Consider the following 72,089-nt stretch of genomic DNA (forward strand, 5'->3'; position numbering starts at 1 on the left):
GACAGATGGGGGAAAAAAGTTTACACTTCTGCTACTTTAGCTGTAAGAGCTTTAAACTGTCAGTTTCACATGCTTAAATACCAACGGTACCTCATGTCATTGTTAAAACAGAAAATGGTTTCAAATGCAGAAGGTCCTGACAGTAAGGAAATGCAGGATTTATTGCATGCAGTTGAACAAGTGGGAAAGCATACTCTGCAATGTGGTTTTGATTCATTAGTGGCTTCTTGTAGAGCCGCAGTTACAGGCTCTGTTATTCGAAGGCATGCTTTGTTGAAAGAACAAAGTTTACCTGACCATGTTAAAGTAAAATTATTGGATGCTCCATTACAGCATGATACTTTGTTTGTTTGGTGTTAAGGCAGAAGAGGTGGTAAAGAAAATGGAGGATAAAGCAAAGTCAATGCAGACAGTGAAAGATTTCTTACAGGTTCAACCACCTAGATTTAGTAGAAACTGGCCTTCAAAAAATTGGTCCTTTCCAGTGTTAGGCCACAAAGAGGCAGATATCAGCCCCAAGGCTCCTACAGACCTAAACAATGGGGTGCTTCAGCCCCCAAAGGAGGGGAAGACAAATCACAACCTTATGGGAAACAATCCCAATGACTTCCCTCTGCAAATGCCAAGCACTTAACCTTTTGACAGCACCCCTAGGGGGGAAGTTAGCACTTTTTTCAAAAAATTGACACATGATCACCCAGGACCAATGGGTGCTGTATATTGTTTCTCAGGGTTACAGATTCCACTTCCACATGCTTACAAAACCAAAAGGTATGCCAAACCTGCCACAAAACCAATGGACAGAGGCACAAAAACAGATTGCTGCTCTTATGGACATGGGAGCTATTCAAAAAGTTCCACAGCAAGAACAGGGACAAGGATTTTACTCAAGACTTTTCTTAGTACCCAGAAAGGACAAAGCCTGGAGACCAGTACTGGACCTGTCAATCCTAAATACTTTCCTGGATATTCCAAAATTCAGAATGTTAACATTGCATCAACTTCTGCCCATGCTGGGCAAGAAGGCTTGGCTCGTTACTTTGGACCTCAAGGAGGCATACCTGCATGTTCCAATCAGACAATCTTGCAGAAGATACCTCAGATTCATAGCAGGCTCAATGCATTACCAATTCTCTACACTACCTTTTGGCTTATCTACTGCGCCCAGGGTCTTCACAAAATGCCTGGCACCAGTAATTGCATTTTGCAGACAAAAAGAAATTCAAATATATCCCTGCTTGGACGACTACCTTATTCAATCAGAGAGCAAGGACATTCTTCTAAAGCATCTGGCATTTGTAAAAAGATTGCTAATTTGCCTAGGGTACACAGTAAACGAAAATAAATCAAAACTAGTGCCCTCTCAAGAGATAATATTCCTGGGTGCAAATTTAAATGCAACTGCCCATATGGCTTATCTCACGCCAGACATAGGCAACTGACTCATTACTTTCAAATGATGGCAACAAAAACCCAGCTCCCTGAAAGAAAAATTATGCAGTCCCTGGGCTTCATGGCATCCTGCATTCTACTAATTCCATATGCAAAACTGCATATGAGGAAACTACAATGGTATCTAAAAAGTGTTTGGACTCGGCATTATCACAGCCTGGAGACTATCATAACTTTAATTCCCTGCCTACAACAGGAGTTTCGATGGTGGGCCTAGGCCTGTCACCACAACAAGGGACAGCCTTTTACTTTTACCCACAGCTAGGCAGACAATAACAACAGATGCATCGGATTATGCCTGGGGGGCACATATATGGCAGGAAAATGTATTCAGGGCACGTGGCCCAAGGAACAAATGCATCTTCACATCAACCAAAAAGAGATGCTAGCTGTACAGAATGCCCTGACAGCTTTCAAGGACCTACTACATCCAGGACAACTATTAATAAAGACGGACAATACCACAGTTATGTGGTACATAAACAAGCAAGGGGGCACACATTCCTACCCCCTTTGCAGGTAAGCCATGACTTTGTGGAACACAGCACTAACCTATCTAGTACATCTGCAGGCACAATTCCTGCCAGGAACGAAAAATACACTGGCAGACGAACTAAGCAGAAATCTCATGGATCCTCACGAATGGAAACTAAATCCACAGGTGTTCAGCATGATAACGAGGAAATGGGGACGCCCAGACATAGATCTTTTTGCCTCCCCTCACAATTGCCAAATACAGAAATTCTGCACAAGAACTTATCACTCTCAAGCATGGAAAGTGGATGCTCTATCGTTCATCTGGAAAGGCCTGACAGTCTATGCCTTCCCTCCAATGCCTCTCCTTACCAAGGTACTCCTAAAAGTCAGACAAAGGCCAAAAATGATCCTGATTGCCCCAGACTGGCCACGCCAGCACTGGTACCCAATCCTAAAGAGTTTGTCTCAAGACCCAGCTTGGCCTCTACCTCAAATTCCTCATCTTCTGACACAACAAAACAATCAGATTCTGCACAGTCATCTCAGAACCTTAAATCTGGCAGCATGGCAGATGATGTAGCCACTCAGACTGCACCTCTCTCTAAAGCTGTTATGGATGTCATTTTAGAAGCCAGGAGGCCCAGCACTAGGAAATCTTATGCAGAAAAATGGAAGAGATTCTGAGCTTGGAACCAGGCACAAGGGCTAGAACCACTTGTCCCTAATATACCTCAAATTTTACAATACCTAACTGAGATGCTGGACAAAGGCCTATCTTTCTCATCAGTTAAAATCCATGCCTCTGCCATTTCAGCTCATTACAATACGGAACCTCCTATTTTTTCACATCCTCTGCTATGACAGTACCTCAGAGGGGCAAAAAATATAAGACCCCCAAGGAGAGCACCAGTACCAACTTGGGATCTCAATTTTGTTTTAGAAAAACTACACTGCCTCCTTTTGAACCAGCCAGCACAGCTGATCTAAAATTCTTATCATGGAAAACTGCTCTGCTCCTAGCAATACCTTCAGCAAGAAGAGTCTCAGAGTTACAGGCATTAATAGCTGTGGAACTTTTCATCAGGACAGGGTCTCTCTTAGGACAAACCCAATATTCAGACCAAAAGTGGTCTCCAATGTGGCCTTGAACAAAACAATTCATTTACCTACTTTCTACCCAAATCCCCAGAATAAAGGGGAGAGACTTCTGCACTCTTTTTGGATATACACAGACAGCTACGATTCTACTTGGACAAAACAAAAGCTTTCAGAAAAATTGAGCAACTGTTTGTAGCCTATGCTGCAGGATCACAAGGAAAACCTATTACAAAGCAGACAATTTCAAAATGGATAGGCCACTGCATCTGCTTCTGTTATGCACAACATGGCAAATCAGTGCCTAAGGGCATTAGGCCTCATTCTACCAGAGCAGCAGCCACTTCAGCAGCCTTTCTCAGAGGAGTACCAACCAAAGACATTTTAGAAGCTGCAACCTGGAGTTCAGTGCACACTTTCACCAAGCACTACCACTTACCTCTATACTCTAAATCCAGAGCAGGCTTTGCCACTGCAGTTCTACAGGGCTTGGTAGCCTCTCCAAATCCAATTTAGACCCAGCCGCCCAACCTCGGCTTTTGGATTCTACCCAAGTGTAATGACTGCAACAGTGAAACATGATGAACATAGTACAGTTGTGTACCTACCATAAATGTAGATGTTCGAGTGTATTCACTGTTTCAGTCCAGGTTACCCACCCACCATCCCCCTTTTCATTGCTGGGACTTTTCTGTACTTCTCAACTCTATACAACCTATGTGGTGTATTTGCTTGTAGATGAAGGAAATGTTTATAGTACTATATGCATGATTTTTTGGCATAATTTTATCTTTCTAGCCTTCCTATCTGGGGGCACCTGACATCTGGAGCAAGAAAAACTGAAGAAAATGGCGTCTTTTGCAACTTTTATACCCCTGGTGCACTGCTGTCAGGGAGGAGGTGACCGCAACAGACGCCGGACCAAGACTTTGGAACTCAGGCCGACTGCGGGTCGCCTGCCAGCAGGATAACCCAAGTGTATTGACTGGAACAGTGAATACACTCTAACATCTACATTTATGGTAGGTACACAACTGTACTTTTCCCTTTATGTGTTTGAAATAACCTAGCCCATTTGATTGTATGTAGGTTGTCCTAACCCAACCCATGGTTGATGCTTGTATATTAACCCCTAATGAGAATAACTGGGATCATGCCATAGATAATTGAGGGTTCCCATGCATGAGATAAAACATTTAGCTGCCCCTGTCCATTAGTAGTACAGAGGGCAGTCCTGGATACATTTTGTTTCCCATCCATTGATGTAAGTTGCTCTTGATGGTGAACTTTGTTTTTTGTGGATGGGGAGTCTGTTTCACAGCAGAGATACCCTCTGTGAGGTATACTTGTCCCCCTCAAACTGTTCTGCTGATGTTGCAGAACAGGTTTAGATTCTTAGATGGAGTACTACTTAAACCATTTGACTTGCTAATGTGTAGTAAGTCCATCAGTAATGGGTTGGAGGATGCCTTGTATGTTGGACACAGGTCACCTCATAGCAGTCTGTAGAATACAGAGTATTGTGACAGGGCTTTGAGTTGGTCCATGTGGAACATGTTTAGGCTATGTATCCTTTTAGTAAGGTATCTCTCTGGGTTCATTTGTTTCATATGCTTGGACAGATGAATGCCAAAGGGGGGCATTTTGTTCGACTGGCCGAATGAGGCTGGGTAAAGGGGGACAGTGTCATCCGTAGATCTAAAAACAGTTTCTTTGTTTATAAGCTATGCGATATAGAAGGACTTTCTTATAGCAGTAGGTGCATGTTTGTTAAATGTTAGGTCACTGTCCACGTAAATTAGCAAATCCTGAACAGGGTGGGTCATTTCTTAAATTTTACATCTGGAAAAGACCTGAAACTATTTTTAAAAAGTTCCGCAATGCTGAGAAGTCCTTTTTTGGACTTAAGGTGTACAAAATTAATGTTCTCTACAAATAAGACACTTTTCTTTTAAACAAGAAACCTCTTTCTGTAAGCCATAAGTGATAATTTAATAATCATACATTTATATAAATGAAAATGAACCATATTGACAGTTTTGGTTGCAAGCATTTTACATCACAAACCATACTGACGCAATTTTAATTGCAAGCACAATACATCACTTATAATCTACTCAGTCATTGTCATTTAAACATTACATAGCTTATTCAGATCCTGTCTTCTTTTACACCTCATTCCTCCCCTGTATGTATTGTTCCCACAAGTCCCATTTTTTTCTGCATAATTTGTTCCTAACCTTTTCTAAAGATCACAATTCCAGTTGTTTTCTCTGTTACTATATTCAGGATTTCTAGTACAGTTGATTTTCATTTCCATTTTTTAGTAATTGCTTTTTTGGCAGCCATCATAATTAGACTTAGCAAGGCCTTACTATGTCTGAGTTCCCGTACTATGTCTAGGCAATTCCATATTATAACTCAAAAAAATAATTTCCGTAGTTATGCCAGTTTGCTCACAGAACATCTCTGATAGAGTTGTCTGCAGGGAATCTCTTAAGTGTGGCAACTCATTAGACTACTGGAAAATATGTTCTCAATTACCTCTTTCTTCCCCATCTCACCTCCAGCATTTCCTGTCTGCCTACCTGAGGAAAAATTCTCTGCAGTCTGTTTCGGACGCAAGACTATCTCTGCAAACATTTTAAAGCAAAAATTCTAAATTTTCTAAATTTTGTTGCATATTTGGGATGCTAACGTATATTACCCCCCTCCGTCTTTTTTAAATTGCTGATCCAATCTCTCTTCCCAGTCCTTTCTAACTTCCTCTGATTCTTAATGGTTATCATGCAGTGTTTTATATACTGCACTAATTATTCCTTTTTTAACAGCAGCTTCTGTTCTAGATTCTTCTAAAATCTCTGCCAGTGCTGGTCTTTTGTTTAGGGACCCCACTATTTCTTTTTCTTTGCCTGTGCTCTAATATCAGTCCTTGATAGGGAAAACAAATCTCTAACCTGCAGTCCAAATAAATACTTGCATCTTCCCATTCTGTTGCTTTTCCCCCTCTAGTTATTTGCTCCAATTACCTTGATTCCTTTATCAGTTTGCTCAAATTCCAGCTTCCTCTTGCCTATTCATTGTATCCCTAATTGCAGTCATCTGTCATCCCTATCGACTGAGTCTTTCTCCATTCCCGTTTTGGCTTACTTCTTAGAATACTTACTGCTTTTTTATAAATATAATATTCTGTACGATTATTGTTCTCCTTAAAGGTCTGCATCAAAAATCCCAGTCTATCCGTGTTTCTTGAGCCCCGCCCCCCTGGTTCATCTTAATCTCTTTCCACTTTGAATATAGGTTTCTGCTTGTGCTATGTATAGGACCCTTAACTGCGTAGCTCTGAAATACCTCTTCAAATTGGGTAATCCCAATCCGCCTTGTTCTGTTGGACGAATCTGCTTATCCCACTTGACTCTTGCTGTCTTCCCCTCCCAGATAAAATCCTTCAGCTCTTTATTAAATGCTATCCACAACTTCTCTGGTTGATATAAAATATGCCTTACTTGTGTATAAGATTAAAGGGACTAAAAACATTTTAACTGCTTGTATCTTACTATCTGTGTCCATATAACAGAGCTTCCAATGTCTCAGTTTTTGTATTATCTTTTGTTTAATCTCTTTCCACATATCCTTAGCTGCCACATTGGAATCCATTTTAATTCATACTCCTAAATACTTCATTTTATCACGTCCCCATAAATATGGATATTGCTGAACCAATTCGTGTGTGGGTACATAATTTTTTTATTGCCTTTTGTTTTAACTTGGTTAATTTTGCATCCCAAAAAGATTTTGAAACTGTCTCAAAATGTTCCACAATACTGTAATGTCCTTTTCTTATGTTATTAGGTATAAAATTAGTATCTGTAAATAGAGGCAACTTTTCTTTACCATACCCATTAAATCCTTGAATTTCTGAGTCCCTTATTTTCTTTGAAGGCCAAAGCGTTGCAGATCAGACAAAGGTCGAATATACCCACAAGTAAACAGACAGAAAAAAATCCAGGCTCCGATCACCACGGACAAACACCACACGTAAATTTATTGATGTGAAAATAAAAGGTTAGTGCTTCCGTGGCAACAAAATACCTCTTCTTCAGACCAATACAGAACCTAATGAGCCATCTTCTTGTATAGGAATTCAAAAAGACAATTAACCAGTCCATGTTACTAAACATTGAAAGATACCATCAAAAAAATATCTTTTACATATTATGTCAGTTGTAGAGTCAGATTAACAACCAATAAAAATATAGGAATTAATTCATACACCAATAAAATTCACTGTTGTCACAAATATACAGTAACAATATGTGTCTAAGGGAGAAACTAACAAGCAATAAACAATCTGTGTTCTCTTCAAAGTCCAATAGCAAAAGAGCTATTGACACTTCATTGAAATACCCTGCTATGTAAGTTACTACAATCAGGCCAAAAAATCCTATTAAGAATTGGCACAATGGTTAGTGCATAGGCCTCACAGACACATGGTGCAGGGTTCAACACCCGCTGAAAGCAACTATTTCTATTGGTTTAGCATCAGTTAAAACTCTTAACTACATAAAACATCTAAGCAAAACTGGAAATTCTTCAGTAGAGTAAAGCTAACCCCTATTAATAAAATAGTGGGAATTCTATGTTAAGTGTTGATATGTCTCTATAAAAATGGACTGAATAAACCATATCTATTGCCTTGTAACTATTACATCTGTATAAATAATACATAACATATAAGTGTAAAGTTGGCACACATGAACCATACTCAACCAAATATCTTACTACTGTTCAGTGTTTATTGGATGCAGTTTCAAAACTGGCCTAAGTGATCTTTTATCTTTCAGGCCTGGATACACATGTGCCTGTAGTGCCAGAATCCATCTCCATTCCTTTTCTTCTGTCTTACTGTTCACATCACTGCGTCTTTTGTTATCTACCAACAGTTCCAACTCTAAAAATTTGTGGTCCATGCCATGGGTTTATACAAGTTGTGCTAATGTGCTAGATTTATTTTTCCTGATGTCCCTTACATGTTCCAGGATCCTCTCCTTAAAAGTTCTTTTAGTATTACCTACATAGTAAGCAGTACAACTAGCCAAGTAGGTTAAATTCCTACTCATGAAATTGGCATAAAAGAAGAATTCAGCCTTCTGTCCAGTCCTAGGGAACACACAAAGAAGTACAACTGAGAATATACTGACAAGCCTTACATCTACGACAACAAACCCGTTCAGATGTAGGATGACCAAAATCATTCTGTACATAAACTTCTTTTAAGGAAGTATTTTTCTTGAATGCAGAACTCAGCCTGTTATGTATGACTTTCTAATCTCTGAGCAATTTTGTAACAAATGCCATTTTCTAATAATGTCACAGGTACTGTTGATGTCATTTGAGTAGGTAAGAACTCTACCCTATTGATCCTATTCGACTCATCCCTATTAGTCTCAATCATACTTGTTCCACTGGGGCCCTCTGAAAAAATATGGTTTGGCTGTGGTATCACACACAAAATGTACTTGATTCAAACTCATTTGGACGTCCTTCATAGGATAGCCACATGTGCAAACTCTGTACTCATCCCCTCTACCAGGGCTTCATACTCAGTATTAACAATGCAAAGCCTACTGGCTCTCATAAGCTGTTCTTTCACTATCGCCAAGGCCCTGGATGAGGGAAAGTCAGTACATACAGATTACCTTGACTTGGCCAAGGCCTTTGACACAATCCCCCATGTGGATATCATCGAAAAGCTAACGCAACTTGCCGTAAATCCCTCTGTCATCAGATGAGTGGTCAGGTGGCTCACAGACAGGGCTCTCAAAGTCAAAATAGGCACCTCCACCTCCAGTAGCAGATCTGTCAGTAGTGGAGTTCCCCAGGGATCTGTCATGGAACTTCTACTGTTTGGCATCTACTTCTCAGAGGTCCAGGCAAAGACAAAAGGCCTGTGGCTGACCAAGCTTGCAGATGACTGTAAGTTGGGTGCTGTCATTGACTCCCCAAATGATGTTACAATACTGCAAGGGGATCTCACAGCAATTAATGACTAGTGCCAAAGTCATGGCCTTAAGCTAAACACAAAAAAAAGTATCATCATACTATTCGGCAGAAACACTGCCCCTACTGATTACCACATTAACGGCAACCTGCTAAACATGCAGCCTGTGGTGAGAGACCTAGGTACTCACGTTAACAATCTCGCATTCGACCATCATGTAGTGGCAGTGGTCAGAAAAGGCTTTTATTTGGCTCATCTCCTAAGTAAAGGGATTGCATCCAGAAAAAAGGAGGTTATTACCCCTCTATACTCCTCCCTCATTAGACCAATAATTGAGTATAAAGCCCCATTTGGTATGTACCTCTCCAAACATCTGCACCAATTGGAAAGGCCACAGAAGTACCTCACAGAGAGAATCCAGGGCCTCTAACACCTGTCCTATGTGTATGGGCTCAAATCAGTATCACTCTATTCTGTATCATACAGATTGCTCAAAGGTGATCTGTGTCTTGCCTATAAGGCAGTCTCGGCCCCTGCCTTACTAGAGATTGCCTTACCAGTGATGCTGCTTGTCTGTAAGCCTGACTCCTCGCAAATTACCTGCTTAAAAGGTCTGAATCTAATATGTGACGTCAACAAAACCTGCTGGAGAGACAGGTATGTCTCCCAGAAGCTGCCACGTCTCTGGAATAGACTTCCCATGCACGTCCGAGTACCTCACTAACCTTCTTTATGCGCAGCCTTGATGAGTGGATGAGAAACCGCAAATTTGTACCAGGGGTTCCACCTGTGTCCATCACTGACTGGGGTGACAGGTGCTGACACTTCTTTTTGGGGATAAACTCTTGGCTAGGCTTGTAAGTACCCCAGGGCCATTAGCCTAGTAACCTCTCCTATGATCTAGAACTGATACAGTATGTTTAGCCATGGTGGTCAGTGCCTGGAATTTTTTTCTCCCCCTTATTTTCTTTGCCAGTGTTTCTAAATATAATGCAAATAACAAAGAGGAAAGAGAACGCTCCTGCCTAGTTTCACTGCTCAAACAGAAATCATCAGTGGAACCCACCCACTTTTAATTTTTGCCTCTGATCCCTCATATGTCTTCCTAATCACCCTTATAATTTTATCAGGAAATGCAAATGCTTCTATTGCTGTGCTCATAAAGTCTCTTATTCTGTCATGCTTTCTTTGCATCAAGACCCACCACCAACAGTTGAACAGTTGATCTGAAGTAGTTAACTTCATTTGGTCTGCAACTTGTGGGATACGGATCCGATCTCTGATCCGAGCCGGCAACTTTACAAAGCTTAGATCTGAGCTCCTAGCTCTTCCCCTTACCCATAATTCCCTGCCAACCCTGACTGACCTCAGATCTAGTTTGCCGCGCTTCTGAACAGCAGCTAGATTGCGAGCTCCTGGTCTTTTGGTCAGATAAGTCCTTGTATCTTGAATTTTTCTCCTTAAACTTGTGTGTGTGTGTGTGTGTTATGTTGGTTAGGTTAAGTTTTCCTCCCCATCCCTCGCTGGTCATAGTCTGTGTGTGTGTTAGTGTGTTTGGGGCCTACTGAGTGTGTTTTCTTTAGCTAATATGTCTGAGGCCCCAAAACCAATATTTTCTAAGTGCACCGAGTGTGGCCATAAGCTCTCCCCAGCGGATGGCCACACTCGGTGTGTCCGGTGCCTTGGGGTTGAACACCTCTCCTCTGGGTGTTCTATCTGCGCAGCGTTCAACCCCAGGGCACTGAAGGACCGGAGGTCGAAGCTGATCCTAGCGGGACTCTTGCCCCCGGATTCGGCTTCGGCCTCCGGTGCTTCTGTGGTCTCCTCCCAGGCTTCTGTGGCAGCCACTCCTGCCACCCCCCCCCTGGCCGGGACTCAATCTCCCGCTTCTGCGCCGGAGGAGAGGGAGGCCAGGAAAGAAAAAAGGAGGGAGAAGCACCACAAGCGGCGGGCTGAGGCCTCCGCTTCGGCCCCCCCGGCTAAGCGGGCTTCTCCCTCCAGGGCTTCTAGGTCTCCTCCTTCTCGTCTCCGGTCTCCATGCTTCTCACCAGGACCCGAGGAGGAGGAAACCCGATCTCCATCGAGGTCATCGAGGCGGCACTCCCGACCAGCCTCGATGGCCTCGATGAGATCCACCCGTAGCCTTTCGGATGCAGATTTGGACTGGATGATGCGAAGGTTCATCCAGGCCCAACTGCAGATGGGAGTGCTCCTGCCCCCCCCCTCCAGGGGGGAGCTCAACACCCTACTTTGCCCCGATAGCTCCTTCTCCGACCTGCTTCCCGGGTTTGGAGCGCTCGGAGCTGGGCAACGTTGGAGCCGGGGGGTGTCGGCGCCGAGAGTATCTGGTACTTTGGCTCCAACTCTTCCTTCGAGTTTGTCGGATCCTTCCTTATCGGATCTGAGCTCTTGGAGCCGTGGTCTGAGCTTCGGATCTGAGGGGATCGGTGTGCCTTCGGCTCCATCCAGGTCGGAGCACACTGGTCCTTCGGATCCGATGCTCTTGGTGCCAGTTCCGATCCATCCATCGGATCCGGGCGAGGGTCTGCTCTCAGATCCGAGAGAGCGGCTCTCCCTCGGCCTTCGATGTGGTGGAGAGGGCTCTGTTGAGTGCATCCAGGCCCCTGGTCCTTGCTTTGGCTCCGTGCCGCACTCCCTCTCGGTTGGGTCAGGCTTCCATCACCCAGCCACAGGGACAGCCTGCTTTCACATCTCAGTTCGTTCCCCTGGAACAAGATGTGGCTGGTAAGACATCCTCGGACAGCCCCCCCCCCCGAGGATATTCCTCACAAGCGAAAGTGCAATAGGAGGCACGTGGACTCCCCCGAGTCCTTGACAGAAGACACTGATTTGGATGAGGAGGAAGGCTCCCCAAGGTCACCCCCCGAGGATGTCTCCTTTGGAGACATCATGGAAATGCTTAGGATCGGGGGGGATGGTCCGCCCCCAAGGCTTCCTCGGACGAATCCGTGTTCCTGGAGGCGTTCGAAGCAGGCCCATCTACCTCTTGGGTGTCCCCTCCGGCCGACCCCTTAGTGGACCTTATTACCACTAGGGCGTGGAAGGAGCCGGACACTGTGGAGCCAGTCCCCAAACGTTCAGACAGAATCCTAAGCCCCCCCCCCACTGAGAAGTCCCATTGGAGCAAGGGACCCCCTGTAGATGCCATGTTGGCGGCGGCAGCCAACAAGAGGGAGTTAGCCCAGGAGAGTCCCTCGGTCCATCCCCCAAGCAAGGAGTCTTGCTCTATGGACCGTCTTGGGAAGCAGGTCTTTAGTTCAGCGACATTCGCTGTAAGGTCCCTGAACTACATGGCACATGTGGTTCGGCTGCAGCGAGACCTTATTAAAGAATGATGGTGAACTGATGGTTCTGCCTTATTTGGCAAGACAGTTCGTGAGACTTTAGTACAGAGCGAAAAGGATGGGAAGACGTCTGCCGTCGGAGTCCGCTTCTCTGCTCCCCAGAGGTCCTTCTCCAGGAACCAAAAGGGACAGAAGAAGATGTGGTTCCGAAAGTCGCAACAGTCCCAGTCCGCGCCGGACTCTCAGTCCTTCAGTGGCAATGGAGGACAGAGTGGACGCCGCCCTAGAGGCAGAGTAGGCCCGAAAAACTTTGGGTCCAGAGAAACCTTGTCTGATCAGCCCACGTAGCAACCCTGAGGGGTTGCCCGACTGCTCCACTCTGGAGGCAGTCGGGGGGGCGCTTCTCGAGGCATCTGGTAGCTTGGGAGTCCATTACAACAGACCGCTGGGTGCTTCGTATCATATCCAGAGGATACAGAATTCCCCTTTCTTACATTCCCTACACTCCCGAACACCTCCCCGATGTTCCACCCAATCAGAGGGAGGCTGCAGCTGCAGATGTTCGGCAGCTTTTAGAAAAAGGAGCTGTCCAGCACGTCCCCCCAGGCCAGTCCGGATCAGGTTACTACTCAAGGTTCTTCTTGGTGCCAAAATATACGGGGGACCTAAGGCCCATCCTCTATCTTTCCCTACTAAACCTATCAGTAACCAAAGAAAAGTTCCGGATGGTCACTCTTCAGTCTATTTTCCCCCTCTTGCGGAAGAACGACTGGATGTGCTCTATAGACCTCAAGGATGCGTACTACCACATATTGATGGACGTACGATCCAGGAGGTTTCTCCGCTTCCGGCTAGGAGCCAGTCATTATCAATTCAGGGTCCTTCCCTTCGGTCTCACCTCAGCCCCCAGGGTGTTCACCAAGGTGTTAGCAGTGATAGCGACCCACCTCCAGGGAATGCAGGTTTTCCCATACCTGGACGACTGGCTCCTCATCCCCCCAACACAGCATCTACTATGCTTAGCCAGGGACTACTTCCTCAACCTTGCTCCGCAACTAGGGATCACTATAAACTCAAACAAGTCCTCTCTCACCCCGACTCAGGTGATAGATTTTATCGGGGCCAGACTGGACACCAACAGGCAACTAGTCTTAACTCCCGACCGGTTGCACACTTTGAGGGCACATGTGTGGGCCATCTTTCAATCTTCAAAACCTCCGGCGGGATTAGTTCTGAGGGCCTTGGGGTCCATGGCAGCCGCTATAAACCTTCTTCCCATGGCGCGTCTGAACATGAGGATTTTACAGTGGACTCTCCAAGTCCAATGGTCCCTTCATCAGTACCCCTTGAGTCACCCCATTTCTCTCAGCAGGGCTTGCAAGAGGGCTCTCGTTTGGTGGCTTCAATCGCTGGACCTCCAGGTGGGACGCCCCTTTGCCATGGCCCCCCCTCTCGCCACGGTAACCACGGAAGCCTCTCGACTTGGGTGGGGGGGGCATTATTCGAGCAGGACGGTCCAAGGCACGTGGAACGATTCGGAGACCTTATTGCACATAAATGTTCTAGAGAGGAGGGCAGTGCTGTTGTCATAAGCACTTCAGAGCCTTCTGCCTGTAGGAACAATTGCAATCCAGACCGACAGTATGTCTGTGGTATGGTATATCAACAAACAAGGGGGAACCAGGTCTTACCCACTGTGTCGAGAAGCCATGAGAGTGTGGGAATGGGCGATCTCCACCAACCGCTTTCTCATTGCAATGCACATTCCGGGACGGACCAACATCCTGGCGGACAGACTGAGTCACACCATCCTTTCACCTTACGAGTGGTCCCTCAATCCTCGAGTAGCGAGTCAAATTTTTGCCGTTTGGGGGCAGCCCTGTTGCGATCTTTTCGCATCTCCCTCAAACACGAAATGCAACAATTACTTTGCTCTCATTCCCCCTGCTGGGGAAGCCCCGAGGGACGCCTTGGTGCATGCTTGGCCACCCGGTCTTCTCTATGCCTACCCTCCTCTTTCCCTCATGCTGAAACTTCTTCAGAAAGCCAGTCGGTTGGGGAGCAGGATGATCCTCATTGCCCCATTCTGGCCTCGCCAAGCTTGGTTCCCTTACCTCTGGTCTCATCGAGTGAATCCGCCCTGGATTCTAGATCCCCTTCCGGATCTAATCTCCCACCCCCTGGGGCTCCCACTTCCCGACCTGGCCAGCCACAAGCTTACGGCTTGGCTGCTCCAGTTCCACTTGTAGCTAGGACTCCCGGTATCTCTTCTCCAGTTAAAACTATCCTAGTAGCAGCGCACAAGCCCTCTACTAGGCAGATCTATGGTAGTAAATGGAAGCGTTTGTCTATTTGGGCAGAACGCCATAATTTGGATCATTTTACAGCCCCCTTGCCTGCGGTGCTGGACTTAGGTCTTTTTAATGGCGGAGCTAGCTGTTCTATGGTTAAGGTTCAGTTAGCAGCTATCTCTCATTATCACTCGGGTACTGAAATGGGTCCTTTGATTACTACAAAATTGTGCAAAACGTTCCTAAAGGGCACATTTCTTCTTAAACCTCCAATAAAGGAAGCAGTACCTCCATGGGATTTGACCTTGGTATTACAAGCCCTGACAGCCCCTCCTTTCGAACCGGCGTCTTCAGTAGACCTCAAATATTTGTCTTGGAAAACAGCCTTTCTTGTGGCTATTACTTCAGCCAGGAGAGTATCTGAATTGCAAGCTCTTTCTGTGAAACCCCCATACATAGCCTTTCACAAGGATAGGGTTTACCTCGGGACCAATCCCTCTTTCCTCCCGAAGGTAGTTTCTGAATCTAATATCAACCAATCTGTCAGTTTGCTGGTCTTCTTTCTTAACTACCAGAACAAAGGGGAGTACAGACTACATTCTTTGGACGTGCACAGACAACTTAGATTTTACATTCATAGGACATCTGGTCATAGACAATCCGACCAGTTGTTCGCCTCCTTTGCCAAATTTAATCTAGGTAAACCGGTCTCGAAAGTTTCCTTATCGAGATGGATTTCGCAGTGTATCATTGCAATGTATCAAAATTCCGGCAGGCCCGTACTTCAAGGAGTTCGTGCCCATTCAACTAGGGCTATGGCTACATCTGCCGCCTTTAAATCCAGGGTTTCCTTGGATGATATCTGTTCAGCAGCCACTTGGGCCTCATCTCATACCTTCATCAATCATTATAATCCGGAATATCCTTCCATGAAGGCCGCCCAAGGTTTAGGTAGCTGGGGACTCTGTCCCACAGGTTGCAGACCAAATGAAGTTAACTACTTCAGATTAAGAAGTTATGTACTCACCATAACATTCCATCTGAGTAGGTAAACTTCATTTGTCTGCAACCGTTCCCCCCCCCCCTCCGTCCCCCTGACCTTCAGATGCGTTTCATGTCATATAGTGATGTACCATTTCTGATAATGTACTTAGTTATCCACTATAGTGCTTGCGGGCAAACTTGATCTGAGGTCAGTCAGGGTTGGCAGGGGTTTATGGGTAAGGGGAGGAGCTAGGAGCTCGGATCTAAGCTTTGTAAAGTTGCCGGCTCAGATCCGAGATCGGATCCGTATCCCACAGGTTGCAGACAAATGAAGTTTACCTACTCAGATGGAACGTTATGGTGAGTACATGACTTCTTATTTCCATGCATTCTGCTTCCCTCTGGATCATCAGTGTTCTGTTAATTTTGGCGAGTGTTTGCCTCCCCTCCACAAAAAATACATTGATCCACATCTATCAATTTTGGCATATCATTTGCCATTCTTTTAGGCATTATAGCTATAATCACTTTATAATCCTGGTTTAGTTTTGAAATGGGCCTGTATGAAACTGGATCTGATGAATCTTTACCCTCTTATCAACTGCCACTGCTTTCTTCCAGGATGTTGATACTTTTTCTCTTAAAATACTGTTAAACAAAACCTTCCAGAGCTTTATAATTTTTTCCCTCCTAGCTTCCAACCTTTTACAGGAATACCATCTGTTCCTGGGGACTTTCCTGTAGATTGGTTATACATCACTATTTTCATCTCCTTTCCTTGTAACTGTTAGTAATTGAGACTTGTATTGCTCTAAGCTTGCCATATTTAATTGTTCCATAAACATTTCCAGTTTTACTACTACTTGAGTTTCCATATTTCTTTGCTTTATACAGACTTTTTTATAGAATTTCCAAAATATTTCTAATACTTCTAAAATATCTCTTAACTTCCTTGTTATAGGTTCATAGGTTGCTACTAGGCTGTCGACCCTAAAGCCTATGCAAGCCTAGCCATAACAATTCCCTGGAAATTTTTTCCCACAATGTTTACTTCTCTGGGCCCCTGTCTAGCAGGGCGACTAACATGATCCCCGGGGTGAATTTCCAATCTCCCATCCAATCATCAAGGTTCCTTTTGAAGAGGGCCAATGAGGTACTCTGCTTGACATTAATGGGCAAATCTATTCCAGAGTATGGGGAGTCTCTGGGTCAGGAACCTATCCCTCCAGCATGTTTTGTTCATTGTGATGATAAGGTTTAGATCCCTGGAGCGTGTGGCTGTGAGGGATTGGGATTTCTTTAAGTGGAGCATGTCCAACAGCTCAGGGTTTGACATGGCCTTGTCTGTTAAGCCGAGATCGCCTCCGAGTAGACGATATGCCACAGAGTATAGCTGGAGTTTTTTTTAGACTGTCAGCATATGGCATCTGCTTTAGGCCTGTGATTCTTTTAGTGAGGTATTTCTGTGGCCTTTCTAGCTGTTGCAGATGTCTTGTGAGATACATACCAAACGGGGCATTATACTCTATAATGGGTCTTATGAGGGATGAGTACAGTGGGACAATGACCTCCTTTTGTCTGGATGAAAAGCCCTTAGTGATGAGGTGTGCCATGTAGAAGGATTTCCTGACTGTTGTGGCGATGTGGTTATCGAAAGTGAGACCACTGTCCACTTGTGTCCCTAAGTCTCTCATCACACTTTCGATGTTTAGTGTCCTGCCACCTATGTGGTTGATCATGGGTACATGTTTTTTTCCAAAGGGGATGACTATACATTTCTTGGCATTAAGCTTGAGTCCATGGCTCTGGCACCAGGCATCTGTTTCTGTAAGGCCCTTTTGTAGAATATCCACATCATTTGGGGATTCAATAATGGCTCCCAGTTTGCAAACTTTGTTAGCCAGATTCCCTTAGTGTTGGCCTGTACTTCAGAGAAGTAGATGCCAAACAAGAGTGGTCCCAGGACTGAACCCTGATGTACTCCACTTCTCACTTGTCTGGAGCTGGATATGGAGTCGGCTACCTTTACAGTCTGGGTTTTGTCAGTAAGCCAGTTGGCAACCCATCAAGTGACATAGGGATTTATGCCCAGCTTAGTAAGTTTATCTATAATTCCAGAGTGGGGGATGGTGTCGAAGGCCTTGGCGAAGTCCAGATAGGCTGTGTGGACCTCCTTACCCTCGTCCACCACTCTGGAGACAGATTCAAAGAAGTCGATCCGATTCAGGAGACTAGATCGGCCCTTCACAAACCCAAACTGGGTGGGGTCCCATGTCTGGAGGTTGCCAGTGTCTTTGTTTATAAATTCCATGATAATGCGTTCCATACCCTTGCAGATCAGGCTTGTCAGATTAATGGGATGGTAGTTCCCGGGATCCAAGGTGGATCCTCCCTTATGGATCGGGAGAACTGTAGCAGTGCGCCACTCAGTGGGCACGAAGCCTGAGGTGAGGCTATGATTAAACATGACACTTGGGTGGGGTGCCAGTTCATTTTGTAGTTCATGTAGTACACAGCCTGGGATGTCATCTGGTCCCATGGATGCTGTATTCTTAGCTTTGGAGAGTGCTGTTTCTACCTGTGTGGCTGTGATTATCGGAATTTGGCAATCTTTTGGTATTGAGATGGGCCCTTCAGGGGGTGAGAGCGGAGTGAAGTTGGCACTAAATCGATCTACCAGGATATTGGCAATATCCTTGGGATCAGTATATTTAATACCATTCTGTTGTAGCTCAGAGCAGATCTGAGCATTGCCATTTAGATTCTTGACATAACTATAGAATGCCTTGTGGTTGTCTTTGGAATCTTTGGCAATTTTATTTTCGTAACTAGCTTTTGAGGGTTTTAGGAGGGATCTCAGCTTCTTACGGAGGCTGGTTAGGGAGTTTTTTGCATCCTGGAATTTTCCTCTTTTCTGCAACAGTTTCTTCCTTCTGTTGTATAATTTGTTTATAGCAGGGGACCACCAGATTGGCTTCCTTTTTTTGGAGAAGAGCATCTTGGTTCTATTTGGAATGGCACGATTCATGCACGAGTGGATGTGCTCGTACAGTGCCTTAGTGTAGGATTCTGCAGTCGAACTTCCAGATCCCGTCTGCGTGGGTGTTGTGAAGTTTGTCACTTCTGACTTCAGTAGCATGAAGTTGGCTTTGGAGAAGTTTTTTAAGGAGGTTTCCTTACTGGGGGGTGGCGGTGGGATGTGGATGTCAAGGGTAATTTGCTTATGGTCAGACCTGACCAATGAGGGGGTGACCACTGGTGTGGAGCATCTATCTCCCATGTTGCTAATGACCAGGTCTAGGATATTGGAGCCCCTGGTGGGACAGTGGATTAGTTGATCCAGGGCATTGGAATTTATGAATTCCAAGAACCGCTGGGAAAAGGAGTTGGTACCAGAGTAGTTTTCCCAATTAATGGCAGGGTAGTTGAAATCACCTAGTATTAGGGTGTTTGGTTGTATCTTAATATTTTCCAGTATGTTTAGGAAGGTGTAGTGAGAATCTTGGGGTATGGTGGGGGATCTGTAGCAAGCTACAGTTTGGATTGCAGTCTTACCTAATGTTAGTTGCACCTGGAGAATTTCAGATGCATTGTGTTGGGCAACTAGCCTGGAGGTGTGAATATCCTTGGTGAATATGGACACTCCTCCACCTTTAGTGTTTCGGTCTTGGTTTTGTGGCCGAAAAGTGTGGTAAGAATTGTAGCCTGGTATTGCAGGGTTGCTCTCTGGAGCCTTGAACCAGGTCTCAGTCACTGCACAGATATCGATGTTCTCCATTTTTAGTAGTGCCTCGAGAGAGTGCATTTTGAGGTTTAGACTTCTAGCATTGAGTAGCATTACCTTCAGATTTTACATGCTTGTATCCGTTACGGTGGTGGTTTTATCCTTTGAACCTTGCCTAAAAAAGGCACTATAGGGGTGGCAAGAGCTTTAGCCAGTAACCTGAATCCCAGGGGTGACAGGTGCAGACCATCTCTGGCAAAGCATCGTGGTTTGTCGATCATGTCTTCCCAGGCAGACAAATACTGGATCCCCTTTGAATGACAACAGAAGCTTAGCCAATTGTTGAAGTAAATCATTTTGTCCTTATACTGTGGTATCATTCTGTGTGAAGGCAGGATGCTATTCAGGGCTAGGGTCATACCTACCTGGGTCACATGATCCAAGAGCTCTTCCATGTCTCTCTTCATGTAGTCCAGGGACGTACGTCTCAAGTCATTTACTCCAGCATGGACAATGACAGAGTCGTATTTGTACTTGTTGTGGAGTGACTTGAGTGCATGCGTTATGTGGCGGATCCTGGTACCAGACAGGCAGCTGACTGTAATTTTCTCCTTGTTCAGCCTGGTGAGTGGGACATCAGTGTGCTTGACTATAGAGTCACCTATGACTAAAGTGTTGGATACATTGTCTTGCCTTAGGGGCTGTTGTTGGGTGGCACACTGGTGTTGTGAGCTATGTGTCACTTTGGTTGTGACTGGTGTTTGTTTGCGTTTCTCGCCGGAGGTCCTTGTTGCTTGGGCAGGTTAATGTTAAGGGCCTCTGCATATGTGGGTTTAGTGTTGCTATGTGTGGGAGTTGATGGTGTGGGTTTTGAAGGGCTATAAGTTGCTAGCAGTGTAATGCAGGTGTTAGCCTTCTCCTCTTGACTGTCTTGCATAGTCTTGACCGGAGAGAGCTTTGCTTCCAGTTTGGCTATGTAAGTGCATCTCTCGCAGGTTGTAGTGTTGGGTGGTAGGAGGAGAAAATTGTCTGTGTACATGAGGCAGTTGCCGCATTGCCCAAGTATGCCCAGATTCACCAGCTGGACAGGAGAAACCACCGGAAGCTGACCCTTGGACATGCCTGTTTAGGTGCTTTTTTATAGGCTCCCTAAGCTTGTCAACAGCACTTTCTACTTCCTGTTGCTTGAGTTGTCATGCTAAAAGTTTTTGTACTCTGAAGTTACAAAAAAAAATAGTTGCTTAACAGCAGTCTTTGTAAACTTGTGTATTATTGAGATAATCCCTTATTTTCTGTTAAGCATTATGCAGTTGTTCCTTTTCTTGTTCTGTGAGATTCCCCTATTTTGCAATACTTTAACATTTGTCAGACTGTCTAAATAATTCTTATTTCTTAGCCATATCTCACTTTCTTTTATTTCCATGCTATCTTTAAACTCTACTTTAATTCTGTCCCATTCCCTAGCTATATTTTTTAAGAAATGTATATCTTGTTTAATAGCTCCTGAATCATTTTCTCTACCCATTCTTTCAGTTCCTCTCTTTTCAACAGGTAGGTTTGAATGCACCAGTGTCTTGTTTTTATTTTATTACTCTCTTTTTATTTTAGTTATTATTGACACATGATATGAAATGATTATTGGGTGTGTTTCAAGACCTTCAGTTAAACGCATATGTTCCTGTGAAGTGTTGTCTAGCCTAGCCCAGTTTTTCTACATTGGGGAATAATATGCACATTTACTCTGTACTTCTAGTACTGAATTCACATCTTCCATGCCAAATATTTTCAAAAATTCCTTTAAAAAAATCTACCATCCTTTGACATATTTTCCTTCTGGGCCCCTCCAGAGACATCTTCACTGTTGTAAATCAAATTCCAGCCCCCACCTCTAAGTAATATTTTGTGCTGTAAAGCTGATTTTTTTTCTCTCAGAATTTTCTTAAGCTCAATTATAGCAGTTTTAAGTGGAATCTAAATACATGCCAGTGTAATCCTCCTCCCTTGCCAGTTAGCACTACAAATCTACCATTGTTTTTTATCCTCTTCTGTCACTGTTGGAGCTCCTATTGCAATTAATGTAAGTACTTCTGTTTTTCTTTGTCCCAGGTATTCAATTGAATAACCATCCTGAAAACATTTCTTTATCAAATTCACATGTTCAGTTCTTTCCTAGTGTCTCCTGTAGCATAGATATTTGCACTGTATATTTTGTAATTTAGTTAACTACTTTCTGTTTAATATTTATCTGTGAGACCACTGATATTTAAAGACATTACAGAAAGCGTCATTGTATTAAAAAGTTATTATTCCCACCTTTTATGCATAACAGCTTTTTTTGTTAAATGTCTAGTTCCAGCTTTTGTGTTACATTGATGCACTGTTTGGCAAGTTGATGTTTTATACAGTTCTTTCTTGTCATGTCCATTTGTGCGTATGTTGTAGCTTACAAAACTTTGTTTTATTGTGCTGTCTTATTTTTATAGCTCTCCCAGCTGAGTAAACACTTGAATGCTTTCAGAGAACATTATCTCCTAGCCATTTCTCATCATTAGATTGTCTTGTGGAAACATAAGGACCAGATATAGAATTGCTACTAAGCATACATTTACTTGCTAGAAAAAAATTCCTCTGTTCAACATTTGTTTCATTTACTTGCTTTCTCTTAAAACTTCTTTTGTGATGCATTTTAGCCAGACTTTTTTACTTTTTTTTTTTTTTTTTCTCATTGCAGTGCCTAGATTTCTTAAAACTGATCAAGGAGAAAGAGAGATGGGAGAAAACAAACAGGAGCACCTTTTTACAATTAGTATCACCATTACACTTAAAAATAACTGAGAAAACTTTATAACTTGCAAAGAAAATCATGCGCTGTAAAAATAATACCTTTTAAGAAAAAAAATTGTTTTGCTTAGTTTACTTTCTCCCTCATCTTCTTTTATCCTAAGCATTTTTCGAAACATTACTGTCATGAAGGAGGGCATATGCTTTTAGAGTCCCCTACAAGTGTAAAAGTCCAAAAGAGTTCAGTATTTCCAGATTTTCTTCTGCCATGTTGCAGAAATAAATATAACTAATGCCTTGTAATCACACATTTGTCAATTTCCAGGTTATTGGTTTTATTCCTGTTCATCTCCATCTCCCAGATCCTGTATCTGTTTCATTTCCAATGTATTCTTGATTCTTGTCTACTCTTGTGCTTTTTTCCTTCTTTAAAGCATTTTCTGTTGAAGGCAAAAATAGAACCGTAATATATCTTACAGAAATGCAGCAAGGTCACAAATATAAAAACAAGACTTTAATGTAAAATGTGAGCGCTTTCACAATAAAATATTGCTTCATCAGACAGCTTTGTATTGCTACAAGTCCAACTGGTTTACACCTACTCCAATTAACCACTCTAAATGAACTTGTACAGAATTAAAGGCATATGTTCCAGTAGTCATAAAAGCATACAGTATGTAGCAATGTAATGAATCAGATATAAAACGTATACAAAGAAAATATCATGATTATCCGTTTAAAGCTTCTTTCCATTTTTGCCAGCCTTTGTTGTTTGAGTTGATGTATTCCATCAGTGTTTTGTTTACTTTAATCAGGTTTGTGTGCAGCTGTCTTATACTTTCTTCAGAGTTACTGGAAGACATGTCTGGAGCTTGCACTGCTTTTTGCTGAACAGCAGCAGTAGTTTTCTCAGGCATTGCTTTCTCATCAACTTTTGTAGCTGATTCTCCTTCATGTCCTCTGTATTTCTTTTTTCCTGACATCCAGGCAGTGCACTTACATGCCAGTTATTGAAATTTACCCAGAAATATAACACCATTGGCTTTCTCTGCTAAATTTGTTTTCTGACTTGGAGAGCTAGAATTAAGCTGTTACTCAATGTGCAACCATCTTGGAAGTCTCAAGGCCAACTTTTTTTGATTACCATAACCAATTGTATTCTTAAATGTCTGAGTCCCTTATTTTCGTTGCAAGTAACTGTAAACATACAGCAAATAACAAAAGGGCAAGAGAGCACCTCTACCAGGTTTCTATGTACAGATACAACTTACAAGAGAAGAACCCTCCAACTTTAATTCTTCCCTCTGATCCTGCATATATTCTCGTAATCAATCTTATTGCATCAGAGAATGCAAATGCTTCTATTGTCTTACTCGTAAAATCCCAGCTTACTCTTTTGAAAGCTTCCTCTGCATCAAGGCCCACCAACGACATATGTGGTATTTTTCTGCTTTTGTCTGGACTATCTTTGTCCTGTTAATATTGTCATATATTTACCTTCCCTCCAGAAAGCCACATTGATCCATATCTGTCAATTTTGACAACAACTTTGTCATTCTTTTAGCTAGTATAGACAAACACTTTTTGGTTTAAAATTTAAATAGGTCTGTATGAAGCTGCGTCTGATATGTTTTTACTGTTTTTGAGTAATACAACCACTACAGCTTTTTTTCTTGATGTTGGTGCTTCCCAAAGTACTGTTAAGCAAAATCTTCCAGATATTTATCACTTTCTTTCCTCCTCACTTCCAAACTTCCACAGCATTATTGTCTATTTCTTGAGATTTTATTTGCAGATTGATTGATTATACATCACCATTATTATCTCATCTTTTTCTGTCTTGACCATTAGTTGTTGAGTATCTTTTACCTCTAACCTTGGGAGTCAAGTCTGTCAGAAATATTTCCATTTGTACTGTTGATTTCCATGATGTTCTTCATGTTTCACTGTTGCAGTCACTACATTTGGGTTATCTGCTTGCAGGTAGCCCTCAGTCGGCCTGATTGTCAAAGTCTTGGGTCCTGTGTTGGCTGCTGTCTCAGCTTCCATGACGTCAGGTAGTCAGGGGTATAAAGCATGCCGCTGACGCCATTACATCAGTCTTTCTTGCCATGCAGTGCTCGAAGCAGAAGCAGTTCGCAAGTGTCAGTCGGCTGACTCCTGAAATTTTTGTTTTCAAGGTTCAGATCCGAAGTCTTCGAAAAAAGCTAAGTACCCCGTTGAGGATCTTTTTTCTTTCTCTAAACCGATGTCCGTAAAAGTTAATTGTATTTCTTGTGGAAAGCAGATACCTCATAAAGATTTTTTATTTGTACTGCATTCCTTGCTTAGGCCCAGACCACGACGTCCCTCGCTGTCGGTTTTGTGCCTTATTCAATCCTTGAACTATTCGATGCCGATTCATTTTCGCATCTAACTATTTTGGTACTCTGTTCAGTTATCCAGAAATGGCTTTGGTAAGCCATCTGACTACCGACATTCCGAAAAAATGTAAATATAAAGACAGACCGGATAGGTCCAAAGCTGCTGACGACGCTTCCGTTAAGCTAGTCACCAGTTCGCCGGTACTCAGTGAGGCGATTTCGCAGCCCCTGATACCCACTGCTTCAGATTCACAGGCCTCTACTGAGACCCGTTCGGAGTCCGGTATGCCACGAGATGCTTCTTCGACTGTGGAAGCTGCGGATGTCTCTACCTTGGATGGGTCCGGAGCCGCTGTGCAGGCACCGGCTTCTGAGAGTGTATTCAGGCCTACTGATTTGCATATCCAACCGATGCCATCTTCTTCTTCAAGGCCTAAAACTCGATCCACGCCTAGAAAACCGATGCCCAGACTGCATTGTCAGGCCCCATGCCTAAAAAACAAATGATAAGAATGGCTGAAGACCTTACTACTCTAATCAGGGGAAGCCACCCTTCTCCCTCTAAGAGACCTAGAACTGATTTTCCTTCTGATTCTTCTGATCAGGATTCTGACATTTCTGTTTCTTCTGATGACCAGGATTTGCCCTTATCTACCTATGAGGATTCTGATGCAGAGGACTCCATTCCCTCTGCTTCCCCTCCAGATGATTTCTCTTTTGGTGAAACGTTGCATACTCTTAGGGAGCATTTCCGGTGGGAAAGTCAGGATTACTCTTGACTCCAAAAAGAGGCTTAGAGAATTCTTACCCCTACCTCAACACAGGCCTTTAGCTATCACTCTTGTATTGGACATTGTAGATGATGCCTTCATGGAATCTAGCCTGGCCCCAGACACTTTACCTCCGGCTCCCAGGAAACCTGACAGGTGTTACAGAGTACCTGACTTTCATAAGTTCCTCTTCAAGAATTCTACTGCGGATACAGAGACCATTTCACAGGGACTCAAAGGCATTAAGGCTACTACTGCCAAAAACCTTATCCCCTCTGATAGAGATTCCATGGCTCTGGACAGATTGGGTAAGAAGGTATACACTTCTGCAACTTTGGCCATTAGTACATTAAACTGCCAGTTTCATATGTTAAAGTATCAGCAGTATATTATTGGATTACTTAAACAGAAAATTATGTTGATTCCTCACTGTACTGAAAATAAAGATTTACAGGATTTAATGCATTCTGCTGAACAAGTTGTTAAACATACTTTGCAATGTGGGTTTGATTCCTTAGAGGCATCTTGCAGGGCTGCTGTCACTGGGTCTGTACTTAGAAGGCATGCTTGGCTTAAGGAGCAATCTTTGCCTGATCATGTTAAAGCTAAACTACTGGATGCTCCCTTAAACCAAGACAGCCTGTTTGGCAACAAAGCAGAAGAAGTACTTAAAAAGATGGAGGAAAAAGCTAAATCTATGCAAACTGTTTAAAGATTTCCTGCAAGTACAGCTTCCCAGATTTAGTAGGCACTGGCGTTCTAAGAATTGGTCCTTTCCTGTCTCTTCCAGGCCTTCAGTCCAAACCCAGGACCAGCAGACCACCCAGGCTTCTGTCTCAAGGTACTCAAGGCCTAAGCAGTGGGGGGGGGGCTCCCGCTTCCAAAGCTGGAAGTGGTAAGACACCCCCCCTATAATAAACTGTTTCAATGACTTAACCTTAAACCTTCCAAGCCCTGCTCAACTGACTGTTCCTTTAGGGGGAAAGATTGCCCTGCATGCAAAAAACTGGGAACTCATTACCCAAGACAAATGGGTTCTAAATATAGTTTCTCAAGGATACAGATCCCACTTCCACTCCTTAACAACCACAAAAAGTTGGCCAGACCTACCCCCAAATCAGTGGGCAGAGGCTCAACTGCAGGTTCTCAATCTTCTAAGTATCAGGGCTATTCAGCCTGTCCCAAAAGAGGAATGGGGACAAGGTTTTTATTCAAGACTATTCCTAGTACCTAGAAAAGACAATTCCTGGCGTCCTATCCTGGACCTGTCTATCCTAAACACCTTTTTGGTAATCCCAAAATTCAAAATGCTAACTCTTCATCAGCTGCTTCCCATGCTAGGTAAAAATGCCTGGTTGGCAGCATTGGATTTAAAGGAAGCTTACCTGCACATCCCAATAAGGGAATCTTGCAGAAAATACCTAAGCTTCAGAACAGGCTACATGCATTATCAGTTCTCTGCACTGCCTTTTGACTTTTCTACTGTGCCCAGGGTATTCACAAAGTGCCTAGCTCCTGTCATTGCATTCTGCAGGCAAAGAAACCTTCAAATATACCCATACCTGGACGATTGTCTGATTCAGGCAGAAAGCCAGGAAATACCATTAAATCATCTGGCATTTGTAAAGAAACTGCTAACCTCACTGAGGTACACCATAAACGAAAAGAAATCTCACATAGTATCCTGCCAACAAATTGTATTCCTGGGAGCAAGCTTGAATACCACTTCCCAGATGGCCTACCTCACGCCAGAGAAACAAGTTTATTTGACAGCCTACTTCAAACTACTGTCCACAAAGACCCAGCTATCTGCAAGGAAAATACTGCAAGCCCTGGGGTTCATGGCCTCTTGCATTCTACTAGTTCCATATGCAAGACTGCATATGAAGAAACTACAATGGTATCTAAAAAGCCTATGGTGTCAACATTCTCAGATCATTGAGTCAATGATTCCCATCATTCCTTGTATAAAGAGTTCCTTTGGTGGGCAGAGGCCTGCCACCACAACAAGGGACTACCATTCACTCTACCCCTGTTGCCCATACCCAAACAACCGATGCATCAGACTATGCATGGGGGTCTCACTTGGCAGGGCATTGCATTCAGGGCACATGGAACCACAGTCAAATGCACCTGCATATCAATCAAAAAGAAATGTTAGCTGTACAAAATTCTCTGACAGCCTTAAAGAACCACATTCTTCCAGGACAATTATTGGTAAAGACTGCTAACACTACTGTTATGTGGTACATAAACAGGTGGTGGGAACCCACTCATACACACTCTGCAGACTAGTCATGGCTCTGTGGAACACGGCCTTGAGCTACCAAGTGCACCTACAAGTTCAAAGTATGTCGCTACTGGAACCATGGCACCTGCCTCAGACTCCTTCCCTACTGTACGAACCAAAAGGAAAGATAAAACTGAAGACCACAGATGAAGAATCCACTTAAAACACCAGTTTATTGTACCTCTATTTTTAGAACTTCGGCAACCGCCTTCAAGGAGTATAAAACATCAGATAACTTACACAGTTTATATACCCTAATTACCCTAATACATCTAACCATTAAACAGTTACCCTAAACCAATTAATCAATAAACATTAAAAAATAGTTACAGTTACATTCCACATTCAGACCCTGAGGAAATAGTGTCATATTTCAAAATGAAAATACTTTCTTTATATAACAACTTATTTTTATACAAATCATCAGAAAATACACCCTTCATAATATGTTCTAAGATAGTGGCTTGTAGCCCATTTGGATTAGAATTGTGAACCAGCATAAAATGTTTGGCAACAGGGCTATCTTCTTTATTATAGGTTCATAGGTAGGTACTAGGCTGTCGGCACAAAGGCCTACGTAAGCCTAGCCAACAAGGTTCCCTGGCTTACGCCACCCAAGAAAGTTATTTTCCTGTGCCACTGTCGAGCAGAGACACAGAAGTGATCCCCGGGGTGTATTTCCCATCCCCTCATCAAGAATTTTCTTGAAGAGTGCTAATGAAGAACTTTGCTTGACATGGATGGGTAGCCTGTTCCAGAGTCTGGGAAGTCTCTGGGATAGGAATCTGTCCCTCCAACATGTCCTGTTTATTGTGGTGACAAGGTTTAGGTTCCTAGAGTGTGTAGCTTGGAGGGATTGGGATTTCTTTAGGTGTAGCATGTCCAACAGCTCTGGGTTTGACGCAGCTTTATATGTTAGGCAGAGATCACCTCGGAGTAGGCGATATGCTACAGAGTAAAGCTGGAGTTTTTTTGAGATGGTCAGTGTAGGGCATTTGTTTGAGTCCAGTAATCCTCTTTGTGAGGCACTTCTGTGGCCTTTCCAGCTGCTGCAGATGTCTTGTGAGGTACATTCCAAAAGGGGCGTTGTACTCTATAATGGGTCTAATGAGTGATGAGTAGAGGGGAACGATGACCTCTTTTTTTTTTTTTTCCTGGATGAGAACCCTTTTATGATGAGGTGTGCCATGTAGAAGGATTTCCTGACTACTGTGGCGATGTGACTATCAAAGGAGAGACTACTGACCACCTGGGTCCCAAGGTCTCTTATCACACATTCGGTGTTAAGTAGATTGCTGCCTATGTGGTAGCTCATGGGTACAGAGTTTTTACCAAAGGGGATGACACTGCACTTTTTGGCATTGAGCTCGAGGCCATGGCTCTGACACCAGGCATCTGTCTCGGAGAGGCCCTTCTGTAGGATGTTCACATCATTTGGGGACTTGACTATGGCTCCTAGTTTGCAGTCATCTGCGAACTTCATTAGCCAGAGGCTTTCTGTGTTAGCCTGTACTTCAGAGAAGTAGATACCAAACAGGAGCGGTCCCAGGACGGAACCCTGTGGTACTCCACTTGTCACTGGCTTGAGGTCAGATTTGGAGTCTGCGACTTTTTTACTTGTGGGTTCTGTTAGTGAGCCAGTTGGCAACCCATCTTGTGACATAGGGATTTATGCCTAGTTTATTGAGTTTAGCTATAATTCCAGAATGATGGATGGTGTCAGAAGCCTTGGCGAGGTCAAGATAGGCTGTGTGAACCACCTTACCCTCATCTATGGCTTTGGTGACTGCCTCAAAGAAGTCGATCAGGTTCAGGAGGCATGATCTGCCTTTCACAAACCTGAACTGGGTGGGATCCAGAGTTTGGAGGTTACCAATGTCTTTGTTTATGAGTTCCATGATGATACGTTCCATGGCCTTGCAGACCAGGCTCGTCAGGCTAATAGGTCTATAGTTCCCGGGATCAGTGGTGGCTCCCCCGTTGTGGAGTGGGATAACTGTTGCTGTGCGCCATTCAGTGGGCACAAAGCCTGATGCAAGGCTATTATTGAACATGGTGCTTAAGTGAGGAGCCAGTTCATTCTGAAGTTCGTGTAAAACGCAGCCTGGGATGTTGTCCTGTCCCATGGATGCTTTGTTTTTGGCTTTAGAGAGTGCAGCTTTCATCTGCGTAGTTGTGATTACAGGGACTCTGCGTTCTTCCTGTATAGATATGGGCCATTTAGGGGGTGAAGGGGGGTAAAGTTAGCACTGAACCTGTCTGCCATGATGTTGGCAATATCAGTTGGTTCTGTAATTTTCGTGCCTTTGTGCTGTAACTCAGAGCAGATCTGGGTGTTGCCACTGAGATTCTTGACATAGCTATAGAATGCTTTGTGGTTGTCCTTGGAATTAGTGGCGATTTTTTATTTTTGTAGCTAACTTTGGAGGATCTTATAAGGGATTTCAGCTTCTTACTGAGGCTGACCAGGGAGCTCCTCCACTCATGGGATTTTACTCTCTTTTGCAACAGTATCTTCCTTCTGTTGTACAGCTTGTTTATGGCTGGGGACCACCAGATTGGCTTCCTTTTTTTGGGGGGATATCATCTTGGTTCTGTTTGGGATAGCACGATCCATGCACTCATGTAGGTGCTTATAGAGTGCATTTGTGCAGGATTCAGCAGTTGTGACTGTATTGTCCATCTGCATGGGTGTCATGAAGTTCACTTTGGAGAAGTTTTTTTGCTGTGGTTTCCTTAATGGGGGGTGGGGGTGGGATGTGGATATCAAGGGTGATTAGCTTATGGTCGGATCGGACCAACGAGGAGTTGACTTCACTTGTGGAACACCGTTCACTCATATTGGTAATGACTAGGTCTAGGATATTGTTGCCCCTGGTGGGGGTGTGAATAAGTTGATCTAGGGCATTGGAGTTTATGAATTCCAGGAAGCGTTGCGCTAAGGAGTTGGTACATGAGTAGTTTTCCCAGTTAATGGTGGGGTAGTTAAAGTCGCCCATTATTATAGTGCTTGAACCCTAATATTTTCCAGTACATCAAGAAAAGAGGAGTGGGAATCCTGGGGCATGGTGGGGGATCTGTAGCAAGCTACAATTTGGATTGCAGTTTTGCCAAGAGTTAGTTGCACTTGAATAACCTCTGATGCATTATGCTGAGCAACTAGCCTGGAGGTGTGGATATCCTTAATGAATATGGACACACCCCCACCTTTGGTGTTTCGGTCCAGGTTACATGGCCAAAAAGTGTGGTACGAGTTATAGCCTGGTAGTGCAGGGGTGCTCTCTGGAGCCTTGAACCAGGTTTCAGTCACTGCACAGATATCGATGGTCTCCATTTTAAGAGTGCCTCGAGTGAGTGCATTTTGAAATTTAGACTTCTAGCATTGAGTAGCATTACCCTCAGTTTTTGCTTGCTTGTTCCTGTTATGGTGGTGAATTTGTTACTTGAACCCTGCCTAAAAAAGGCGCTATAGGGGGAGCAAGAGCCTTAGCTAGTATCTGGAATCCCAGGGGCGACAGGTGCAGGCCATCTGTGGCAAAGCATTGTGGTCTGTTGACCATGTCATCCCAAGCAGACAGATACTGGATCCCCTTAGAATGACACCAGAAGCTTAGCCAATTGTTGAAGTCAGTCATTTTGTCCTTGTACTGCGGTATCATTCTGGTCGATGGCAGAATGCTACTCAGGGCTAGGGTCATACCTGCCTGGGCTACAAGATCGGAGAGCTCTTCCATGTCTCTCTTCATGTAGTCCAGGGAGGTACGTCTCTGGTCATTCACACCAACATGGACAATGACAGAGTCATATTTGTACTTGTTGTGGAGTGACCAGAGTGAGTGGGTTATGTGGCGGATCCTGGAACCCGACAGGCAGCTGACAGTAACCTTCTCCTCGTTTAGCCTCGTGAGTGGGACATCAGTGTGCCCGACTATAGAGTCACCTATGACTAGTGTGTTAGGTATGTTATTTTGCCTTATTGGCTGTGTTTGAGTGGCTCACTGAGTCTGTGGCCCATGTGTCATTTGTCTTGTGTTGGGGGATGGAGGTTGCTTGTGTTTCTGCTTTGGAGGTCTCTGTTGCTTAGGCAGATTATTATTGAGAGCCTCCGCGAATGTTTTTGAGTTTCTTTGTGTGGATTTTGGTGGTGTAGACGTAGTGAGACTATGTGATGTGTGGTGTGGTGCAAATGTTACCTTCTCCTCATGACTGTCAGGTTCAGTCTTGGTTGGAGAGAGCTTTACCTCCAGTTTGGCTAGATAAGTGCATCTCTCACAGGTTGTAGTGTTGGGTGGTAGGAGGAGAGAGTTGTCTGTGTACATGAGGCAATTTCTACATTGCCTCAAGATGCCCAGATTCGTCAGATAGACAGGGGAGAACACTGGGAGCTGACCCTTGCACATGTCTGAATAAAAACTATTTTCCTCTAGATAAGTGAGGAAAGTGAGTACAAGAGCTGTTTTTCTCAACGCCAGTGAGAAAAGTAAGTGCAAAAACTGTTTTCTCTAGGTAATGAGGAAGATTGAGTGCTATAGTAATTATTAGCTTATTTAGTGCTTACAAGTTCTGAACAAGTGCTGAGCATGAATAAGGAAATTTAAGTGCTAAAACTAAGAATCTGTATGTGCACTAGACGAGTTACAGGACAGAAACAAGTGCAAATGCAGGCTTTCAAATCAGAAAGTTGAGAGATGGAAGATTGCCCAAATGGCCAATAACTACAAATTCTGTGCCAGCTACCTAATGCTTACCACTCCCACTGATGAGCTAGAAGGCTTCCCTCCACCACAGAAAGGCTTGGGGGGCTCAGAAGCTTACAAACAGTCCTGGATATAGCAAATCTGTATCTGGAATTTATAATATTCCTGACATGCTCCTGCAGTCGAGTTTTAAACTTCCTTTTACTTTCTCCTATATATACGAGGTTACAAGGACATTTCAACGCATAAATAATACCTTCAGTGTTACAGCTATATATATTTTTAGCCTCAAATACATGGCCATTTATATACTTAAAAGTTGGAACAATATAATGACAAACATTGCAATGACCAACAGGGTGAAGTTCCTAGTCTCTGCATGGTCCTATACTGCAGTCTTTCAGTGGGATATTTAAATTTATTGTGTACCAAGATATATTTTAAATTCCTACCTCTACGAAATGAAATGCCTAAAGACCTAAACAATAATTTTTTTAGGTCCATTGATCTAAACAAAAAAATTCCAGTAGTGTTTTACAATATCTATTAAAACATCACTGAAAACACTATATGTAGAGACAAAATAAACTAGTCTTTTCTTTTGATTTCTAACATCTAACTTATACCCCTTACTTCCATACTTATAAGTACCAACTTTGTTGTTCATTAATAACCTTATCTATAGCTGTTTGAATACTAGCTTCACTATAGCCCCTCCAATCTAAACATCTCACTAGTCACTTCTTTAAAGAAGTCCGTGTCAGTCTTACATAGCCGTCTAAGTCTCATACATTCCCCATAGGGCAAAGAGACCAAAGTATGAACTGGATGACAGCTAGTTCCCATCAAGTACTGATTACTATCAGCAAATTTTCTATGCACAGATGTACGCAAAGTATTGCTGCCCTCCAAAATCAGATGCATGTCTAAAAAAGTTGTATCTTTGCCCACCTGTATGCCATCAAAGGAAAGTCCAAATCTATTATGTTGCATAGCTTCTATAAACTGACCAACATAAGATATCCCACCTTTACAAATAAAAACAAGATAATCTATAAAACGAAAATAACCAACTACATAATTTTTAAAAAATTCTATATGGTATAACCATTCTAACTCATACAAACCCATCATCAGGTTGGCATACATGAGGGCAAAAGATGCCCCAGCAGGAGGGCCAGATTCTGCACCCCCAGCTTCAAACACTGAACCTGGCAGCCTGGCTAATTGCATGAGTTCTCCTATACCATCCCTCAGCAAACAAGTGCTGTATGTCATTGTGGAGGCAAAGAGGCCTAGTACTAGAAAATCCTATGCTAAAAAGTGGAAAGGATTGTGGTCCCGGAGCCAGACTCATGGGATGGGCACAGCATTGCCCAGTTTACCCGCATATTCTTCAATACTTAACAGAGATGCTTCACAAGGGCCTTTCCTTCTCTTCCATTAAAATTCATGCCTCAGCCATTTCAGCACATTATAATAGTGAACCACTCCTCTTCTCTCACCCCCTACTGAAACAATTCCTCAGAGGGGCCAAACATTTAAGACCACCCAGGAGAGCTCCTACTCCTGCCTGGGACCTTAACTTTGTATGGGAAAAGCTCACTCTACCTCCTTTTGAGCCAGCTGCAACTGCGGAGTTGAAATTCCTTTCTTGGAAAACAGCCTTCCTTCTAGCCATCTCGGCAAGAAGGGTGTCTGAATTACAGGCCCTCATGGTAGTGGAACCTTTCATCATCTTTCATGCAGACAGGGTGTCCCTGAGGACCAATCCTTCCTTCATGCCCAAGGTGGTATCCAGTGTGGCCCTTAATCAGTCCATTCATTTGCCCACCGTCTTTTCGAATCCACAGAAGAAAGGGGAACGAATACTGCACTCCCTGGACGTGCATAGAGAACTTAGATTTTACTTGGACAGGACCAAACCTCTCAGGAAATCTGAGCAGCTGCTAGTTGTCTTTGCTGCAGGGGCAGAGGGGAAGGCCATTTCAAAGCCAACCATTTCTAAGTGGATAAGCCATTGCATTCTTTTCTGCTGTAAGCACCATGGAAAACCTACCCCACAGGGGATAAGACCCCATTCCACCAGGGCTGCATCTACTTCTACAGCCTTTCTCAGAGGGTGTTCCTACTAGGGACAACCTAGAAGCTTCTACCTGGAGTTCTGTACATACCTTCACCAAGCATTACCACTTGCCAATTTTTTTTAAATCCAGAGCTGATTTTGCCACTGCAGTCTTGCAGGGCCTAATAGCTAGTCCTAATGCTCAATAACTGCCTCCTCCCTTCCTTAGCTTTGGGAATCTACCCAAATGTAATGACTGCAACAATGAAACACTAGGAACATAGTACAGTTGTGTACACTTACCATAAATGTAGATGTTCGAGTGTATTCACTGTTGCAGTCCTGGTTACCCTCCCTCCAGCCCCCTGACTTTTATTGGCTATACCTCTTTTCTTGTTTACTATACTTAAGCTTTCTGGTGTATTTGCTTTTTGTTGGAGGTGTAACCTTGTATTTAATTGCTTCCCATTATGGGGGCACCTGACATCTGGGGCAAGAAAAACTGATGTAATGGCGTCGGCTGCATACTTTATACCCCTGACTACCTGACGTCATAGAAGATGAGACGGAAACTGACGCAGGACCCAAGACTTTGTTAATCAGGCCGACTGAGGGCTACCTGCAAGTAGATAACCCAAATGTAATGACTGCAACAGTGAATACACTCTAACATCTACATTTATGATAAGTGTACACAACTGTACTTTTCTCTGCTTTTCACATGTTTTCATAACCTTTCCGAAATATGTCTCAAAACTTTTAAAGGATCTCTGGTTGTTTTTCCTGTTGCAGGCTCCATTAGTTTGGCAATGACCCTTTTCTACTTTTTGTTGCCATAGTCATCGTGCTAAAAGATGTTCTTTGTGTTTCACTGTTGCAGTCATCACATTTGGGTTATCCCTGCCAGGGTAGCCCTCAGTCAGCCCGAATACCAGAGGCTTAGTATTTCTGCGTCAGTTGCTGTCGCTCCAGGACTGACGTCAGGTTGTCAGTGGTATAAAATCAGGCAGCCGACGCCATTACATCAGTCGTTCTTGCCGAGGAGCCCGAAGCAGAAGCAGTTTGCATGAGTGCCGGTTGGCCGCTACCTGAGTTTTTCTTTTCCGAATCGAAGTTGAAGTCTTTCAAAGCCAAGTACCTTGTTGGGGATCTTTTTTTCTTGCTCTAACCAATGTCAGAAAAAGTTAACAGTTGTCTCGCCTGTGGAAATCAAATACCACACCAAGACTTTTATTCTTACTGCGTCACTTGTTTAAGCTCAGACCACGACGTCCCCCCACTGTCGCTTTTTTGCTTTGTTCAACGCCAGAACTATGTGTCGTCGGGCCTTTATTGCAGCTAGATATTTTCGCTCTCAGTCCTCTAATTCCGATATGGCTTTGGTAAGCCATCCAACAACAGATGATCTGAAAAAATGTCAGGATAAAGACAGAGACGGACTGCATGGGTCCAAAACTACCAACAACGCTTCCATTAAGCAAGTTGTCAGTTCGCCGGTCGTCAGTGAGGTGCTTTCGTAGCTCCTGATGTCCGCTTCTGTGGATTTGCAGGCCGCTACAGAGACCCTTTAGGTGTCCGGTATGCAGCGAGAGTCCTTCTTCGACTAAGGATCCTGCAGATGTGTCTACCTTGAATGGGTCTGGAGCCGCTGAGCAGGCACTGGCTTCCGAGGAATACTTCGCACTACCATTACTTGACACAGACCAACTTGACACAGACCAACTTCTTTCGTGTCTACAGTTCTTTTGAAAACTACCAAATTTCTAAGGCCCAGGGTACGAACCACACCCAAAAAAACGACAACCCAAGTTCAGGCACCTGCTTCCTTGCCTCGGTCTCAAATGCTTAAAATGGCAGAAGACCTTAAAATGCTTATCAGGGGAAGCCAAGCTACCCCTTTCAAAAGAAAGAGACTTGTCCTCAATAGTTTTATCTGAACAGGAGTCCAATGACTCTGATTCATTTGAATATGAAGATATGCAACCCCTTTCTACTTATGAGAATTCTGATGCAGAGGAATCCATCCCTTCAGCCTCTCCACCCAAGGACTTTTCCTTTTGGGGAAACCCTACATACTCTAAGGGAGCATTTCCAATGGGAATGTCAGGACTATCCTCAGTCAAAAAAGAGACTTGGAATTCTTAGATCTTCCACAGCACAGACCTCTGGCCATCCCTCCTGTCCTGGATGATGTGGATGTTGTGAATGATGTTTTTATGGAATCCAATCTGACCCCTGACACCCTCCCTCCTGCTCCCAAGAAACCTGACCCGTGCTATAGAGACCCTGACTCTCACAAATTTATTTTCAAAAATCTAACTGCTGGCCTTGAGGTCATCTCTCAAGGACCTAAAGGAATCAAAGCAACTTCATCTAAGAATCCCACCCCTTCAGGTAGGGATTCCCAAGCTTTAGACAGATGGGAGAAAAAAGTATACACCTCTGCTACTCTTGCTATTGGAGCATTAAATTGTCAGTTCCATATGCTGAAATGTCAGCAACCTACCATAGAACTCCTCAAACAAAAAAATATCTTCTTTCCCTGCTTGTGCAGAAAATAAAGAGGTACAAGAGCTAATGCATTCTGCAAGTCAAGTAACTAAGCACACCTTACAGTGTGGTTTTGACGCCCTAGAAGTATCTTGCAGGGCAGCAGTCACTGGTTCTGTCCTTAGAATGTATGCTTGGCTTAAGGAACAGCCCTTGCCAGACTGTGTCAAATCCAAATTATTGGATGCACCTTTGCACAAAGACAACTTATTTGGCACCAAGGCAGAAGAGGTCTTAAAAAAAGATGGAAGAAAAAGCTAAATCTATGCAGACAGTTAAAGACTTCTTACAGGTCCAGCCACCGAGGTTCCGTAAGCATTGCTCCTCCCAGCACTGGTCCTTTCCTGCTCCCTCCAAGTCAGCTCAGCCCACACCCAGGGGAAGCAGGCCCCCCAGACAACAGCCCTAGGGAATGCAGAGATCTAAGCAATAGAGTTCATCTTCTTCAAAACCAGGGAGTGCAAAGTCATCCCCTTATGGTAAGAACTCACAATGATTTTACACTTCCACCCTCTCCCTCTGCCCACCTGCTGTTGCCCCTAGGAGGAAAACTCTCCTTCCACGCAAGCAACTGGGCCACTATTACCAGTGACCGCTGGATCCTCAACATAATGTCCCAGGGATACAAATTTTATTTCCACACACTGCCAACCACAAAAGGGTTCCTATATCTTCCCCCAAACCAGTGGGCAGAGGCCAAAAAGCAAGTCCTTTCCCTGCTCTCTATGAGGGCAATAGAGCATGTTCTTGAAGAACAGATAGGCCAAGGTTTCTACTCCATTTATCCATTCTAAACCCCTTTCTGGTGATACCAAAATTCAAAATGCTCACCCTCCAGCAGTTTCTACCTATGCTTTCCAAGGATGCTTGGTTAGCCACCCTAGACCTAAAAGAGGCCTTACCTGCACATCCCAATTGGGGAATCATGCAGGAAATACCTACATTTCAAGGCAGGATCACTGCACTTTCAGTTCTCTGTGCTTCCCTTTGGCTTATCCACTGCTCCCAGAGTTTTCACAAAATGTCTGGCTTCCATCATTGCTTTTTGCAGACAAAGAAATATTCAAATTTACCCATACTTAGATGACTGCCTGATTCAGGCAGACAGGAAAAGCTGCTGAAGCACCTGACCTTTGTAAAGGCCCTACTGACCTCCCCTGGGGTATACTATCAACAAAAAGAAATCCAAACTAGTACCCACACAAAAAACTATATTCCTGGGAACAAACCTGGACACAGCATCCCAGATGGCATTCCTTACACCAGAAAAACAATCCTACCTGATGGCCTACTCTACTGTACTGTTGAGAGTTCTTATATTTATTTGGTGACATTGTGTGGGCCACTTTAGAAAGCCTAGCTGTCTTCGTGAACTACTACCATTTGTACTAGTATTAATATTACACAGTATTGTTGGATACCCTTTTAAGAGCCTTATAGTGTGAAAATTAAGTAATAAAGTGTGTGTGTCAGCTACTTGGGGCAGGGACATAAAGCACTGGGTTTACAGAGAGGGTGCTGGAGGACTTGAACACTTGGCTGAGAACCTAACCCTACAGCTGAACCAGTGGGGAGTCTTATTGGGGACATGGAGGGATCTAGAGAGAGACACCCAGACCCTGCACTGAGTCTGTTCCCTGTGTGCTCTTAAGGAAAATTGTACTTGATGCAGAGAGGTCTGCATCGGGGAATACTGAGTTTATCCATTTGTATTCCAAGTGCACATCCCTCTCCAGTGTCAGTGGTGAGGATTCAGGCTCCTTGATTACTGGCCCAGCTTGGGAACGACAGATATTGGTGCCCATCACATTTTGGTAGCAGTGGTGGGCATCACACGCTCATTTTCCCTGTGACACACTGCAGTCGCGCCTCTTGTTAGGAGAGATTCCTCTTATTTTTTAACTTTTTAACCTTTGTCAGCTCCTTCTAAACAAGTCCTATTACTTCTTAACCATACTTTTCTTTTATTTCTACTATATTTTTAAACTCCAGTTTCATTTTTATTCCACTTACTAGCTGTCACTCCTGAATAAATGCATATATGTTATAACCTCTTGAATAACTCCCATTACCCATTAATTAAATTCCTTTCTTTTTAACATGTAGGAAAGCATGAGTGTCTCATTTTTATTTCATGACCCTACATTTTTATCTTGGCTTTTATCTGTGCATGATGTGAAACCATTATTGTATAGGTGTTGAAACTTTCAGTCAAATGCACGTGTTCTTGTGAAATGGAATTCCTGTACAGTCTAGCCAGTTATTGTTTCTTGGGGAATAATATGTAAATTCTGTCAGAGTTTGTACTACTGAATTCATGTCTTCCATACCAAGTACTTTCATAAATTTCTTCAGAAATCTATCCTCTTTTGTTATGTTTTCCATTTAGGTCTCCCTGATACATTCTCACTATTGCAAATAAAGTTCCAGTTCCCACTTATAAGTAATATCACTTGCTGAAAGCTGATTATTTCTCCCCAGATTTTCTTAAGCCGTATAATAGCAGATCTAATGCTGTCAGTTTTCATTCTGTCCTCAACTAATGGGTTCGGATCCAATCCCTTGGATCTGACTTGGCCGTTGCAAAAGCTCGTGGCAACCTTAAACTCTCAAGTGTCTCACTTACCCATAATGCCCCAACCCCAAGTACGTCCTATCTCATTTGCAGCTTTGATTAAAAGATGTGGTGACCGCTACTCTCAGGCCAAGTGATTTCTTCTTTGTCAAAGTTACTGTTTTCCAGACTAACTTTTTTAAAATCGTAGGTCTATTTACTCTCTCTTGCCTATCGCTACCTTTTATTATAGTTTCTTTTGTATTAAACTTTTCCTTTCTCTCATATGTTTTGTACTCTTGAATGTTGTAGATATAGTTCTTTTTCTACAGTTTTGTGTAGCCTTTATAGTACCATTGCTGGTATTCTTTGATAAAATTGGTATAGCTTTCATTATACCATTGCTGTACTTTCTTTCTTTTTTTTTTCTATAGTTGTAAAAAAAAAAAAGTTCTTGTTTCTTGACTTTTTGGCTAAGTTTTAGTGTAGTATCAGTCTTACTAGTTTAATGTTGGTGTTACGGCTGAGAAAGAGGCCCTGCTAAACAGTCCACAAGTGTGGGCACAAGCTTCCATTTTCAGAAGCTCACACATTGTGTATATTGCTTTAGGCCCCATGCACTTACACGAAGACTGTGTCATCTGTCGTGGGTTTAATCCCAGAGCTATTGCTGAAAGGAAAAATAAGTTGTTTCTTGGAGTTGCTTCCTTCCTCTTTCGAAGAGGCTCTACTTGGAGCTTCATCACCTGCTAAATCAAACAAATCTAAATCGCCTTCTCTGAGCCCCTCCACTTATTCCTAAAGGGCATTGGATCAGTCTAGAAAAAGGCCTTTGTTGTCCAGTCCAACTACTTCATCAAGTTTAATCTTACCAAGGACCAGATATTCCTTTTCCATGGACCTTGGCCCCCCTCCAGGGTCCCTTCATCCTTTTTGGAAAGTCTCAGTCTGCAATTTCCACTCATTGTGCTAGTAGTCTTACAGAAGATGATGTGGAGAGATTGGTAAGAAGAATTCTCTCCGTTCAGAGTCTGACGAGTGTCCCTTCTGCTTCTACCCCTTTGGGTCAGGAAGTCTGAACCTCCACTACCCACTCCTTACCAGTCTCTCCTCTGACTCCTTCTATGGGCTCTGAATCCTTGGATTCGAGTTGTCCAGCTCTGTCTGCCTCTGATTTGAGGATATCCTTATCCACTGATTGGAGGCTTGCTCTGAGCACTTCGGTTCATTTGGATCTGGAGAGTTATTAGAGCCAAGGCTATCCTATCAGATCTGAGGTGATGGAGTCTATTCTGAAGTTTTCGGAGCCATCTTTGCACCTCTGGGCCTTGGCACAGGCTAGTTCAGCTCCGACGTCTGCCTTGGTGGGGGGGGGGGTTCTCTTCAGAGCAGGGTGGGAGTATGGTTCAAAAGCTTGCCTCTTCGGATCTAGGGTTTTGTCCCTCTCTGGGGAGGTCTGCCTTTGAGGTTATGGAGAGCCTTGTCTACCTATGCAAGACGGATGGTTCCTTCCCTCTAGGATTCACAGTCTACAGTCTTGCCGTCTCTGCAGTTGGAGTCTCACCTCTCTTCTCCACGTGGACAGCTGGTACCAAAACCCCAGGCTTTCCAGCAGCATGTCCCGACAACTTCTGATACCTCCCTAGAGCATCTCACTGAGGAGATCCCTAAGAAGAAGACATGCAAGAGGAAGCACTTTGATTCCTCAGAGGAATCTATCACAGAAGACACAGACTTTGATGAAGGTGAAGGGTCCCAATGGTCACTTCCTGATGTCTCATTTGGAGACATCCTTGAAATCCTGAAACAGATGTGGCTGGAAGCCCAGTAACCCTTTGACTGAGGTGTCTGTATTCTTGGAGGCATTCTGTACTGGCCCTTCTACCTTTCTTTGTCTGCTTTAGCAACCTTTACCTTAAGGTCACGGAACTATCTGGCACATTTCACCAGGTTGCAGAAAGACCTGATTAAGGAACTTTCCGACACCCTCTCAGGATCTGTTTTTTTGAAGACTTTACTTACTCAAGCATCTGTGACTTCTCAGTTTGCTACCCTGCGATCAGTTTCCAATTATTCCAGGAGGCTCATTTCACACATAGCTGAAGGAACCTCAAGGGCAGTGGGTTGAGGCATTTCAATAAGGAGACACTGCCTGGATGCACTTATGTGATTTTACAGAGCCCTTCAACTTTTCATTTATCAATGCTCCTTTTGACAGCACATCTTTGTGTGGCCCCAAGGTAAGAGACTAGAGTATCCAGGTGTGAAAAGGATGGAAAGACCCGGTCTGCCATGGGCATACATTTTTCCACTCCTCAAAGATCCTTTTCCAGGAATGAATGAGGTAGTGGAAAAATAGTCCCAGGGATCTTTTCAGGATATAAGTGGAGGAAATTCCCCAGGAGTAGAGGGGTAACTCCAGTGGTAGATGCCTCCCTGTGGCAGAGGTGGCCTGCAAAACCAAGTGTCCAGAGATTGATTCTTTGGCAGACCCTTCCAAAGCTCCTGAATGGAGACACAATTGCACCCCCCCCCCCCCGGAGGCAATCAGGGTTTGGTTATGCCTGCACCAGAGAACCTGGCTTGACCCAACAAAAGATACTTGGATGCAGAGGATCATTTCCAGAGGTTATATAATGCCCTATTTCTTCTGTCTCCAATCTCCAGAAAGATCCCTGATGTTTCACCTAGTCAGAGGGAACAAGCAGCAATAAAAGTATAAAAGCTGCTAGAAAGGAGTCATCCATGAGGTCCTGCCAGACCAGATACAATCCAGAACTTATTCAAGGTTCTTTTTAGTGCTAAAGAAAATGGGAGTGGAGACCAATTTTAGATCTCGGCAATCTAACCCAAGTTAGTTCGGCACCCTAAGTTTCAGATGGTCATGGTTCAGTCCATTCTCCCTTTTCTGGACAAGGACAACTGGATGTGCTCGATAGTAAGCATCCTGATGGTCTATAACAAAGATAAACATCCAGAAGGCTTTTACGCTTCTGGCTAGGAGCCAATCATTACCAGTTCAGAGTTATGCCCTTGAGTCTCACCACAGCCCCCAGGGTGTTTGCCAAGTGTATGGCAGTAGAAGCAACTCACTTGAGACTGCACGGATTCCTGGTGTTTCCATATTTAGATGACTGGCTCTTTTCTGCCTCGACCAGGCATCAACTGATAATAGCAAGAGAGAGGGTTCTCCTAACATGCTCCCCTCTGGGGATAAACAAACTATGGAAGGCATTATCTGGAACCAGCTCAAACCTTAGAGTTTATAGGAGCACTCTCGACACAAAATCAATCATTGCTTCACTTCCCCCTTCAAGAATTCAGATAATAAAATGGGTTTTGATGCAGGGAAAGCATTTGACAGAGTAAGCTGAGACTTTATGAGCAGGGCAATGGAAGCATTTGTGTTTCCTGAAAAAATTATAAGGTTGATTAGGAGGCTATATGAGGGATTGGAGGGCAAAATGTGTGGAGTCCTTTCTGATGATTTGTGCTTGAGCAGAGGAACCAGTCAGGGAGTGTCCTTTTTCCTGTTTATTTGCATTCTATTTAGAACCATTGACAAAGAAAATAAGGGACTCGGGAAATTAAAAGATATAATTGGTATGGTAGTCAAGAAAAGCTGGTTGTATTTGCAGATGATGTTGTTTTATACCTGACAAAACCAGAAAGACATTAGTGTTGTGAAGATTTTGAAACTGTTCCATATCTTTTCGGGATACAAAATTAATGCCGCTAAGACAAAGGCAATAGCGGTAAATTATGTATCCGCACACAACTTGGTTCAGCAATGTCCTTATTTATGGGGACATGATAAAATGAAGTATTTAGTAGTATGGATTAAAATTCTGTCGTGACAGAAGAGACTAAAGATAATATAAAAACTGAGAAAATGGATGCTTTATTATATGGATAGTAAGTTACAAGCAGTCAAAATGTTTTTAGTTCCATTAGTCTTGTACACAGGTCAGGCATATTTTTATCAACCAGAGGAGAAGTTGTGGATAGCAATTAATAAAGAGCTGAAGGGCTTTATCTTGTTGTGGAAGACTACAAGCGTCAAGTGGAATAAGATGTTTTTTCCAGTAGAACAGAGCAGATTGGGATTACCCAATTTGAAGGGGTATTTCAGAGCTACACAGTTAAAGCTCCTATACATAGCACAAGCAGAAAACTATAATTTAAAGTGGAAAAGGGTGATGATGAAACAAGTCAAGAAACAAGGGGAGACTGGGATTTTGGAAGCAGGCCTTTAAGGAAAATAACAGCAATCATGCAGAATATTGTATCCGTAAAGTAGCAGAAAGTTTTCTAAGAACTAAGCCAACACAGGCATGGAGAAAGGAAATTCTGCCAATAGGCTTACTACAATTAGGGGTATAAACAGTAGGCAAGTGGGGGCTGGAATTTATTGGAGAGAACTGGCAAAGGAACCAAGGAATTGGGATCAAATAACTAGAGAGGGAAAGATGATAGAATGGGAAGATGCCAAGAATTTATTTGAACTGCAGGTTAGAGACTGCCTTCTCTATCAAGGACTGATGTCAGAGTGTAGGCAAAGGGAAAGAAATAGAAGGGTCTTAAATGAAAGACCAGCACTGGTAAAGTGTTTAGTAGAATTTAGAACAGAAGTTGCCATTAGAAAATGAATAATTAGTAGAGCATATAAAACACTGCAGGATAACTATAAGAATCAATCAGAGGAGGTTAGAAAGGAATGGGAAGAGAGATTAGATAAGCCAATCACAAAGAAACAATGGGAGGATATATGTATGTTTCCCAAATATGCAACCAAATCTAGAAGAGTTAGGATTTTTGCTTGAAAACCTTTACATAGATATTTTTGTACCACAAGTAAACTCCAAAGAATTTTTCCTCCGTTAGATAGCAAATGTTGGAGGTGTGACCGGGAAGAAAGAGGCAATTGGGAACATATTTTCTGGAACTGCAAATGAGTTGGCGGACTTTAAGGATTCCCTGGGAGGGATGCAGTGTCAGAGATGCTGAGTGGGCAGTTTGGTGTGATGCGGGAGATGATTTTTCTGAGCTATGATACAGAATTGACTACACATGGTACCTTGCTGTCTCTAATTGTGGTGGCTGCCAAAAAAGCAATTACAGTACTAGAAAATGGAAATCAAAATCTAAACCAACAGAATCAGTCACTGGATGCTTGCCACGTGCAATGGTCAGTACTTTTAGTCAGTCCGTGTCTACTCCCTATTCAAATCGCCCACTTATGCAAGAGAGATCTCGTGGTAGATTCAATCCGATCAAGTTCTACAAGACTCTTCCCAGCTGGGTTGGGGGGAGCATTATCTGAGCAAGAATGTCCATGGCATATGGTCCTCTGAAGAGGCCAGTTTGCATATCAGTGTCCTAGAGATGAGAGCAGTGCTGTTAGCATTGCTGGCCCTTCAGAATGTTCTTCCTTCAGGGACAATTGCAATTCAAATGTACATGTCAGTAGTTTGGTACATCAGCAAACAAGGAGGGACCAGATCTTAACCCCTTGTGTCAAGAAGTGCTCAGGGTGTGGAAGTGGGCGTTCTCATCCAACTGCTTTCTTATAGCAATGCACATTCCAGGGAAGTTCAACGTGATAGCAGACAAAACTGAGCAAGTGCATTCTTCTACCTCATGAGTGGTCCCTCAACAAGAATGTGACTGAATTTTTTTCCATTAGTTGGACCAGGCTTGCTGGGATCTTTTTGCCTCTCATCTAAGTAACAAATGCAGCAACTACTTTGTCCATCTCCCCACACAGGAGGGATCCCCAGGGGATGTTCTTCTCCATGATTGGCCCCCCCGGTCATCTTTTTGCGTACCCTACAGTTCCATTAATTCCTGCAGAAAACCGCCAGGTTGAAGAGCAAAGTAATCTTGGAGCACTACACTGGCCTCAACAGATTTGGTTCCCCTTCCTTTGGCTTCACTTACTTCACCAACCTTGGATTCTGGATCCAATTCCAGACATCATGTCTCAGCTAATGGGTATGATCCATCCAGATGTATTAAACCTAAGGCTTATGGATTGGTTTCTGCAGTTCCATTAATAGCCAGACAACCTATGCTCTCTTCACGTGTCCAACAAATACTGTTATCTTCCCATAAATCATCTACAAGGAAACTTTAAGCCAGTAAATGGAAAAAAGGTTTGCTTACTGAACAATTAAAAATAATAATCCTCCATTTTCAGCTCTGATACATAACATTCTTGAATTTTTGGCTTCACTTTTTAATGAAGGCGCTAACTCATCAACAGTTAAGGCACAGGTAGCAAGAATTTTGAATTTTCACATGGGATTTGATTGTTGTTCAGTTGCTTTTTTTAAGACCTCCCTTTAAATATCCTACCCCCATGAGATTTGAATCTGGCACTGCAAGCACTTAACCACTCCCCTTTGAAACTGCAACTGAGTGTAATCTTAAATATTTTTCTTGGAAGACTATATTTCTAATAGCCATTAATTCTGCTAGATGAATTTTGGAAATTCAGGCTCATCTTTGAAACCACCATATTTGATCTTTCACAAGGATAGTCACATTATGGACTAATGCTTCCTTCCTTCCTAAGGTGGTCTCTGAATCTCTAATATCACAGTCCATTTAATTTGACAATGTTCTTTCCAAATTTTTCAAATAAAGCGGAATACTTGCTACATTTACTAGATGCTCGCAGACGGTTGTTTTTATTTGCATAGAACAAAAGACATCAGAAAGTCTGATCAATTATTTATTTCATTTGTGGATGTCAAATTGGGGAAACCAGTAACCAAAGTAACCCTAGCCAGATAGCTTACTGATTGCATTTCATTTATTTATAGCAAATTGGGTGTCCCCTTACCAAAACCGTTACGAGCTTACTCAGATAGATCTATGGCAACTTTCTCTGTTTTTCAGTCATGAGCAGTGATGGTGAACCTATGACACTTGTCAAATGCGACATGCCACAATGTTTTGGGTGACACGCCAGTGTTTACCAACACCAGAGTTACCAAAGAAACAGAACAAAAATATAAGAAATATGAGACCCTGTAACACCCAGAGATTCAAATAGATTCTCACTATCTGTATCAGCACATCATCTGTCATCACGGCAGCCGCACAGTGCATTTAACTTCTAACTGTTGCACTGGAAGCTCATTTTCAAGGCACAGGCACGATACATTGTTTGAAATCAGCTTTTGCATTCATTGCTCTTGTGAAGTACATTGAATTATTTTGTGCCAGGAGGCAGTTCATCAACACTACTGCAGAGGAAAAAGAGTTATTAACTTCAGACTATTTCAATATACTGTCTCAAGATTCTGCAACATATCATTGCTGGAGCCTTCCTGTGTCCTGTCAGAGTGCTGTTCAAACTATCTGGAGATGTACAGTGCTGAGTATATTTTTCTGGCACTTCAGAGTTGTGTATTGGTAATTGTTTGACTAATGTTATATCATTGCTGGCTGACTTCAGAGTTGTGCACTGTTATTTTTGCTTCACTGTATAGTTTTTCAGATCTCTGCTAAAGGTGTTGGTTTTCCCATACCCACCTTCCCTGTTCCTGTGTTGTTTAAATTTGGAGGCTTTTGCAGTTGCCCGCCCCCACTGTAGATTTGATGTGGGATACTCCCCTCAGTCCCAACTCTTTACCTCATTCTACCTAATAGACTCCTTCTGCACTTGTTTTTTGTCATTTTTAATGTAATTGCATTTCTTAAAGTGGTCTAACATTGCTACATACTCAAGTGCACTAACTTGCACTGCATTTGAATTGTTTTTACTGCTGTTTTAGTTACTTTTCTGTATATATATATATATATTCATAGATTCATAGGTTCATACTAGGCAATCTGCCCTAGGGCATTTATAAGCCTAGCCAGAATGTGTTTGGCTTTCGCCACCCATTTTAAATTTATTTTGCTATGCCCTTTTTCGAGGTTAGTATACTGTGCCTCTGTCTAACAGTGACACAGAAGTGATACCCGGGGTAAACCTACGATCTCCCATCCACTCATCAAGATTCCTCTTGAAGAGAGTCAGTGAGGGACTCTGCCTAACCTGGACTGGGATTTTATTCCAGAGTGAAGGGAGCCTCTGGGTTATGAATCTGTCCCAAGCCATTTTAAACCTAGCCAATTATCCCCTGTGAGATTCAAACCCTGCATCTTGTGTTTGTAAGGCAAATGCCTTCACCATTAGGCCACCCTCCCAACTATATATATATATATATATATATATATATATATATATATATATATATATATATATATATATATATATATGTATATGTATGTATATGTATATATATATATATATATATGTATATATATAGCTTATCAGGTTACCTAGTGCTTACCACTCCCACTATCTACCACATAAGGAGTGGTTCTGACCCAGAAATTGTAGTTATTGGCCGTTTGGGCAGTTTTTCCATCTCTCTCAACTTTCTGATTTAAAAGCCCGCATTTGCACTTGTTTCCCCCCTTTCCTGTAACTAGTTTAGCCCAGATACAGATTCTTAGTTTTAGCACTTGAATTTGCTTATTCGTGATCAGCACTTGTTCAGAACTTGTAAGCACTAAGTAACTGACTATTTACTACAGCACTCAACCTTCCTCATTACCTAGAGGAAAACAGTTTTGGTACTTTCCTCACTTGCTTAGAGAAAAACAGCTCTTGTACTCACTTTCCTCACTTATCTAGACGAAAATAGTTTTTTATTCAGGCATGTCCAAGGGTCAGCTCCCAGTGTTCTCCCCTGTCTATCTGATGAATCTGGGCATCTTGGGGCAATGTAGAAATTGCCTCATGTACACAGACAACCCTCTCCTCCTACCACCCAACACTACAACCTGTGAGAGATGCGCTTATCTAGCCAAACTGGAGGTAAAGCTCTCTCCAATCAAGACTGAACTTGACAGTCAAGAGGAGAAGGTAAACACTTGCACCACACCACACTCTTCACATAGTCTCACTAAGTTTACACCACCAAAATCCACACATAGAAACACAAAAGCATTTGCGGAGTCTCTCAGTAATAATCTGCTCAAGCAACAGAGACCTCCAAAGCAAAAATGCAAGCAACCTCCACCCCCCCCAACACAACCCAAATGACACACAGCCCGCAGACTCAGTGTGCCACTCAACCACAGCCAATAGGGAAAAACAACATACCAAACACACTAGTCATAGGTGACTCTATAGTCAGGCACACTGATGTCCCACTCACCAGGCTAAACAAGGAGAAGGTTGCTGTCAGCTTCCTGTCGGGTGCCAGGATCCGCCACATAACCCACGCACTCAGGTCACTCCACAACAAGTACAAATATGACTCTGTCATTGTCCATGTTGGTGTGAACGACGTGAGACATACCTCCCTGGACTACATAAAAAGAGACATGGAAGAGCTCTCCGATTTTGTAGCTCAGGCAGGTATGACCCCAGCCCTGAGAAGCATTCTGCCATCACCCAGAATGATGCCGCAGTACAAGGACAAAATGACTGACTTCAACAATTGGCTAAGCTTTTGGTGCCATTCTAAAGGGATCCAGTGTCTGTCTGCCTGGGATGACATGGTCGACAGACCACGATGCTTTGCCACAGATGGCTTGCACCTGTCACCCGTGGGATTCCGGATACTGGCTAAGGTTCTTGCCGCCTCTATAGTGCCTTCTTTAGGCAAGGTTCAAATGACAAATTCACCACCGTAACAGGAACAGGCAAGCAAAAACTGAGGGTGATGCTACTCAGTGCTAGAAGTTTAAATCTCAAAATGCACTCACTCGAGGCACTCCTTAAAATGGAGAACATTGATATCTGTGCAGTGACTGAGACCTGGTTCAAGACTCCAGAGAGCACCCCTGCACTACCAGGCTATAACTAATAACACACTTTTCGACCATGTAACCTGGACCTGAACACCAAAGGCGGAGGTGTGTTCATAGGTAGGTACTAGGCTTTTGGCCCTAGGGCCTATACAAGCCTAGCCAAAAAGGTACCCTGGCTTTTGCCACCCAAGAAAATTATTTTCCTGTGCCCCTGTCAAGCAGAACCACAGAAGTGATCCCTGGGGTGAATTTCGTATTACCCATTCAATCATCAAGGTTTTTCTTGAAGAGTGCGAATGAGGAGCTCTGTTTGACATAGGTAGTCTGTTCCAGAGTATGGGAAGTCTCTGGGACAGGAATCTATCCCTCCAGCATGTTCTGTTTATTGTGGTGACAAGGTTTAGTTCCCTAGAGCGTGTAGCTCGGAGGGATTGGGATTTCTTTAAGTGGAGCATGTCCAACAGGTCTGGGTTTGACATAGCTTTGTATGTTAGGCTGAGATCGCCTCTGAGTAGGCGATATGCGATGGAGTAAAGCTGGAGTTTTTTGGGACTGTCTGCATAAGCCGTCTGTTTGAGGCAGTAATCCTCTTTGTGAGGTATTTTTGCGGCCTTTCCAGTTGTTGTAGCTGTCTTGTGAGGTACATACCAAAAGGGGCGTTGTACTCTATAATGGGTCTAATGAGTGATGAGTAGAGGGGAACAATGACCTTTCTTTTTCTGGCTGAGAAACCTTTTGTGATGAGGTGTGCCACGTAGAAGGATTTCCTGACCACTGTGGCGATGTGATTATCAAAGGAGGGACTACTGTTCACCTGTGTCCCAAGGTCTCTTATCACACTTTCAGTGTTAAGTAGACTACCGCCTATGTGGTAGTTCATGGGTACAGAGTTTTTACCAAAGGGGATGACAATGCACTTTTTGGCATTAAGCTTGAGACCATGTCTTTGACACCAGGCATATGTCTCAGCGAGGCCCTTTTGTAGAATGTCCACATCATTAGGTGTTTCGATTATGGCTCCTAGTTTGCAGTCATCTGCGAATTTAGTTAGCCAAAGACCTTCTGTGTTAGCCTGTACTTCAGAGAAGTAGATACCAAACAGGAGAGAACCCAGGACTGAACCCTGTGGTACTCCACTTGTCACTGGTCTGAAGTCTGATTTGGAGTCTGCTACTTTCACAGTGTGGGTTCTGTCAGTAAGCCAGTTGGCAATCCATTTTGTGACATAGGGATTTATACCTAGTTTAATGAGTTTATCTATAATTTCAGAGTGGGGGGTTGTGTTGAACGCCTTGGCGAGATCTAGATAGGCTGTGTGAACCACCTTACCCTCATCTATGGCTTTGGTGACTACTTCAAAGAAGTCTGTCAGGTTTAGGAGACATGATCTTCCTTTTACAAACCCAAACTGTGTGGGGTCCAGAGTTTGGAGATCTCCAGTGTCTTTGTTCATGAGTTCCTTGACGATACGTTCCATGGCCTTGCAAACGAGGCTCGTCAAGCTGATGGGGGGATAGTTCCCGGGGTCTGTTGTGGCCCCCCCTTTGTGCAGTGGGATAACTGTTGCAGTGCGCCATTCAATGGGCACAAAGCCTGAGGTGAGGCTATGATTGAACATGGTACTTAGGTGAGGTGCCAGTTCATTCTGTAGTTCATGTAGAAGGCAGCCTGGGATGTTGTCAGGTCCCATGGATGCTGTGTTCTTGGCTTTGGAGAGTGAGGTTTTTACCTGTGCAGCCGTGATTACAGGAACTTTGCATCATGTTCATTAAGTATATCCACACCTCCAGGCTAGTTGCTCAGCATAATGCAGCCAATGTTATCCAAGTGCAACTAACTCTGGGCAAAACTGAAATCCAAATTGTAGCTTGCTACAGATCACCCATCATGCGCCAGGATTCCCACTCCTCTTTTCTTGATGTATTAGAAAATATTAGTGTTCAACCATACACCCTAATAATGGGTGCGATGTTAAGTTGTCTATCTCGCCTTCATTCTTGCTGGATGGGTTCGGAGCCGACCTCGGCTCCGACTCGGCCACTCTAAAAGCTCGAGAGTTGGTTCCACCGGCTCGAGGCTCCCCTTATATCCCACAATGCTAGGCGTGAGTTACCTCAGATCTCGTTTGCCGCTACAGCTATCGAGGTGTTGTTTTTCTACCGGCTCAGGTCAGTTGTTTAATCAGTCTATTTAAATTTGTTTAAATCCCCTTTTCTGAAATTAGTTTTCATATTTCCCTTAGTTTAGTGTATTTCATCCAAACTTTTTCCATATTCCCATCTTTTTCCCTCAAGAACTTATAAGTTCTTCCCTTAGGCCTTCGGGCCCTGTTATCCCTAGTGGAGTGTTTGTGTTTTGTTAGGGATATTTGTTATACTTAAGCTAACTAACTAATTTTTAATTAGTGTATCTAGTTAATTTTCTTCATAGTGTAATCGGTGTGTGTGTGTTCTGTGTGTGGGTTACACTTTCGGTCCTTGATAATGTCCAAGGATTCAAAGGTCTCAGGCTTCAAGAAGTGTGACTCGTGCTGTCAGAAAATGTCTCTGGCAGACGGTCACACTTCTTGTGTTTACTGCCTGGGACCTTTACACCTGCAGGACTCTTGTGCTGTATGCCATGGTTTCAGCCCCAGAGTCCTGCAGGAAAGAAAAAATAAACTTATTTTGAGAGGTTTACTTAAGCCTGAGGGTTCCCTTACTGTTACTTCGGGCAAACCCTCTAAGGCTTCTAGGTCCTCGGCTCCAGCTCCTGAGTCGAGGCCTAAGGCTTCGAAACCTCCTTCTACATCGGCTCCGGCTGGAGCCGATGAGTCTCAGACTGCAGCTTCTGTGGTTTCCTCGGCTCCGGCTGGAGCCGAGGTATTGGAAATTCCTGTGTCGGTTCCGACTAGACCTTCGGAGCCGACATCTAGAAAGAGGTCCAGGTCACCGTCCCTTGGCTCCGTTCATTCGGCTCCAGCATCTCCCTTGCTGTCTGAACGCAGCCAATGATCTCACTCCTCTAGGTCATCGAGGCTTTTGGATCATGACCTTCAGAGGGTAGTGAGTCGACTTCTTAAGTCCGAGGCACTGGCCCAAATGCTTCAGAGCCCGACTCATCAGTCGATGCCTGACCCTGTTCCTCATTATGTTCCTCCTCCGACTCCTTTGAGCTCGGAGCCGGGGCGTTTCGGAACCGAGACTGTGGTAGCGTCGGAGCCGATACAAATGTCTTCTGCTCCGTCGTCGGCTCCGATTTCTTCCTTAGAAGAATCTTGGTGCCGGACTTCCCTCGTCGGCTCTGAGGGGGTGAGTGGCATCGGACCCTTGTCCGACCCCGCTCTCCCTCTCGGTGCTTCGGCGCTGGTGAGTTCGGCTCAGACATCGGCCTCGGAGCCATCACTGTCGGTGCTGAGGGAGGTTTTCAGCTTCTCGGAGCGGGGACCTCTGGCTCTGCCTGACAGGGGTGCGTTCGAGGTCATGCGGAGTGTGTTGGAACCTGGTTCAACTCCACAGTCTGCTCCGTCCGCCCCTCCCTCTTCGGTGCCTCAGGTCAAGTCTTCTCACTCCCTCATCCCAGACCGCAGAGAGCCAGCTCCTCAGGAATCCCCTGTGGGGATCTCATCCTCTTCCGAGGCCTCTCCTGAATTGGCAGAAGAGCCCCCTCGGAAGAGAAAGTGTAAGAGGAAACACATAGACTCACCTGAGTCCGTCACCTCTGACACAGATTTAGAGGATTCCGAGGGTTCCTCCCGTTCCCCTTCTGAAGATGTCTCCTTCGCAGACATTCTAGAAATCCTCAAACAGAGGGGAAATTGGCCAGCCCTCAGCCCTTCGGAGGATGAATCTGTGTATCTTGAGGCGTTTGGCTCTCGCCCTTCCACCTCCTGGGTGTCTCCCCCCTTTGACCCCCTCATGCAGGTGGTAGCAAAAAAGGCATGGACGGCTCCTGATTCAGTGGACCCCACTCCCAGGAGACCCTCAAAATTATCGCGGCACCAGCAGATAAACAATTTCTGACCAAGGGAGTTTCTGTGGATGCTATGGTGGTTGCTGCTGCCACTAAGAAGGAACTAGCTGATCCTTCAGTGCCTGTCCATCCACCTAACAAGGAATCTAGGTCTATGGACAGGTACGGGAAGCGGATGTTCTCGTCAGCGACCTTTGCAATGCGTTCGCTGAACTACCTATGCCATTTTACTCGTCTTCAAAGGGACTTGATCAAAGAAGCGAGTGACATGTTGAAGGATCCTACAGCTGCGGGTTTTCAGGACAAGATGAACACTCAGCTGGCTACCCTGAACTCCATAGCTAACTCCTCCATGCGCCTCCTTTCGTATGCGGCTGATGGAGCGAGCAGGGCCGCAGGGACAGATGTGGCCTTACGTAGGCATGCCTGGATGCGGCTATGCAATTTTGCGGACCCCTTTAAAACGTCGTTCACTAATTCCCCGTTTGATGGATCATCTCTCTTTGGTCCTCAAGTGAAAGAAACCTTGACTAGGTGCGAGACGGATGGCAAGACTCTTTCTGCCGTCGGAGTCCGTTTTTCTACTCCTTCTAGGCCTTACCCCAAAGGCCAGAAAAGTGGGAAAATGTGGTTCCGCAAACAATCTCAAGGGACTTGGCCTGACGCACAGAGTCGGTTCCCCGCCAGAGGCAGAGGGGGGAACAACAATGGTAGACGTCGCCCTAGAGGCAGGGGGGGTCCGCAGAACCAGGGCAATCGAGAAACTTTCTCCGACAAGCCCTTTCAGCATCCCTGAGGTGTTGCCCAACTGTCCACCTTCGGAGGCAGTCAGGGGAAGATTGTCACTGTACCCAGAAGCCTGGCTATCCCTAACTCAAGACAAGTGGGTACAGTCCATCATTTCCGAAGGCTATTCCATTCCCTTCGTTCGCATTCCAAACCAGTCAAAAAAATCCCTTCCAGATGTTCCACCCACTCAAAGGGATCTTGCAGCTTTGGAAATTTCAAAGCTACTTACAAAAGAGCAATTCAGCCAGTTCCGCAGACCAGCAAGGATCCGGAATCTACTCCAGGTTCTTTTTAGTTCCAAAGAAAACAGGGGACTGGAGACCAATTCTGGATCTCAGTATCTTGAACAAGTCTGTCAAGAAAACAAGATTTCGGATGGTCACACTACAGTCCATCCTTCCCCTATTGGGAAGAAAAAACTGGATGTGCTCTATAGACCTTCAGGATGCGTACTATCATATAAAAATGAACAGACGCTCCAGAAGATTCCTCCGCTTCAGGCTGGGAGCCAGTCATTTTCAATTCAGAGCCCTGCCCTTTGGACTCACCACTGCCCCCCGGGTGTTTACCAAATGCATGGCAGTGGTAGCTTCTCACCTGAGACGTCAAGGATTCCAGGTGTTTCCATATTTGGACGAATGGCTCCTCACAGCTCCCACCAAGCATCTTCTTCTAATGGCCAGGGACTACACCTTTCGCATTTGTCAAAAATTAGGCATTTCAATAAATTGCGAAAAGTCTGTTTTGTCGCCTTGTCGTGTTATTACCTTCATAGGCGCAATTCTAGACACAGTCAACATGTCTGAGGCTAACAGATCAGAGAATAACAGACATACACAAACTGGTCTCGCTCCTCTTCAGCAGCAACAGAGTCAAAGCCAGGTTAGTTCTGAAAGTATTGGGGATTATGGCGGCTGCCATACCTCTGCTTCCATTAGCCAGATTCCACATGAGAATCCTTCAATGGATGCTCTTCACACAATGGTCATACCCGCAACTTCCGATGTCCCACACCATTATGATTATGCAAACATGCAGGAATCATCTTCTGTGGTGGATGTCTTCCCCTCAGCTCTTCTTGGGAAGACCCTTTGTTCCTCCCCCTCCGGTTGCTACTCTGACAACGGACGCCTCCCTGATCGGGTGGGGGGGGGGCATTATCAGGGCAGAACTGTCCAGGGCACATGGCAACCAGACGAATGCCACTTGCACATAAATGTTCTAGAGATGAGAGCAGTGCTTTTAGCGTTGCAAGCCCTTCAAGACTCTCTTCCCTTGGGAACGATAGCAATCCAGACAGACAATATGTCTGTAGTGTGGTATATCAACAAACAAGGCGGAACCAGGTCCTATTCCCCTATGTCGAGAAGCACTCAGACTGTGGCAATGGGTGATTTCTTCTCAGCGGTTTCTGATAGCAACGCACATCCCCGGGAAGTCCAATCAAATCGCGGACAAGTTGAGCAGAGCTATCCTCATGCCTCACGAATGGTCTCTGAAAGATTCTATTGTGAGAAAATTTTTTCTCAAGTGGGGTCAGCCTTGCTGCGACCTTTTTGCTACTCCCCAAAACAGCAAGTGCAAAGATTATTTCACCCTATTCCCGCTACCAGGCCAGCCCAGCAGAGACGCTCTAGTCCAAGTTTGGCCCCGGGGACTTCTGTATGCATTTCCTCCCTTCCCACTAATCTCTCAAGTGATACAGAAAGCTATCGCTCAGAAGGCCTCCTTGATCCTCATTGCTCCTTACTGGCCTCGACAGGTTTGGTTCCCCTTTCTACATCAGTTTCTGTTGGAGCAACCTTGGCATCTGGACCTAGTTCCAGATCTTTTGATCCAACAGTCGGGTCAGTTTCATCGCTTCCTCCCCTCTCTGAACCTCACTGCTTGGTTCCTCCAATTCCAACCTTAGCCAGGCTTCCTCAAATATCTCACGCTGTTCGAGATATTTTAATAGCTTCCCATAAATCTTCCACTCGAAAGATTTATCTGAGTAAGTGGAAACGTTTTGCCTATTGGGCTCAAGGAAGGGACATAGATCCTTTCACGGCTTCCATCCAAATAGTCCTTGATTTTCTAGCTGAACTCTTCCATGCAGGTTCATCTCCTTCTACTCTTAAAGTTCAATTGGCAGCTATTTCTAACTTTCATGTGGGCGTCTCAGAGTCTGCCATAATGTCCCACAAGCTTTGCAAAGCCTTTTTGAAGGGAGTTTTTCTACTCAGACCTCCTATAAGAAATCCTCCTCCTCCTTGGGACCTAAATTTAGTTCTCAGTTCCTTGATTCTCCCCCCTTTCGAACCTGCAGCTTCATGTTCTTTAAAATTGCCATCATGGAAGACTCTCTTTCTGGTAGCTATTACTTCAGCTAGAAGAGTTTCAGAACTTCATGCACTCAGCTGTCGACCTCCTTATCTGTCGTTCCATAAGGACAGGGTATCCTTACGAACCAACCCGTCCTTTTTACCTAAAATAGCCTCGGCGTCTAACCTTAATCAAAGCATTGACCTCCCTGTGTTTTTTCCAGAATATTCTAATAGATCTGAACAAAAATTGCATTGGCTAGATGTTCGTCAGTTAAGGTACTATTTGGATAGAACCAAACAATTCAGAAAATCTGACCAGCTGTTTGTCTCTTATGCAGAAGGCAGAAAGGGACTTTCTGTTTCTAAGGTATCACTATCTAGATGGCTAACATCTCTAATTTCCATTGTCTATGAAATAAGACACCAAAAGCTACCTAACAAACCTAAAGCCCATTCCACCAGAGCGTTGGCTACTTCTATAGCCTTCCAAGACAGACTGCCTATAGACACCATTTGTGCAGCAGCTACTTGGGCTACTCCTCACACTTTCATTTCACATTATAAGTTGGATTTAGCTTCTAGGCATAGAGCTAATTTTGGTTCCACTGTGCTCAAGAGTCTGTTCCGTTAGGCCACCCGGGACAAGGTGCTAGGACGGTCCCATCCAGCAAGAATGAAGGCGAGATAGACAACTTAACATATAGAAGTTATGTTCTTACCATAACGTTCCATGTTAGTTGTCTTCTTCTCGCCTTCTCTTGCCCCACCCTCCTTCCCCCTGGCCTGGACAGACCTAGAGGAGTTTGATTGTGACCTCTCTTTCTACCACCTCTTTACTATAGGTATATGCTCTGCTGTGCATATTTTCCTGGATCAGGTTGTAGGTCACCCTTCTCTTCTCCCTTGTTTATAGAGGTGGACTTTGTTTCCAGTTATTCTGGTACTATTATTAGCTGGGCCTAGCTCACAAACGAGATCTGAGGTAACTCACGCCTAGCATTGTGGGATATAAGGGGAGCTTCGAGCCAGTGGAACCAACTCTCGAGCTTTTAGAGTGGCCGAGTCAGAGCCGAGGTCGGCTCCGAACCCATCCAGCAAGAAGAAGGCGAGAAGAAGACAACTAACATGGAACGTTATGGTAAGAACATAACTTCTATATTTCAACTACTCCACCATAAACTGGGAAAACTACTCCTGTACCAACTCCTTCGCTCAACGCTTTCTGGAATTCATAAACTCCAATTCCCTGGATCAACTTATCCACACCCCCACCAGGGGCAACAATATCCTAGATCTAGTCATTACCAACATGAGTGACTGGTGTTCCACACCTGAAGTCAACACCTCATTGGTCCGATCCAACCATAAGCTAATTACCCTAGATATCCACATCCTGCCCCCACCCCCCATTAAGGAAACCATGGTAAAAAATTTCTCCAAAGCCAACTTCATGCTTCTTAAGACGCAAGTGGTGAACTTCATGACACCCATGCAGATGGACAGTACAGTTACGACTACTGAATCCTACATAATTGCACTTTATAAGCACTTACATGAGTGCAGGGATCATGCTATCCCAAACAGAACCAAGACGCTATCCTCCGAAAAAAGGAAGCCAATCTGGTGGTCATCTGCCATAAACAAACTGTACAACAGAAGGAAGAAACTGTTGCAAAAGACTAAAATCCCATGAGTGGAGGAGCTCCCTGGTCAGCCTCTGTAAGAAGCTGCGATCCGTGATAAAATCCTCCAAAGCTAGTTACGAAAACAAAATCGCCACTGATTCTAAAGACAACCACAAAGCATTTTATAGCTATGTCAAGAATCTCAATGGCAACACTCAGATTTGCTCTGAGTTGCAGCACAAAGGCATGAAAATTACAGAACCAACTGATATTGCCAACATCCTGGCAGATAGGTTCAGTGCTAACTTTACCCCCCTCTCACCCCCTAAAGTGCCCATCTCTATACCGGAAGAATACAAAGTTCCTGTAATCACGGCTGCACAGGTAAAACCACACTCCCCAAAGCCAAGAACACAGCATCTATGGGACCAGACAACATCCCAGGCTGCTTTCTACATGGACTACAGAACGAAGGCACCCCACCCAAGTACCATATTCAATCATAGCCTCACTTCAGGCTTTGTGCCTGCTGAATGGCACACAGCGGTTATCCAACTTCACAAGTGGGGAGCCACCACGGACCCCGGGAACTACCACCCCATTAGCCTGACGAGCCTGGTCTGCAAAGCCATGGAACGTATCATGGAACTTGTAAACAAAGACATTGGTAATCTCCAAACTCTGGACCCCACCCGGTTCGGGTTTGTAAAAGGCAGATCATGTCTCCTAATCCTGATAGACTTCTTTGAAGCAGCCACCAAAGCCGTAGACAAGGGTAAGGTGGTTCACACAACCTATCTAGATCTTGCCAAGGCTTTCCACACCATCCCCCACTCTGGAATTATAGATGAACTCCCTAAACTAGGTATAAATCCCTATGTCACAAGATGGGTTGCCAGCTGGCTCACTGACAGAAACCACACTGTGAAAGTAGCAGACTCCAAATCCGACTTCAGACCAGTGACAAGTGGAGTACCACAGGGTTCAGTCCTGGGTCCTCTCCTGTTTGGTATCTACTTCTCTGAAGTACAGGCTAACACAGAAGGTCTTTGGCTAACGAAGTTCGCAGATGACTGTAAACTAGTTGCCATAATCGAAACTCCTAACGATGTGGACATCCTACAAAAGGACCTCACTGAGACAGATGCCTAGTGTCAAAGCCATGGCCTCAAGCTCAATGCCAAAAAGTGCATTCTCATCCCCTTTGGTAAAAACTCTGTACCCATGAACTACAACATAGGCGGGAGTATACTTAACACCAAAAGTGTGATAAGAGACCTTGAGACACAGGTGGACAGTAGTCTCTCCTTTGATAATCACATTGCCACAGTAGTCAGGAAATCCTTCTATGTGGCACACCTCATCACAAAAAGGTTTCTCATCCAGAAAAAGAGGTCCTTGTTCCCCCTCTACTCATCACTCATTACACACATTATAGAGTACAACGCCTCTTTTGGTATGTACCTTACAAGACATCTAAAACAACTGGAAAGGCCGCAGAAATACCTCACAAAGAGTATTACTGGCCTTAAACAGATGCCCTACACAGACAGTCTCAAAAAAGTCCAGCTTTACTCTGTCACATATCACCTACTCAGAGGTGATCTCTGCCTTACATACAAAGCTATGTCAAACCCAGAGCTGTTGGACATGCTCCACTTAAAGAAATCCCAATCCCTCCGAGCTACACGCTCTAGGGACCTAAACCTTGTCACCACAATAAACAGAACATGCCGGAGGGATAGGTCCCAGAGACTTCCCATACTCTGGAATAAACTACCTATCTATATCAAACAAAGCTCCTCATTAGCACTCTTCAAGAAAAAGCTTGATGATTGGATGGGAAATAGGAAATTCACCCCGGGGATCACCTCTGTGGTTCTGCTCGACAGTGGCACAGGAAAATAATTTTCTTGGGTGGCAAAAGCCAGGGTACCTTTTTGGCTGGGCTTGTATAGGCCCCAGGGCCGATAACCTAGTACCTGCCTATGAACCTATGCAGAGGGCAGTGCTGACATTGTTTTCTCGTCATGGTTACACTTCTGCAAAGGGCAAGTAGTCTGCATTTTTAAGAGTGTGTTGTTTTACATTCCTCTCAACTATCCCGCTTAATCCCTCCTAAAACTGGTGACTTTTTATACTTAACAATAATTTAAGATTTATAGACTTATTTTATTTCGGAAAGTGTATATCAATTTGCATTCATTTTGTTCTGTTTACAGTTGGGAGGAGTGACACACCAGCCGAGTCAAGTTAGGGCATTTTCCAAATTTTTGACACACCAAGTCCAAAAGGTTCCCCATTGCCGGTCTACAGCGTCCATGGATGACATATGTGCAGCAGCAACTTGGGCTACTCCACTTACTTTTGTTACTCATTACAAATTAGATTTGGTCTCCAGAGGTAGAGCATCAGTTTGTTCAGTGATGCTCAGTAATATCCTTCCATGAGTCCACCCAGGATCTTGGGTAGTTGGGGCTCTGTCCCTTTAATTGAGGATATAATTAAAATTAACATCAGATAAAGAAGTTATGTACTTACCATAATGTTCCATCTGTGTTGTACATTTTCATTCTTCCTCAACTCTTCACCCACCAACCCCAGCCTTGAAAACTCCCAGAAGAATGAGTGTTTAAGCAACTTCAGTGTTCTTTATATTGAGGTCCAGATAAGGTCATCTTCCTTGTTGAATACAAATGATGTTCTTCATTCCACATTGCTGCAGTCCTAACCATTGGGTAGTCCGCTGTCCAGTCGGCCCGAATACCAAAGTATATGGCTGACGTCGGTCAAGGCGCATTAGACTGATGTCAGGACGTCAGGGTACTAATGCGCATGACCGACGTCATATCCTCAGTCTTTTTTGCCGCATGGTCCGATGCAGAAGCAGTTTTGCGAGTGCAGGTTGGCGTTCTGAAATTTTCTGAAGTCGGAGTTTCAGACCGAATCAAAGTTGGCTAAGTACCCGTTAGAACATTTTGGTTTTTTCTTGCCTCAGTATTTTACCGGATGTCAGAAAAAGTGAATAACTGTATTTCTTGTGGGAAGCAGATACCTCATAGGGATTACCATACTTTGTGTATACCTTGTTTAGGGCCTGAGCACGACGTTGTTGGATGCCGCTCTTGTGCTAGATTTAACAAACGCACTATTAAGAGAAGGTTAGACTGTGCCAGGTTAGTGTTTGGGAAGCGTTGTAATTATAAAATGCCGTCGGATGCTCCGGCCGCTTGGCCAAAAAGCGCAAGGACAAAGCAGCAAAGCCTAGGGTTGAAGAACCGGCAGTCCCGGACGTCGGTTCTTTAGAAGGCTTAGTGGAGCCAGAAGTTTTGCCAGGAGTTTCTGGGGAGTCTCAGGCAGAGACTTTACTGTTACAGGATGTGCCCTCTCAGGAGGTAGGCCAGGCTGAGGGGGCTTCTCAGGTAACTGTTCTTCCCTCTCTTCCTAAGGTAGTTAGAGCCTCTCCTTCTGTTTCCAAGACTTCTTTGAGAGGTAGGCCAAGTTTAGCTTCAGTGGGGGCTTCTCCTAGCACTTCGGGTTCTGTGCCTAAGAAACATATGCTTAAAATGGCAGAGGATTTGATTACTATGATTAGAGGTTCTATGCCCCCTCCTGATAAGAGGCCTAGGGTGGAGCCTGAGTTTGAGAGTTTTGAACAGTGTTCAGAGGCTTCTGAGTCTTCGGCTGAAGACTTGCAGGAGTTTCCTCATTATTCTGATTCTGATGTGGATGATTCCACTCCTTCAGCTTCCTCCTGAGGATTTTTCATTTTCAGAGACTCTGCATTCCATGAGGGAGCATTTCAAATGGGAAGGCCAAGATTTCTCTGATTCCAGGAAGAGGCTTAGGGAATTTTTGTTTTTACCCCAGCATAGGCCCTTAGCTATACCTCCTGTGTTGAATGTGGTGGAAGATGTTTTTGCAGAGGCTTCCCTGAACCCTGATTCTTTGCCTCCTGCCCCTGTTAAACCTGATAGGTACTATAGGGTGCCTGAAGCTCATAAGTATCTTTTTAAGAGTCCTAGGGCAGACCCAGAAATTGTTTCTCAGGGGCCTAAGGGTGTTAAGGCCTCGGTTGTTAAAAATCCTGTTCCCTCTGATAAAGAGGCAAGGGCTTTGGATAGATGGGGAAAGAAAGTGTATACTTCTTCCACTTTAGCCATGAGGGCGTTGAATTGTCAGTTTCACATGCTAAAATATCAAAATTACCTCCTTTCACAATTGAAATCTAAGGTGGATGCTCTAGCGGAAGGTATTGAGTGTAAAGAGTTGCTGGATTTAGTTCATGTGTCTGAACAAGTGGGTAAGCATTCTTTGCAATGTGGTTTTGATGCTGTGCAGGCCTCCTCGAGGGTGGCTGCCACTGGTTCTGTTCTTCGCAGGCACGCTTGGTTGAGGGATCAGAATTTAGCTGAGCATGTTAAGACAAGGATTTTGGATGCTCCTTTACAGTCTGATGTGTTGTTTGGTTCGCCTGTGGAAGCAGTTTTAAAGAAAATGGAGGACAAGGCTAAATCTATGCAGACTGTTAAAGATTTTTTGCAGGTGCAGCCTCCAAAGTTTAGCAGAAATTGGCCTACTAAGGGATGGACATATCCTGCTTATGATTCCCAGTCTAGGGGTAGGTCTAGACGTGGTAGGGGCAGAGCTCAAGGTTCTTTTAGGCCTAGAACAGGGAGTTCTCCTGCTCAGACTTCTGGTGAGGGCAGGGGTCAGTCCTTTCGTAAACAGACCCAATGACCTGCCTTTTCAGCTGCCAGTTCATTCTCGTCTGGCAGCTCCTTTGGGAGGAAGACTGTCTCTTTTCAAAGAAAATTGGGATTTAATTACTCAAGACAGATGGGTTTTGGATATCATTCACCACGGTTACAGGTTTTATTTCCATACCTTGCCCCCTTTCAAAGGCATGCCAGACGTTCCTCCTCTACAAAGGAAAGAGGCTCACAAGCAAATTTCTCTGCTACTCCAAATAGGGGCCATTCAGCCAGTCCCTATACCAGAAAGGGGCCTAGGATTTTATTCTCGCCTGTTCCTAGTACCAAAGAAGGGGAACACGTGGAGACCAATTTTGGATTTATCTATCCTCAACACTTATCTGGACATTCCCAAGTTCAAAATGTTGACGTTACAACAGCTTTTACCTCTGCTGGGCAAAGATCACTGGATGGTAACTTTAGATCTCAAGGAAGCTTACCTTCATGTGCCTATAAGACTAAGTTGCAGAAAGTATCTGCGTTTTCGAGCTGGAAATTCTCATTATCAGTTCTCTGCATTGCCCTTTGGCTTATCTACTGCGTCCAGAGTATTCACAAAGGTTCTGGCTCCAGTGATAGCTTACTTCAGGCTAAAAGGAATTCAAATCTATCCTTATTTGGACGACTGCCTGATTCTGGCTCAAGAAAAGGAAGACCTTCTACAGCATTTGGAATATGTCATAGCAGTGCTAAGATGCCTAGGGTATTCTGTGAACGAAATAAAGTCCAGTCTAGTACCCTCTCAAGACATGTGCTTTTTGGGTGTGAGACTGAATACAGCAGCCCAGATGGCCTTTTTAACCCCGGACAAACAAAAGAATCTTTCCAGTTACTTCCATCAACTATCTCATCAGTCCGGGCTGACTGCAAGGACAGTCCTTCAAGCCTTAGGGTTCATGGCATCTTGTATTCTGGTGCTTCCCAATGCCAAACTGCATATGAGGAAGCTGCAATGGTATCTCAAAAATGTGTGGACACAGCACTGCCAGGATTTGGACACTGTCATTCAAATAATACCTTGCATTCAAAAGGAATTTTTGTGGTGGGCTCAGGAATGTCACCTAAACAAGGGACTCTCTGTGACCCGGCCAGAGGCGAGTCAGATTTTAACGACAGATGCCTCGGACATTGCTTGGGGAGCTCATCTAAATGGAAAGTGGATACAAGACAAGTGGCCTGCCAGACTTCAGCATCTACATATCAACATGAAGGAGATGTTAGCAGTCCAGTTTGCATTAATGGCTTTCAAGGAGTTACTTCTTCCAGGGCAGGTGTTGATTCTAACAGACAACACAACTGTCATGTGGTACATCAACAAACAAGGGGGAACACATTCTTATCCTCTATGCAGGCAAGCAATGATTTTATGGGAAACTGCAATCAGCTTGCAACTAACTCTACAGGCAAGGTTTCTGCCGGGAGCACAGAACTCCTTAGCAGATGTATTAAGCAGACAAATCATGGATCCCCACGAGTGGAAACTGGATCTTCATGTATTTCAGAAATTGACAGTGTCATGGGGAACTCCAGACATAGATCTGTTCGCTTCTCCATTAAACCACCAGCTGCCAAAGTTTTGCACAAAGGGGTTTCATCACACAGCTTGGAAAGTGGATGCTCTTTCTTTCAGTTGGAAAAATCTTCATGTGTATGCCTTTCCACCTCTGCCTCTTCTTCCAAAGGTGCTCCTAAAGGTCAGACAAGACAAGCCAAGGATGATTTTAATAGCTCCGGATTGGCCTCGGCAACACTGGTACCCACTACTAAGGAGTCTGGTAAGGAAGCCTCCATGGCCTTTGCCTTTGATTCCACATCTGTTATCTCAGAAGGACGGTCACCTGCTCAATGTCAAGCTTCACTCTCTTCATCTAACAGCCTGGCATATTCTGTTCTGAAACACAGCAGGTCTCAACTTCCTCAACAAGTTTTAAATGTGATTATGGAAGCCAGAAGACCTAGTACAAGGAAGGTGTACGAGAAAAATGGAAGAGATTTTTATTTTGGAGTGCAGCAAAGAATTTGGAGATTTCTGAGCCTAATTTGAGTGTGGCTCTTCAATATCTTACTGAGTTATTGGACAAAGGTTTGTCCTTCTCTTCCATTAAGATTCATGCTGCAGCAATTTCAGCTCACTATGATTGTGACCCACCTTTGTTTTCGCATCCTTTGTTCAAGCAGTTTCTTAGAGGGGCAAAGAATATAAGACCCCCACGTAGAGCTCCTACTCCTGCTTGGGATCTCAATTTTGTGTTGGAAAAACTTACTCTACAACCTTTTGAGCCTGCGGCTACTGCTGAATTGAAATACTTGACATGGAAGACTGCTTTTTTGTTGGCTATTACTTCTGCAAGAAGGGTTTCTGAGTTGCAGGCCCTTATGGCAGTAGAGCCTTTTTTGATTTTCCATAAGGATAGGGTATCATTACGTACTAATCCTTCCTTTATGCCTAAGGTGGTTTCTAGTGTAGCTTTAAACCAAACTATTCATTTGCCTACCTTCTATGCAGATCCCCAAAATAAGGGGGAAAAGATTTTGCACACTTTAGATGTACATAGGCAGTTGCGTTATTATTTAAGCAGGACTAAGGATTTCAGGCAGTCTCAGCAGTTGTTTGTTTCTTTTGCTTTGAGTTCTCAGGGCAAGCCTGTGTCTAAGCAAACTATTTCTAAGTGGATTGGGTTTTGCATTTCATTTTGTTATTCCCATCATGGCAAGGAGATTCCAGCCGGGATTAGGCCTCATTCCACTAGGGCTACTGCCACTTCTACAGCATTTCTAAGGGGGGTGGCAACTAAGGATATTTTGGAGGCAGCTACTTGGAGTTCAGTGCATACTTTCTCTAAGCATTACCATCTTCCTCTCTACTCTAAATCTAGGGCTGGTTTTGCCACAGCTATTTTGCAAGGCATGTTGACAGCTCCTGCTTCCTTATGATTTGCCAGCCTCCCTTAACTCTGCTTTGGGATTCTACCCAATGGTTAGGACTGCAGCAATGTGGAATGAAGAACATAGTACAGTTTTGTACCTACCATAAATGTAGATGTTAGAGGATCCACATTGCTGCAGTCCAATTTACCCTCCCTCCTTCCCCTCTGTGTTTAGGGGTGTTGGTGTGGGTTAGGTTATACTCTTGTACATTTGTTTATATTGTATATATGTTTGGTGCAGGGTTTTTTGGTTTTTTGGTTTGGGCCTTGTCTTTTTAGGGTCTTCTGACATCTGGGGCAAGAAAAGACTGAGGATATGACGTCGGTCATGCGCATTAGTACCCTGACGTCCTGACATCAGTCTAATGCGCCTTGACCGACGTCAGCCATATACTTTGGTATTCGGGCCGACTGGACAGCGGACTACCCAATGGTTAGGACTGCAGCAATGTGGATCCTCGAACATCTACATTTATGGTAGGTACAAAACTGTACTTTTCTTTTTAGTAAAATCAGCAAACAAGATCTGAGGTACTTCGGTTCATGCATTATGGGTAAGGAAGTAGCTCGAGAGTTCAAGGTTGCCACAAGCTTTTTTGGGGCAGAGTCTGATCTAAACCCTTTAGTTGAAAGAGTAAATAAGGATGAAAATAGACAACACAGGTAGAATATTATGGTAAGTACATGACTACTTTTTTTGGTGGAATATAAATACATAAATACATCCCAGTGTAATCCTTCTCCCTTGCCAATAGCCCCTTACTACTACTACTACTACTACTACTACTACTACTGCTACTACCACTACTACAAATCTACCATTATTGTCTTTCTCCCCTTTTCTTTCACTTTTGATGTTCTTCGTGTTTCACTGTTGCAGACATTTCATTTGGGTAATCCTGCTGGCAGGTTGCCCTCAGTCAGCCTGAATTACAAAGTCTTGGGTCCTGCGTCGGCTGTTGTCACCCCTTCCCTGATGTCAGGTCGGAAGCAGCCAATGCCATTTTCTTTAGTCTTTCTTGCAGCGCGGTGCTGGAAGCAGAAGCAGTTCGCAAGTGCTAGTTGGCAGACTCCTGTGATTTTCGAGTTGAATTTCAGATCCGAAGTCTTGTATAAAGTTAAGTACCCCGTTGGAAAACTTTTTTTCTTGCTCCAGAACCGATGTCAGAAAAAGTTAATAATTGTATTTCTTGTGGGAAGCAAATACCTCATAATATTTTCATTCTTACTGTATTCCTTGCCTAGGCCCTGATCATAACTTTCTGGGTTGTCTGTTTTGTGCGAGATTTAACCAACGCACTATTAAGAGTCAGTATGATTTTGATTTAAACTACTTTGGACGCAGATTTAATTATCCAGAAATGTCGTCGGAAAGCCATCCGACTACCGGAATTTACAAAAAACGCAAAGAAAAACAAAGACAGCCGAGGCCCAAAACTGACGACGAAGCTTCTTCTAAGCCAGTCGCCGGTTCTCAGTGAGGTGCTTTCGCAGCCCCTGACAACCGCTACTTTAGAGTCACAGGCCGCTACCGACTCCCACGTGGAGTTGGCCATGCCGCTGGAAACTCAAGGTACTGGTGTCTCGGACACTAATCCTTCAGATGGGTCCGGAGCTGCTGAGCAGGCACCGGCTTCTGAGGGTGTATTCAGACCCAGACATCTATACATTAAACCGATTTTAAAGGCAAAGACTAAAGCACCTTCAAAGACAAAGAAGCAAACTCAAGAGCCACGTGGACAAGTTACCATGCCCAAAAAACAGTTGCTCAAAATGGCTTAAGACTTGATTACCTTGATCAGGGGTTCCAATCCCCCTCCTGATAAGAGGCCTAAGCAAGAGACTGACTATGAATCTTCAGACCAGGTTTCCATTTCTTCTGATTCCTCTTCTGATCAGGAATATTCTTTTCCCCTCTGAGGATTCTGATGCTGAAGAATCCATACCTTCAGCTTCTCCTCCTTCGGACTATTCTTTTGGGGAAACCTTACATACCATGAGGGAGCATTTCCACTGGGAGAGCCAAGATTTTTCAGAATCTAAAAAGAGGCTCAGGGATTTCCTGTTACTACCTCAGCACAAGCCACCAGCCATCCCTCCTGTGTTAGACATTGTAGATGATGTGTTTTCGGAGTCTAGCCTTACCCCTGACTCCTTACCTCCAGCTCCTGTTAAGCCTGACAGATATTACAGGGTTCCTGACTCACATAAATTCCTTTTTAAAACCCTGCTGCAGACCCAGAAACTATTTCTCAGGGTCCCAAGGGAATTGAGGCTTCCGCTGCAAAAAAAAACCTACCCCCCTCTGACCGGGATTCTAGGGCACTGGATAGATGGGGAAAAAGGGTTTACACATCTTCTACCTTGGCTATAAGGGCCTTAAACTGTCGATTTTCATATGCTCAAATATTAGCAACATGTCATGGCATTGCTTAAACAAAAAATGTTGTTAAACTCTAAATGTGCAGAAAACAAGGAAATGCAGGATATATTGCATGCAGCTGAACAAGTTGGAAAGCATACTTTGCAATGTGGTTTTGATTCTTTAGAGGCCTCCTGCAGGGCCGCAGTTACAGGTTCTGTAATTAGAAGGCATGCTTGGTTAAAGGAACAAAATCTGCCTGATCATGTTAAAGTTAAATTATTAGATGCACCTTTACAGCATGATACTTTGTTTGGTCTTAAGGCAGAAAAGGTGTTAAAAAAAAATGGAGGACAAGGCTAAATCTATGCAAACGGTCAAAGATTTCTTACAAGTACAGCCACCTAGGTTTAGTAGACAATGGCCAACAAAGAATTGGTCCTTTCCTGTGTCAGACAGACCTCAAAGGGGCAGACCCAGATGCCCTAGAGGCAGATCCCAGGCGCAAGGTTCATGCAGGTCAAAGCAATGGGGTGCTTCTACCTCCAAAAGTGGAGAAGACAAATCACAACCTTACAGGAAACAGTCCCAATGAATTCCTCCCTGGAAGCACCCTTAAGGGGAAAATTAGCACTTTTTTTCTCAAAGTTGGCACATCATAACCCAGGACAACTGGGTTCTAAATATCGTGTCACAAGGCTAGAAGTTCCATTTCCGTACCCTGACAAAGGCAAATGGCTGGCCAGATCTGCCAAAAAATCAATGGGCAGAGGCACAAAAAGTCTCATCCCTCATGGACATGAGGGCCATTCAACAAGTGCCACAGCAAGAGCGGGGACAAGGATTTTACTCAAGACTGTTCTTGGTACCCAGAAAGGACAAGGCCTGGAGGCCAATACTGGACTTATCGATTCTGAACACATTCCTGGATATACCAAAATTCAAAATGTTGACTTTGCAGCAACTTCTGCCCATGCTGGGCAAGAACACTTGGCTTGTAACTTTAGACCTAAAAGAGGCATACCTGCATGTCCCAATCAGACAAATATGCAGAACATGCCTCAGATTCAAGGCTGGCTCAATGCATTTCCAATTCTCTGCAGTGCCCTTTGGCTTATCTACTGCATCCAGCGTCTTTACAAAGTGCCTGGCACCAGTAATTGCGTCCTGCAGACAAAGAGGAATACAAATATATCCTTAGTTGGACGACTGTCTAATTCAAGCAGAGAACAAGGACACCCTTCTTCAGCATCTGGCATTTATGAAAAAACTTCTAACATGCGTAGGGTACACAGTCAACGAAAATAAATCAAAACTAGTACCCTCTCATGAGATAATATTCCTGGGTGCAAGCTTAAATACAACTGCCCAGATGGCTTATCTCATGCCAGACAAAGGCAACTGACTACCTATTTCAAAATGTTAGCAACAAAGGCCCAGTTATCTGCAAGAAAAATTCTGCAGGCTTTGGGCTTCATGGCATCCTGCATCCTACTCATTCCATATGCAAGATTGCATGTGAGGAAACTTCAGTGGTACCTAAAAAGTGTTTGGACTCAACATTGCCACAGCCTGGAAACTATAATTACTCTCGTTCCCTGCCTGCAGCAGGAGTTTCGATGATGGGCAAAGGCTTGTCACCAAAACAAGGGACAGCCATTCACATTACCCCCAGCCAGGCAGACCCTAAAAACAGATGCATCAGATTATGCCTGGGGGGCCCACATGGCAGGAAGATGCATTTATTGAACATGGACCTCAAACCAAATGCATCTGCATATCAGTCAAAAAGAGATGCTAGCTGTACAAAATGCCCTGACAGCCTTCAAGGACCTACTTCATCCAGGACAAATACTGATAAAGACAGACAACACCAGGTTCATGTGGTATATAAACAAGCAGGGGGGAACACATTCTTACCCCCTTTGCAGTCTAGCCATGACTTTGTGGGACAGCATTGACATACCAAGTACATCTGCAGGCACAGTTCCTGCCAGGAAGGAAAAATACTCTGGCAGACTATCTAAGCAGAAACCTCATGGATCCCCACGAGTGGCAGCTGGATCCACAAGTCTTCAGCATGATAACAAGGAAATGGGCTGCCCGGATATACATCTGTTTGCCTCTCCTCACAACTACCAACTAAAGAGATTCTGCACAAGGATTTATCACAGAAGCATGGAAAGTGGACGCCCTATCCTTCAGCTGGAAAAACCTATCAGTATATGCCTTTCCCCCCCTCTGCCTCTCCTCCCCAAGGTACTCCTAAAGGTCTGAAAAGAGAAGCCAAAGATGACACTGATTGCACCAGACTGGCCCCGCCAGCACTGGTACCCAGTATTAAAAAACTTGTCTCCATGCCCAGCTTGAACCTTACCTCAAGTACCACATCTACTGTCCCAGCAAAACACTCAGATCCTGCACAGCCAACTCAGGACTCTAAACCTGGCAGCATGGCGTATAATGTAGTCATACAAAACACACCACTCAGCAAAGCGGTGATAGATGTAATTTTGGAAGCCAGAAGGCCTAGTACTAGAAAATCTTATGCTGGAAAATGGAAGAGATTATGTGCTTAGAAACGGGCACAAGGAACAGATACAGCTGTGCCAAATATTCCTCAGATTTTACAATACTAAAGTGAAATGCTGGACAAAGGTCTATCATTCTCATCTATTAAAATTCATGCCTCTGCCATTTCGGCTCATTGCAATGCAGAGCCACCAATCTTTTCTCATCCCTTATTTAAAACAATATCTCAGAAGAACCAAAAATTTAAGGCCTCCAAAGAGATCACCAATGCCTGCATGGGACCTCAACTATGTCTTGGAAAAACTCACCCTGCCTCCTTTTGAGCCAGCTGCTACTGCTGATATAAAGTCTTTATCTTGGAAAACAGCTCTGCTCCTAGCAATAACTTCTGCAAGATGAGTTTTGGAGCTACAGGCATTCGTGGTTGTGGAACCTTTTTATCCGGACAGGGTCTCCCTGAGGACAAACCCAACATTTATGCCTAAAGTGGTGTCCAGTGTGGCTCTTAACAAAACCATTCATCTCGGAAAATAAACAGCACCTGGAACGGTCGACAATATAGAATAACACCAATATCCGTTCTGAGGAAGTCTACATAGAGTAGATGAAAACGCTTAACTCTGATGTGTGCTTTGGATTTCAGCTTGTTTTATTTTCAATAAACGTATTTTGTTCAACAAGAAGTGTTTGGTGCTGCTACTACTGACTGAGAGCGGATATTGGTGTTATTCTATATAAAACCATTCATCTGACAACTTTTTATCCAAATCCACAGAACAAGGGGGAAAGAATTCTACATTCTTTGGACGTACACAGACAGCTTAGATTCTACTTGGACAGAACCAAAGTTTTCAGAAAGACAGAGCAATTACTAGTGGCATATGCTGCAGGGTCACAAGGAAAGGCTATCTCTAAGCTGACTATTTCAAAGTGGATAGGCCACTGCATTCATTTCTGCTACTTATACCATGGCAAGCCAGTGCCTAAGGGCATTAGGCCACATTCCACCAGAGCGGCAGCCACTTCAGCAGCCTTTCTCAGGGGAGTACCAACCAAAGACATTTTAGAGGCAGCGACTTGGAGTTCAGTGCACACCTTTACAAAGCACTATCTGCTACTCTACTCTGAATCCAGGGCAGGCTTTGCCACTGCAGGTGTTCATCGTGTTTCACTGTTGCAGTCATTACAGTAGGGTTATCCTGCTGGCAGGCTACCCGCAGTCGGCCCGAGTTCCAAAGTTTAGGTCCGGCATCGGTTGCTGTCGCCTCCTCCTTGACGTCAGTGCGCTAGGGGTATAAAAGATGCAGCCAATGCCATTTTCTTCAGTCTTTCTTGCCGCGCAGTGCCAGAAGCAAAAGCAGTTCGCAAGTGCCGGTCTGCCGACTCCTGAGATTTTCAAATTCGAATTTCAGATCCGAAGTCTTCATTAAAGCTATGTACCCTATTGGGGAAACTTTTTTTTTTTTCTTGCTCCAGACCGATGTCAGAAAAAGTTAATAATTGTATTTCTTGTGGGAAGCAAATACCTCATAAGGATTTTCATTCTTACTGTATTCCTTGCATAGGCCTTTACCACGACGTTGCTAGTTGTCGGTTTTGTGCTAGGTTTAACCAACGCACTATTA

Source organism: Protopterus annectens, chromosome 7.part1 (genome assembly GCF_019279795.1).
Source record: "Protopterus annectens isolate FY-2018-M chromosome 7.part1, PAN1.0, whole genome shotgun sequence".
NCBI lineage: Eukaryota > Metazoa > Chordata > Ceratodontiformes > Protopteridae > Protopterus > Protopterus annectens.